At 32.1% G+C, this 72,089-nt stretch overlaps 1 protein-coding gene across 3 annotated transcripts; it reads right to left on the bottom strand.

Moving 5' to 3' along the window:
• Nucleotides 1-7,260: 7,260 nt before the first annotated feature.
• Nucleotides 7,261-59,995, bottom strand: LOC145297754 (von Willebrand factor A domain-containing protein 5A-like). 3 transcript variants are annotated; one of them, XM_080143994.1, is made up of 2 exons: nucleotides 59,896-59,995; nucleotides 7,261-10,952 (listed from the first exon to the last, which is right to left on the bottom strand). In XM_080143994.1, exon 2 carries the CDS (start codon nucleotides 10,923-10,925, stop codon nucleotides 8,613-8,615), a length of 2,313 nt encoding a protein of 770 aa, XP_080000120.1. In that variant the 5' UTR covers nucleotides 10,926-10,952; nucleotides 59,896-59,995; the 3' UTR covers nucleotides 7,261-8,612. The 3 variants fall into 3 exon arrangements, with proteins under 3 accessions (XP_080000120.1, XP_080000118.1, XP_080000119.1); XM_080143992.1 differs by lacking the exon at nucleotides 59,896-59,995 and adding an exon at nucleotides 31,257-31,391; XM_080143993.1 differs by lacking the exon at nucleotides 59,896-59,995 and adding an exon at nucleotides 22,185-22,321.
• Between the last annotated feature and the right edge of the window lie 12,094 nt (nucleotides 59,996-72,089).

Below are 72,089 nucleotides of genomic sequence, written 5' to 3' on the forward strand. Positions count from 1 at the left end.
GAATGGAAATATGTCACAAAGTTTAACAAGGTTTTTTAATATAGATCCACAGAATATTGTGATAAGTGTTTCAGTGTGAACAGGTATCGTATAATAAATGATGGGGTTTATCTATTTTATTTTTACTTTCATCACATTTTGCTTTGGTTTTGATACCCCCCAAATTCGAATCTATCTCTTTACAACCCTTCCTTTTCATAAGCTATCATACTTTCATAAATCAGTCCATTTTCTGTAGGCTGTTTTTGAACCCAGTCAACGACGGGTACTTTTGCTAGTATAATATATAAAATGCTAGCTGTACTCGCCCAGCCGTGCGTTTCTGTGGCTCCATCCGGTTAACGCAAGTATTAGATTGATTTGTTTCACACACACACACACTGTTAATAGTCAGAAATAGACAGTTTAAGGCTTTAAAATCACACAGGAGACTTTGAAGCCTTTAAACTGTCAATTTATTTAGAAAAAAAAAGAATTTTTGGCTTATAAACGTGTGTCGAAGAACATTATTTACAACTTTTATGATTTAATGATTTGGTTTGGTTTGACGGTATACCAACTTTTTTTATTTAATGCAGAGTTTCGTATTTTGTGTGTGTGTGTGTGTGTGTGTGTGTGGATTAGATATTTTAATTTATTCAGTAAGTCAAGTCAGCCTTTTTTGCATCATTAGGTGATGTGCTTTTTTTTGGGTGGGTGAGGGTAAAGTTGGATTGAGTTAAAATTATATTCATTTACTTTTTTCGGAAATTTTGTTGGAATTTATAATTTTTTTAGATAATTGTTTCATATTGTTGACATTGTAATAATTTTGCCGGATATGCACGAAAGAAAGTGTTTTACTGTAAACAACTTCTACGATTTAACAAAAAAAAATTACTTAGCGTACGAAAAAAGAATTTTTAGTCAGTTGTACTGTTAAAAAAAGATTTATTTAGCATAAAAAACAAAAGATTTAGCCTGGTAGCATATATGCGTAAGAACAATTAACATCTACGATATATTCAATTAAAAGATATTTTGGCTTATAACATGTCTTGATGTGTCGCAAAACGTTTTTTACTAATAATTTAAATATTTTTACGTGTGCACATTTGTTCCAGTAATTAAGGGTAACAGTATTTTAAGTGTCTGTGTATGCACTTGATTTTTCTGTTCGCATTAATGTCTCCTGTAGAGAGCGACAGCATTTTGGAGAATTTATGAAGTGTTCGTTTATGTTGGCAATATATCCATTCCGGGATAAAGGAATGTCAGATCTCAACCAATCAGATTAGGCCGAATATGTCTGGGAAGACGTCATTATTTATTAGTTAGAAAAAGGAAAGCTAACGGTATGTCTGTGTTTATGATCAAGTTACAAAGGGTGAAACGTCATATTTGTCAAAAGTGCAGATTTCCTCCCATTGATGACTGGGAGTGGTAGCAGGATTTCATATTTAGAGGGAAAAATAGGAACTACTTCCTCTAAATATGGTTGCGATTGTGATGGTGTTGCTCCTAGGATGAAATGCAGGACTTCCTTATAACGACTAAATGTGTCTAAAATGACGTTCTAAAGTTACATAAGATAGTGGCTAATAGTCTAGACATAATAAATTTGTATGTGGCATCTGTTGTTGCAAACATACGGTACTTTGGTCCAGAGGGGATTTCTGCAATCAAAATATTATATAGGAGATCAACATCTGAACAGTAGTCATCCAAAAAAAGGAGCGAAAATAAAAATAGAAGTAGGCTAAATTATTTTTAGTTTTCATTAAATAAAACGTAGATGTTAATAAAAATGGTGCTTATGCACTTATGTTACCGTGCATTTATATTTTTTTACATTTATATTTTCAAGTTAAATTTTAATTTTACGATATTTTTGTACCAAATTGTTAGATGAAAGTACAAAATAGTTACAAAACTCCCTCTCCTCCCCATGTTAAGAATGGCTTTCTAAATAATAACGTTATTATTTTAGCATGGTAACATAAGAGCATAATTTCCCAAAAAAGTAATTTCTAATATATTCCGGACAAAAAAAAAAAAAAACAGGTTGTGTTATTGTTAATGATATCAATGTAACTGTAAGAGGAAAAACGTAAAACCAATAAAAATTTACACATTTTTTGCTAAAAGATAATCGATAAAAAAACATGTACAATTTAAAAAATGGATACAAAAATAATTACCTTTTGTTAAACAAATAGATTTTTTTAACAAACTACGCAGACAAGAATAAATTGTATTAAATTAATTTTAACGTTCTTTGTTGATAAAAAATAATGTATTAAAACAAAACTGCTAACTAGAAGCTTCCATGCATTTGTTTTGAAAAAAGGCTCTCAAATATATTTGCCCCCACTACAATTAAAACATCAAATCAAAAGTGAATTTTTTTGAGGTTGATGCTGAATTTCCGATTTTAACTTTGCCAAAGTCATTTTCTATTATGTGAAAAATATTGTGAAATCTTAATAAAAATTCTGTGTTTAAAACTTCATATTGCCGAATATTGGAATTTAATATCATTTAAATATTTTTAAAATCAATCAATTTTAGAATTCTTTTCTTTTTTATTTATTTATTTATTTATTTTATTTTTATTTTTTTAATATAATATTAACTTTTGTCCATTTTTTATTTACAACTTCTGGTAAATAAATATTGTAATGGTATATATATATATATATATATATATATATGATGAAAATAATGGAAATAGTATTCCGACAAAATAGAAAAATAAAAAAAGGAACAAACCGTGTTATGTGTTCATCAACGTTTTGTCTTTATTTCGAGACTTCCTCTGAATGAATGAGATTAAGAAACAAAAAACACCAACACAAAATATTTTCAAATATTTTGAACTGGTATATATCTATATATATATATATATATATATATATATATATATATATACACACACACACACACATTCATTATTTAAACACTTTAGCTTTATAAAATGTTGCAATTTTTATGGACCTAAATTTATTTTGTTTAGTTTTTGTAACATGAAATATAGGGAGGCGGGTAGAACACCTAAAAAAATATTTCCTCTCATATATTTAACAAAATCTACTTTTAATATGAATGGTAATGTGAAAATGAATAAGTATCGAAAATTTCATGAAAATCTGACTATTAGTTGATTTTTTGCTGGATCTTTTAAACATAGGTATGTTTACGCTTTCAAAATAATCATTACATATAAACATTGTTTTAAGGTGTTAATAATGTAAACACGATTTTAGTTTTGTATTTTCATTATTTTCGTAAGCTGTAATTTTTTTTTTATTATTATTAGCAGTTCATTTGAAGCTTCTTTAAAATGGTACAAAAGTTAGGATAATATTAAATTAAATTACAGTTTAATCGTGTGACAGAGGGTAAATCTGTGTCTTACGTTGGCGTATAGTTTATAGTATTCAATTATTATTATTAATTCAATAATTATTTAATTATTATGTAAGTAAATTAGTATTCATTTATTATTCAGTTATTTTTGCTATAATTAGTATATTATTATTATTTATATTCGATTATAATCTAAATATTAATTTACTCGTCTGTACATCCAGTGTCACCAAAAACCATCATCATCACAAACGTTAATTAATGAGAAACGAATTACCTCCCTAAGTCGCTCTTTATCAGTTTAAAATCATTAAAACCATTTCCTCTAGAAAAATTTTCAAAAAAATAAAAATAAATAGAAAAATAACATGGCTGTCTATTTACGGTTTCAAATTGGCTATTTTATTTTATAATTAAAAAAATAAAGTCATGTTGAGGGAGACAAAGTTTTTTTTATTGTAGTTTTCTTTTTAATTTAAAAAATGTGCAAGTGAAAAATTATTCAGAAAAAGCAAAACAATGTGTTGTGTGTTGAATTTTCATTAAAAAAAATAAATGTTTTTATTCAGTTCGTTTTAACTTTAAAAGGTTAAAAAAGAATTTGCTAAAAATGGTTTTTAATTTGTTGTTGTTTGTTTTATTTTGTACTCATTTTATTTATAACTAGCAGGACCTTATACCGTCGTTGCTCGGTGGAAGTATGCCCCCTACCCCACCTATAAAAAAAAAATTTTAAGTATGCTTGTTAGTTAGAGCCACTGCCAGCCCAATATAATTGCGGGCACTGGCGCCCATGGCTAAAATGAATGTACCGTAGCGATGTACAGACGCATTTCATATATATTTACATATTGAATTGTATACCGTCCAAATAATGTTGTTTAAAAAAAAACAAAAAACAAAAAAACGGTATTTTATAAAAAGAAATATGTTGGGGAAATGTTTTAAGTATTTTTTTTTTCTTTTTTTAATAATTATAAGAAAACCCAACTAATTGGGAGGCAATCCATTTAATTTAGACACGTGTTAAACTGTAAGATAGTACCTATTAGGTTAGACATATTGAGTTTGAACATGGCGTCTGTTGTTGCAAACCTACGATACTTTGGTCCAGAGGGGAAATTCTGCGGTCATTTTATTATATAGATGTGTTTTAAAATTTTTCAACTACTGGAGAATTTCTATGGATTCTGCTAGTTATGACTACTATAATTATATTCAATAAATATTTTTCATTATACTGCTCAATAATTTTATTTCATTATACTGTTCAATAATTTTATTTCATTATACTGTTCAATAATTTTATTTCATTATACTGTTCAATAATTTTATTTCATTATACTGTTCAATAATTTTATTTCATTATACTGTTCAACAATTTTATTTCATTATACTGTTCAACAATTTTATGTCAATTGTATTTTAACATTTTAATGACACTTTTCTGATGAATGTGATCGAGTATCATTTTTTTTTTACTTATTAATGTATATATTATCTACTATTTAGAATTAACGGTTCTCATATCATATTAACGTACTTGTACAGTTTAATCAAGACATTATAAAATGAAAATATCGAATAAAACTTATATTTTACGTATCTATTTTGAACTGAAGATCTCCGAAAAAAAAAATTCACTTAATTTGATCGAGTAGTTTTTTTACAGCGGAAAAACACGTTTTATGACAGCACGTTGAAGGCAAACATCTTGGATTTAAAAAAAAAAATTTGTTTGAATTTTAGAAACGCCATGGGGAGATAACTCCAGTTAAAGCGTCGACACTCTCTTCCCATCTTTAATACTAGCTTTTCTTCCTAAAAATCGAACCTTTTGCTCGGTATCATTACAAATTGTTTTTTCGCTGTAAAACAAAAACTATTGATGAAATTAAGTGAATTTTTTTTTGGGGGGGGGGAGAACTTCATTTTATAATGGATACATACAATTTAAACTTTTTTCAATATTTTCATTTTTTTTTTATGTCTTGATTAAACTGTACAAGTACCCATATTAAATTCAAATCCAAATAATACGAATAACCAATAGTCATCTAAAAAAAAATCAGAAACGTCATCATTACATTAATAAACCATGTAACTAATAGGGGATAACTTGAATTTAAAATATTAGATCAAGAGGACGCTAGGAAAATGTAGCTCTTATACCTTATCAAAAGGGAAAATATTGAATTTACCGAATGAGTAAATTAATTAAAAAATACCAAACACTAATAATTTTTCGTTGTGATTCAGAATATGTTTTCTTTCTTTCAAAAGAAAAAAAGAAAAAGAAAAGGGGCTTCTACACTATCAGAACGAAATTTCAGAAATTGTAAACCTGAATTTCACATGAAAACAAAGGCATCTACGTATTCCTCGTATTTTAAAGATTATTATATTAAAAATTTACGAAAAATCGATAAGGTAGAAAATTATTTATTAAAGAAAATAGAAAATAGAATTTGAAGAATACGATCATATTCGCTTATGTAAGACACAGGAGAGTTCAAACGGGAGGTAATTTTCAGTTTCAATTTATTTTATAAAAACAATATGGATGCAATTTTTCACCTGCTAACATGATTAAAGTTGTTTTTTTTTCGATAATTCAGTAATATACAGGTAATTTTGACTGCAGAGTTTGGAAGCTAACATTGTAATTTATTAGAATTGACAAAAAATTAGTAGAAACCATTGTTTTTTTTTTTTATCTGAAAACTCCATTCATCGACTACAAGATTTCGTAGTGTAGTGTTGAAGTGCAAAAAAAAAAAACAAAAACAAAAAAAAAAACGTCTGTTCATCTTTATAAATGCAAAAATAAAAATTCTTGAAGTAAAAAATTCTAAGAAAAATCTTTCCAGAAAATAGCTTATCCCTTTTACACAAAGCGCTAGAGAGATAAAAAAAAAAGAAAAGAATTGTGTTTAAAGAGTGTTAGAATCTCTGAGATAGCAGGTGCATCTTTGGCATTCAGTAAGATGCCTGATCCCTATAAAAAAAGAAAAAGAAAATCGAAAAAAAAAAAAGAAAAAAATAAAATAAATGTAAAAACCATTTTTTGTCAAAAACGCCGATTTTAATTTTCCCAAAAAATCTTTTAAATAGAAGCATAATTATATACTTTTAATATTTTTCCATTTTATTTTTCATTAGCAACAGGCACTCATTATGTTTGTCCAATAACAATTATATATATATATATAAGCAAGCAATTGTTCAAGTTCATTGTATATCTTTGTTTTGTTTTTTTACTTCAGGACAGGCACTAATAAGTGTTAAGATATATACCTGAAAAAATAATTTTGTTATATAACCTCAGGAATACATTTATATATATATATATATATATATATATATATATATACACACATATATATATATATATATATATATATATATATATATATATATACACATGAAATACATTTAACCTCAGGAATATATATATGAAATACATTTATAAGGCAAATAACATTGCAATATTATGTAAAATAAGCAAATATTTGTTGCAAATTAATATTTCGGCAATATATGCGACCATCTGTTATATTGTTATATAAATTCGAGAATATATATGGGAGAGAGAGAGGGGGGAGTGAATGCATTTTCCTGTCAAATATTCATTTTGTTTATTTGTTCAGAGTAACCATTTCTGTATAATTCTTGCTATTTGTGTAAATGCAATAGAAATTGTATGCGACTAGAGAAAAAAGTTAGTCTTGCTAAATTGATAATCATGTTTGAAATGTTACTTTTGTAAAACATTTAGCTGATAAGTTTCACTTGAAGAGATATGATTAAATAGATAATTAAAAACTGCTATAAAGGAAAGTTTCAGAATTTAAAATTTTCTTTAAACGGGGTTCAATTTTGTGAAAAACATTTCAGGAAAGTCTCAAGTGATTTTATTTATTATTTTTTTTTTTTTTTTGAGGATGTTTAAGATGTTTTGTTTTTCTGAGCTTGAAATATTTGGATATTTCATTATGGTTGTTTTTTTGTTTTTCATTTTAATTTTTTTTTAATAATAAAAAGGAAAAAAAAAACTTCATTTAATTAGGAATTTAAAATTTTCAGCACTCGTGCATTTATTTGTGTGTAGGTACATTTTTGGTTTTCAATTGCCATATTTGGATAGTGCATAGGAGAAGTTGACAAATACAATTTCAGGACCAAATCGAAAAGATTTTATTTTTCGTAGCAAAATTAGAATTCTGAAATTTTGGAATGTATGTTTTTTTTTTTGTTGAAAAAGGTTTTTTTTATGATAATTAAAATAGTTAAAAAAAAAAAAAAATAGGCATTTTTAAAATTTTTATAAAACACAAAGTTTTTGCAACACATTTTTGGAATTAAAATAAATATAAAATACATATAACAGAAAATGGTTGGTTTTATTTTAATTAATTGGAATGTTTATTGAGATGAGTTTTATTTATTCATTGCGGACTATTATCCTCATCTTTTAGTGTTGTTTCACAACGTTTCGGCCAACTATTCCTCTGGCCATCTGTCAGGTGGTTACCGTGACAGAATAGGAACTTCTAACTGCATTCTCAGCAATTACTGCCATCCATAGTTTTTCGTCTCACCATATTTTTGGCCAACTAAGCCTCTGGCCGGCTTTGGGTAGGATTGAAACCGCTCTCTTTCGACAATGTTCACCTGTAACCTCTGGGGCCCATTGTGCAGTGGATAGAGACGTTGAATCTCTACAATTCCAGGTAAACATTGTCTGAAGATAGCGGTTTCAATCCTACCCAAAGCCGACCAGAAGCTTAGTCGGCTAAAACTTGGCGAGACAATAACAACTATGGAAGATAGTAATTGCTAATAATGCAGTTAGGAGATTCAGAGTTCCTGTCCCATCATGGTAGCCACCTGACGAAGGTCAGAGGAATAGTTGGTCGAAATGTCATGGAACAACAATAAAAGATGAGGATAATACTCATCTCAATAAATAAATGAATAGTTTTTTTTTTTTTAAAAAGACATTTTTTTTTAATATTCAAAAATTTCAGAATTCTGGTTTTATTACAATAAAAATCTTTTCGATTAGTCCTGAAATTGCGTTTGTCTGCTTCTGCTATGAATTCTCCATATGTTCCAACTGAAAACTCAAATAAGTTGTATCTATGCACAAGTGTGCAATCATCAAATTTTCTTTTTAAAATAAGCGGTGGTCAATTTTGCAAAAGTTTTAATGCTTAGCAAGTGCTAGTGATAGTTTTTGGTTTGGGGGATGGGGAGGATGTTCAGACATTTGGTATTAATTTACCGGCGGCTGCACAAATATCATCAACACTCATTTTTCCCAAGGATTGAGATTTTAGCCAACGTAAAGCCTTGTTGACTAACAATTCCCATTCGTTTTTCTGTTGTGAAAACTTTTGCCTCATGAGTGTGATGGCCAATGCTGTTGCCCACGTTTTGTCATCAACAGAAGGTTTTCTCTTTTGAAGTTCCGCAATGGACGAGTGAAAGAATTGCGCAAGGTTTTCATCGAGTTTCCAGCTTCCGTCAAAAGTTTGTAATGAAATTAAAAATGTTAGAGTGTCCTTTGGAACAGATACTAGGCTTTCTACTTCTTGTTCATCACCAGCATCCGAATCAAATGATATAGCATCATCGTTGCCGCTAGAAAATCCGAATAACTGAGGAGGCGCTCCCTTTGAGCTGGCACCAAACATAGGTGGTGCTGCCATGTCAATATCTATTCGTGCCATTGGCATGGAACAAGCAGACATGGCTCTCATTTGTGCAGGAGGCGCACAGGCATAGTTACATTGAATCGGACCACTTAAACACATCATCCTTGCCCTTTGACATTCTACCTCAGGGATATCGGATTCTGCTTGAAAAGCGGTATATTTTGAAGCCAAGTTGGCTGTTGTTGCCAAAGAAATTATTTTCGCCTTCTCCTTGCCTTTCGAGTCATCAAGATCATCTTCCTCCAATTGCTGGATTAGTTTGCGGCTACAAAGGCGATGCACGTACATGTCAGGGATTTCTTCACCCACAAAATCAACTGTAAAATTTTCTTCAAATTTGGAGTCACCAAGTTTTCCGGACAGCATCAGGGTGATGGATTTCAGATCTTTGTCAAGTTTGTCAATAACAAGATAGAGAATGAACCGTTCTTCGGAAAAGATGCTTGGGATGCTTTTTGGAACGGCTGTGAACGAGAATTTGTCAGATGCGTCTTTGGCAACAAGAGACATGTTGTTTGCAACTGGCTGCATCGACAGCTTCAACAGTGACATTACCTTCTTATTTAAATTGTCGTTTTCCATCACAAACACTGCTTTACCATTGCCGGCACGAGCAATACCCTTGACCAATTCTGTAGAAGCCCCAGATCCAATTCCAACAGTAAAAAAACGTGCTTCTTTCGCCTGCGATTTCACAGCAGCAATTACATTCTTTGTATCATAGACCTCACCGTCCGTCATAAGAAATACCTGGCGGAAGTAACCCTTGTATGGTTTTATGGAGGACAAAGAATTCATAGCACGAAGGAGCTCAGTTCCTCCAGAGGCAAACAATTCCTTGTGGAATTTAAGGGCAGCAGCCATCGACTCTTGGCTGTATTGCTGACTGCCATCAGGAAATAGGAACTCGTAGCTATTACTGAAACTGATAACATTGAAGGCACATTCCACGGGTAAACTTTTAAGGAAGAAAAGCAGAGTCTGCTTTGCCGATTCGATCCTTTCACCTTGCATACTGCCGGAACGGTCAACAATAAAAATGTATTCTTGACTGACCTGTTTCTCGTAATCAGGCAGCTGAGGAAAAAAGTTGACCATCATCGTATCTTTTCCAAATACATCTTTGCCATTCTTCTCCGCCTTTTCCATAATCGCATGTGGCTTCCGCACATTCTTGTAGTAAACGTAAAAAAGCATATCTTTTTCAAAATCGAATTTTCCCATCAAACTGATCAATGCCTTTCGTCTGTCATCTTCAAATTCCACCTTGATTTTCTGACTGGCTTCTTCTGCCTTTATGTTTTCGATCCCCACCGGCCAATTAACGACAGCATTAAAGCTGAACTCCTTTGACTTTGGCTCATTCTTGTACACCTCATCCTTTGGCACATTTCCGTAACGCTGATTTAGAACAAATGGAAGATGGAACCTCAACGCTCCGTCAACTTCGCAGGAGAGTTCTGAAAACATTGAGATACGGATGGTCACAGTTTCTTTGGCGGGGATATTACCAAGCCGGTACTCAAAAATGTCACCCGAAGTACTTGTTTCCGACATCAGGATGGCCAGCTTGCCAGCTTCACGTGCCTTTTCATATTCTTTGTGTGCAACTTCTTTATCTTTGCATTTCGCAACCAAGTGTCTATCGCCAATATCTGCCTCAAAACTGTAAACGGCGCTGTCTTCTTCAACAGGAAACACAAAGCGGGCCTCATCAGCTACACTGCTCTGATTTCGATATTGAACTTCAATCTTTACCTGCGCCACAAAGCCGTTTAGGGTTGCCGTGTAAGTGGAGTAAGTTAAGAGAAATTCGGATTTTTCACAGATTATTCCGCAAATAATTTTCTGTTCCATTTTCACGATTTTTGTTGACTTTGAAACCTGAAAAATAAAAAACAAAAGAAAACACAATCAAACACATCAAAATATATATATATATATATAAACAAATACAAATACAAATACAAAACAGGTGCTGTCCAGAATTGCGCATGTCAACAAACTTAGTTCCGGAGGAGATAGAGTTTGAAAATATGGAAACATACAAAAGACTATATGTCTCTTTGTCTATTAGATTATATAAAAGGAACTTTCTGTGTGTAAGTTCGCACTATCAGTGGACTTTTTCTACCAAAATAGGAATTAACAATTTTTTAAAAAAAGTTTATCATATTTCAAACTAATAGGAAATATTGCACAATAAAATTAATTTAAAACAAAATCATTTTTCTTATTTCAAATTATTTAATCAAGTAAAAATGTCATCTTTTTACTTGAGTACTAAATTTAAAAAGTTATTCTAGCAAATTACTTAGCAAGTTAATAAACAAAAATATCGTAAAAACTGAATTCAACTTGAAAATTCTATGCAAAAAATAGCTTTTAAAAGTTTAGTGATCAAATAAAAAAAGGACATTTTTACTTTAATAATTCGATACTTATGCATAATTTGAACCAGACGTAACTCAGAGTTTGATCGGCTTTGCTCGGAACATGATGTCATGCGCTCGGGTTTCATTGTAATGTGACGTAAGACATCGATCAGCCAATCAATGCACCGCGAAGTAGCAGATGAACTTTTCGAAACAAAAAATTGGAAGGAAATAAAAATCATTAAATTCACTTAGCAGCACACACCTGTAACAGCTTTTTTTCTAAAAACTGTGTAAACAAAAAAGGTGAATATCTGCAGTTTGGAAAAATATCTGGTCGCCGGAACAAGCGGTTTCATATTGTCAAGAAAAAAAAAAATTAATTGCTGAAAAAAAAAACAAAAAAAAACAAAAAAAAACACCCCAAAAAACTGCGTTTCCTGTGGCAAAAAGTCATCATCATCGCCAAAAGAAGATCTGAGATGAATGGATGTGGGTGGAGTACGCGAACTCCGACCTCTCCATGTTAAGAACGGCTTTCCGAATAAACACCCCTCCCAACCTCCCATGTTAAGAACGGCTTTCTGAATAGCCACCCCTCTCCATGTTAAGAACGGCTTTCTGAATAGACACCCCTTCCCAACCTCCCTATGTTAACACCATTACTGAAAAAAAACAAAAAACAAACAAACAAAAAAAAAAAACAATGGTAAATTTTTAGTTTACCAACCCCTCGGCATTTACCTTTAATTTGTCGACATAAAATGGTTTTCGGGTACGCTGAGAACGAATATCACATTTATTTTTTGCGTAAACATGCAGTTATCTATATTTGAAGACATTCCGTATCCAATGTAATCTCTATTGTTATTGCTGGCGGCCATCTTGTTTTCCAATAACGAAAAAACGCTAAAAGAAGCTAAATATACCATATGTAAGTGAAATCCCCCCTCCCCACCACCGGCATTGGCGTAAAAAAAGGTTTATTGGAGGGAGAAGGGGCAAATTCCAAGCAATCATGAGCGAAAGGAAAGAACGTAAAGACAAGACCACAAATTAAAAGCAGTATTTAGAGTAATATTTATTAATGTGCTATTAAAAAAATGCTCTGCCGAGGTTGCTCTAGTTCTGTCCAAACTTTATAATAAATGCCTTAATGAATCTTGTTTTCCCGACTGCTGGAAAACCGCCTCTGTGGTACCAGTCTTCAAGAATTCTGGTGAAAGAACTGACCCACCAAATTATCACCCCATTAGCCTCCTCCCGCTTTTCGCCAAAATATTTGAGTTCTTAGTTAATCAAGCCCTAGTCCAGCACCTAACAGCTGCTAAACTCCTGACTGACAAACTATGGATTCAGGCAAGCCCGTTCAACAGCAGATATCTTAACTGTAGTTTCTGAACGTATATACCGTTCATTGGATAAAACAGGGGAGGGTAGAGCGGTGGCCCTCGATATATCTAAGGCTTTTGACAGGGTATGGCACGATGGTCTTCTAAGGAAAATTAGATCATATGGAATCACTGGAAGAATTCATAATGTAATTAAATCCTTCTTAAGTAATAGAAAAATCAAAGTTGTCCTCGACGGTCGTACATCCAAACAATACGACATGAACTGTCATCTAGGCTTCAGCCTCTGTCCCATCGACGAGATGTTGCATCCCTCTGCCTGTTCTACAAATACTTCAATGGTGAATGCTCTGACGAACTGCAAACACTTGTACCTCCCCGACGTAACTACCCCCGACAAACCCGACAAGCTACTAAGTCTCATCCCTTTACAGTAGAGATCCCTAGGTGCAAGAAAGCCTTTTACTCCAATAGTTTCTTCCCCAGAACTGCGGGTCTTTGGAACTCCCTTCCGGGATTCTGCTTTCCCAACTGCAACGATATGCAGAAGTTCAAGTGTAATGTCAACAAACATCTTTCTACTCATCTCCCCTCATAATGACCCCGCTAATTAAGTCCCTGATAGTAGCCCCCTGCTTCAAAGTGGCACTGTGCCTTGTTTGGGGTGAAAATTGAATAAAAAAAAAAATAAATAAAATAAAATAAATTAAAAGGTAAATATTATCTTTCATTAACACAGAACACCGGCCACTAATTTGTTGTTGTTTAGGGATATTCGATGTTGCTGGCCACAAATCTGATAATTAAATCCGTCGCAAATTTACGGTTTGCATGGTATTAACCCCTTTTAATTGATCTATAAAAAAAAAAAAATATAGAAGTTTTGACGAGCGGTTTACAAAAGCATATTCTATGTTTTTCGTTCTTTTTTTGCAGGGAGGGGGATAGTCAATTATAGAACTTGTGTCGTTTAACAGGTGCTTCTGCAGTTTAATTAACCGTTTTTCCATGGAGAGGCGGGGGAGGGCGTGTTATGGCGGCCGCGGGAAAACGGTTAATTAAACTGCAGAAGTTAAACAACACAAGTTCTATAACTGACTACCCCCTCCCCCCAAAAAAAGAACGACAAACATAAAATATGCTTTTGTAAATCGCTCGTGAAAACTTACTGACAGCAATATTTTTATATTTTATGAAAAATATTTCTTGTTATTTAAAATGTCCATCATGCACCCTGTGAAACGTCAAGTGACTACGCGCGTGCGCGCATTTTAGTAAGAAAGTGAAAAAATTAATGCAATTAAGAAAGTGAAAAAAAAGATTGTCCATTTCGATATCGGGAAGTGGAAAAATATCTGGAAGGGTGGGAGTGGGATGGGGGTGGGGGTCATTTCGGCATTGAAGCCGAAAAATGTTTTGGGGGCCATGTTTTGGCATTTTTGGCTCCGTTTGGCTCTTTTTGGCGTTTTTCTTAAATGGGAAACAAGATGGCCGCCAGCAAAAAACAATAGTGATTACGTTGGATACTGAGTGTCTTCAAATATGGACAACTGCATGTTTGCACAAAAAATAAATGCGATATTCGTTCTCAGTGTACCCGAAAACCTTAAAAGTGCACAATTAAGATAAAGATATACACAATTTTGTCCCTGTGCACTACTCTGGATTTGCTGACCATTCAGGTGTCAGTAACAGTAGTAGCAGCTCTTGTTCTATCTGTAACATAACATTGACATCCCTCTCTGAGGGGTCGGTAAACAAACAAACAAAAAAAACAATTTATTATTCTTTTTCTTCTAGAAAAAAAAAAAGGTTTTACACAAAAACTTAAAAAAACAAAAAACATATAAAAACCTTTGCTTATCTGTTTTGTTTTGAATTTTTTTGTTGGACAAAAACAAACAAAAAACAACAAATTACAGTACAAAAACTTAGATCGACGTACACGAGTGCTACCCCACTAACGAAATACGCATTGGCTCTGATGTTGAACGTTGTTCGATTGAGGGCGACATCATTATTTTTACAAGGAAAGAATTCTTTTTTTTTTTGTTTTTTTTATTTGGATGGATATTTTTTTTTTTTTTTGTCGGAGTTTATGTAATTATTAACAGGAAAATTGGTGAAAGTCAAAATGGAATCCGCGCTATTTTTAAATATCGTTTTCAAGTTTCATTAAAGTTTCAAGTTTAATTAAAGTTGTTACATGAAAAATGCTTGTCCCCTTTTTCATGTAAGTAAAAATAAAGAGAATTAGTAAATGAAAATAAAATTAGAGAAAGCGGGAATCGAACTCTGGAGATAAGTTTTAAAGAACAATAGGTTTTAAATGGAATGTCCAGTAAATTGTTGATTCTGATAAAATCAATAATAAATATAATTTTGGCTGGAAGCTATTCACTGTAGAAAGAATGTTGGATAATAGAAAATGGGTTAAATGAGTTAGATATGTAGGTTGAATTCCTTTGTGAGAACAACAAAGGAAAATGGGAAATCAGAAATCACGTTGGCCGGACACGCATAGATTTCTCAATATAGGAAGTGAGAGTTAGTTAGTTAGGGGAGAAGTCAGAAGGGAGGCAGAGAGTCAGAGAGTCAGACGAGAGTCTGACCAGTTTGAATCTTGGCCCGTCTGGAAGCGAGAGGATTTTAAACAGAAAAAGAAAATGTAAGAAGAAACTTTGAATTCCTGGATGCAAGCCATTAACCGGTCAAGTGGAAGAATAAATGCTCATCATGTTTTTATAACTGCCGTCTCCTGTGTCCATCATTGCATGAACATATGTAATAGAAAGACCACTAGATAATCACACACACAACGACATTAACTCTGGTAAGATAATCAAACACTCAATCCTTTATAAATAGACACGTTTTAATATATCATCTCCATTCCAATTTCAACCAATATACAACAAACGCTCAGTTATGATACAACAACGTAACAAAGTTTTATGATACCTGCGTTATTATTTATTTTTTTTGGGGGGGGGGGCCGGATTTAACAAAATGAAAGCAAAACAAAAAAATTTGGTGCTTATGCACTTATGTTACCGTTGTTTTTTTTTAATGGTTTAAGTGCCTCCCCCAATGTTTGAAGAGTTTCTATTGTTTTTTTTTTAAATGAAAATTGGTAAAAGTAAAAATTAGCACTTGTGGCGATGACCAAAAATAAACAAAAAGCCTTAGCGTGTACGTACGTCTCATGGAATGTCGTAGATCGAAACAGTGAAATGTTATTTAGTGCTAGTGCAATTATTGATCCGCGCTATTTTTAAATAATACTTTCAAGTTTAATTAAAGTTTTACGATACCTGTTCTTATTAAATTGTTAGGTGAAAGTACCCGAGCAATTTTTAAATAGTATTTTCAAATTCAAAGTTTTATGATACCTGGTTTTAATAAATTGTGAGGTGAAAGTAAAGAATAGGTACACTACACAACACCCTCCCGTCCCCATGTTAAGAAGGGCTTTCTAAATAATGTCGTTATTTCAGCACGGCTCAAAAAGTGCATACCTTTTATTTTCTTGAACAAAATAAAAACTACTCGACGAGAACACTACTGTTTTTTTTTTCAAAAATAAAAAATAAAAATTGTTCAAAACATGTATTTTTTCCAAAGCTTATTCAGTTTTTTTTTGATCACCATATTTTTCATGAACATGCTCTAAAAATGTTTCAGAATTATCGGCGAAGCTCGGCGATTAATGTCGTGTCCGAGCAACGCCGATCGGATGTCGAGTTACGTCTAGCTCAAATTATGCACGAGTACCAATAATCCGAAAAAAAAAAAAAAAATCTTTTTTTTTTTTTTTTTATTTAATTATTTTTACTGTGCAATAATTTATATCAGTTGATGACTAAATTGTAAAAACTATTTTTTTTTTGCATAGAATTTTCAAGTTGAATTCAATTTTTGCGATATTTTTGTTTAATAAATTGTTAGGTAAATTTGCTAGAATATCTTTTTTGATTTAGTAATAAAGTAACAAATTGGAATTTTTTACTTGATTAAATAATTAGAAATAAGAAAATATAATTTTTGTTTTAATTTAATTATTTTTATTGTGCAATAATTTATATTGGTTTGAAATGGGTTAAACATTAAAATAAAAAAAGAAAAAAGTCCACGGATATCGGCCCGCTGCTATGAATTCGGAATAGGGGAATGTGAGCATAAAAAAGCATAAGTAGTACAGGGAGACATCTCCTACAGGAGGACCCACGCACCCCCCTTGTCCCCCGCTCACAGCAGACAATCAGATTTAACTAGGGAACATTGGTTTTCCTTCTTTTGTTTTTTGTTTTTTTGTTTTACACGGTGGTCACCACTTATCAAGGCCCGGAAGCCACTCAGGGATAAGGGTTATTGCAAGTACAGTACTTTTCCTTCCTTGTTTATTTACACCGGAAAGGAAACAGATACCAAATGCCCACACATAGGACCGTGGGAAGTGGCCTCTGGTGGCCAAATTAAAAAATAATTTTTAGCACACCAGTTTCAAAAACTCTGTTGACACTTCATTGAAGACATGGTGAAAGATATGCTCTTCCACAAACTTTTGTAGAGTGAAACAATAAAATTGTCGCCCTAGAAAAGACAACATGATTCCATTTCCGTTTGATGAAAACCGGTTTTCTTTTTTGTTGCAGCTACTAGTTGGCCAGTTGCGTACAAATATTAAGAGCAATAGGACGCTTCTATCACATCTGAAAGGGACACAATGTTCAATAAGCAAGATCGGAGATGCACAGCTGTACAACTCATGCCCTCTACCGATCTAAGTTATGACAACAGGACCATTGCCAGCACCCTCGAAATGCATCGCTGGATTGCTGCAAGTAACAGGGACATGCCCAGGGTTATGAAAAGTTTCCAGCCATGTTTATAGTCTTTAGTGTGTTCTCTAAGTGAGGGCCACATCATGCCACCTCACATCTTTGAAGTCGGCTTGAAAGTCAACACCAAAGTGTACCGGGATGTGCTGAAGAGTGTGGTGATACCCTGGTGCAATAAGGTGGCTGCAAGCAGACACTGGATGTGGCAGCAGGAATCTGCGCCAGCCTACCAGTCCAAAAAGACCTAGACTTGGCTTCAGAAGGAGTGCTACGAATTTGTACCCTTCTCTCACTGACCCCCCCCTCTTCTCCCCTGATCTGAACTTACTGGACTACATTGTTTGGTCATACGTCAAGAACATTACCAACATGACCTCCCACAAGACCAAAGCCAGCCTGATTGTCGCCATCTGTCAAGTATTTGCTGAGCTCCCGCCAGCGCTTGTGGAAAAGACATGCTGCCAGTTCTGGACCTGTATTGAGGTGGTGATTGAGGCTGAAGGCAGCTACATTGAATAGGTGTCAACTCAACTAAATAATCAAGTTACCTTAATTAACTTTTTCCACCCAGTAATGCTGAAAACGGACAAAATTTTAAGGAAAACCCTCAAAGGCAGAAACTAATCCAGACGAGCTACACATGCTAACCAGCCGCATAAAAACTACAACAGACATAAAACAAAAAGATAAAGAAACAACATAAAACTAAGGAAACTGAAAACTACAAAATTGTAAGTTAACTATCCCCCCCACACACACACTCCTAAATGTAGTGCCAGCATCAACTAGGACTACACCAAATAGTCAAAGAGGATGGAAAGACCAAGAAGAAAAATCACTTATTAGGCTTCCACTGGATGAGTGCAAAGAGAATTAGTATTTTTTCTTTTTTTTTTTTTTACATGGAGGTCACCACTTATCAAGGCCCGAAAGCCACTCAGGGATAAGGGTTATTGCATGTATAGTAATCAATGAGATAGTATTGTAGTAATCATTAGTGTTGAGGTTTTCATAGAGTGTCTTACTTAAGGGGGCGGTTTGTCAGGAGTTTGTTTATGTTGGACTTGAAGACGTCCAAGTTGTAGTCAGGTGGGAAACAGGCAAGTGGCAGAGAGTTCCATTGGCGTGCAGTTCTAAGAAAGAAGCTTTGCTCATGGAATCTACATTTGGATTTAGGCACAGATAAAGAGTGGGGAAAATTTTTGACAGTAGTTTCAGCCAGACGGGTGTTTCTCGTGAAAGATTGGCGAGGGGGGACGAGGGATTGGAGCTCAGACGAGCACCTGCCATGGAAATAGCGATAAAACAAAGACAGGCTCGATTGCACCCAAATCCAATGGAGACCAATGGTCATTGCAAGCGAGAAGTCTGTGGCAAGTGGTTATTGAAAGAGGTGAAGAGGACTAGAATCTGGAAAGACTTATCCCTCAGACTCCAGGGAACACCACTGGTTGTTTTCAGTAATTAATCTGTGTGATAACTTCTAATAATAATCTAATTTATAAAGTTCACTGTGTGCGTATGTGTGTCTGTCTATCCGTCTGTCTCCATGTTTTTAAAAGTGCATCTCCTGTGAGACGCAAGGTCGCAGAGCAATGCAAGGCAGGTCAAATGATTGCATTTTTCTTGTAGACCATTCTTTTATGGGTTTTTAGCTGGTAAAAATAGCTGCTAAGGTGTCAAAATTGAAAAAAAAAAAGAACTTAAACTTGGTAGGCGTAAATTGAGTAAAACTGTTATTTGTGCGCATGCACGAATATATATTTATACGTCAAAGTTGATTCATTTTTAACTAGTTCTTATCCAGGTGATGATAGCTTAAACAATAACATCTAAGGTTAGATGTTTTGGTTTCAATTCTAGCTAATGGTACTAATTATTATGACATCCGGTCTTCTTGCTTGGATAAGTTCATCTGTTTGTATGTCCATGTCCCATAGGATTTTCTGATTCTCGTTTTTTAGTATTGTTGCCGGCTTATGCTTATACCATTTGTCTGTGCATTCAAGATGCAGTTATTTGCATAATTCCTAGTGTACTGCCCTCCTCACTTGGTCGTGCCTGTTCTTGTATTCCTTTTGGGCCAGTTTGCTGCATTCACTTACTATATATGGTTTATCGTTTTGTCTCTTTATCCACAGAGTCTGCATTTGCTGTTTCCTTGTGTTTTGAGGATCTTTGCTTTGGTGTGGTTGGTTCTTATCGAGTTATCTTGTGCTGTAGTTATTAGAGATTCATTTTCTCGGTTGACATGTCCTTTTCACATCCATGTCCAGGTGTTTTCATTATTCTCATCTTTTGTCATTCTTATGAATCTTCAGTGTAGTTGTTTTTCTTCCCATTTTACTTTTCTCGTTTTATACTTTGTCTCGGTCCTGGATATGACCTTAAACTATATCCGATGGTGAGGGCCCCAGCTTGCAGGCCTTAGGGAGTGTGGAGCCACCCTTTAATTGCTATTGCTCCCAGGTCCACTCTGACCCAGAGTGGTAGTATCTGTTAGGGTCCCAACTATGGGTTAAATAGAATACGACTTAAAAAACAAATATACTATATTAAAAAATCGTTCTTCAAAATTCGGCATTAAATAACCTGAAAAGGGTTGATATGCCGTAAAAGAAAACAACCAAACCAAACTTATCCTTTGTCTCCGTTTTCTGTTTTGTTTATTTTTTCAATGTCTCTCGCTGCCATAATTACTCTTTCAGTGTTTTGCATTATGTATTTTTCTAGTTCTTTTTTTGTGTCCTTCACACAGTCTTCTATACAAACCAGTCCTTTTCTGTCATCGTTCCTTTTCATGTAGAGTTGGTCAACATCATCCTTTGAGTGTAGTGCATTGTGCATGGTCATGAGTTTCCTGGTCTCTCTTTAACACGGTAAGTTTGGGAAAAGGTGCTATAAATATAAAACTAGACAAAATACTGTTAGAAACTCGCTTAATATATATTACCGTGACATAGGTTGACATATATTCGGTGGTTTTTTTAATAGTATCTTGTCTAGTTTATTATTTGTAACACCTTTTCCCGAACTTACCATGTTAAAGAGAGAGTTGGGCGCCATTTTGAATTTTCCAATACATCGGTAAACAATGCATGTTTTTCGAGCTGAATAAACATGTTACATTGAATAAAAACACGAAAAATATATCCAGTTTGGTAGAAAAGTAACTTATCTTGCTTTTGATAACATTTATTTGTTATATATTTGTTTTTTGACAACTTTTTTCGAATCTATGTGTACAGTAATACAAACCCCGAAACATTTTTAAAAGTAAATAAACATATTTTTTACAGAAAAGTGTTATTCTTACAAACTTCTTATAATAATAAAATACTAATACAAAATGTTTTAATAAACAATCAAATCGTTGTCCTTAATTGTCAAAAGCGAAGATTTTAATTTATTTTATGTTGTGTGCGCTTTAAGCATCGATGTAGCAGTTAACAAACTATTTACTGTAAGCAGATCAATGCCCTGTGCCAAAGTGATTCGGCCGCACTAACCAATCGGTTGGCAGGGCGCATTGATTTGAGCTGTCCCCTTAAGAACTATTTTCAGCCCTTTGGGATCTCAGCTGCAATCGTCAGAAGGACGTCAGCAGGCAACCTATACAGACTTCTCTCACTCACTCCTCCCACTGCTACTTGTTGACGACTGCAGTCTGATGGCAGACGACACTTTAAAACAGGCATTTATACTTTCTTTCTTTCTCTCCAGTCTGGAATACAATCTCGCCTTTTCTAAATAAACCCTTTGTTGTTGTTTTGTTAAAAAATATCGTTTGGCCTTGTGTTTATTTAAGCAATTATTCTCCTATAAAATGGTGACCCCGACGTGATCCGAACACGTAGCCTTCTGATCTGGAGTCAGATTGTTTATAGTGTGCAAAGCTCAACCGGAAGAAAGTGGTTTAAACCGGAAGTCACCTTTTTCATGCATGCTTATTTTTCTGGGTTCTTTGAAACCTAACTGATCCAAATATTGCATGTATTGTTTTCAATAGTTTATGTTTATCTCTTTTCTTTCACAGACGAAACGAACCGCACATTGTCACTTGTATTGCAATTGTCGTCGTAATCGAAAAGAAGCTGATTTGTCTATTTTGTTGTAGCAACAAATTCCTGTTCGTTGTTGTCCATACGCAAAGTTGTAAAATAACAAAATCGTATTTCCCAAGACATTTCATTTTTGTATTACTTCTCGTTTTCTAGACGGTGATAGATGATTTGGCGTCCCTGACAAAAAATTTTCCATCAGATATTATGTATTATAATATATAATATTATTTTATTCATTTTTTCATTATGAACGTTTCATATGAAAATAATTGGAACAATGTGAACAATTCTTATTTTTATATAATAAATGTGTAATTATTTATTTATTGTAATTATTAACTTTTTTTTTTATGTGAAACGTTTTTAACAGTAAATAAACATTTTTTACAGAAAAGTATCATTCTTATGCCAAACTTCTTATAATAATAAAAAATACTAATACCAAAAATACTACTAATAATTCGTCTACGAATATGATAAATACCTTCAGCCAAAATATCTGTTGGGAGATGTTTTGTCGGGGATGCCAACTCAGCTATCACGGTCTAGAAAACGGGGAAGTAACACAATATTAAAATGTTTCGAGATATATCCCTATCCCGCCAATAAAAATATATATAGCTAATAAAAATATTGTAGGGAAATTTGGGTAAGAAGCAGCGGTGTGAGTAGACACCGGGTGAGTTGTTCCCCTTGGGAAGAAAAGGGACAGAGACGTTTTTGGCCTAAAAGGAAAATGTAAGGCTTTACCGGGACGTGAACTTTTTCCCAACTACGATACAAGACACCGTCACCCACTTCTGAGTGAGTATCTGGATTTTTAATGTCGTATGACTTTTCATTGGTTGTCAGCGAGCAAATAAAATGTGTATATATGTACTAGTGAATTATTTGAGTTTATTAAGCATTCATGTCTATAAATCTTTCTGGTTTCGTTAATTCGACTGACCATGAATTACCTAACGTTAACAACATTTGTGACTCCGGCTCGCAATTTAGAACAGTAACAGTAATTTGCATATTTTTAATTATATAGGGAAAACATGTAAATTTAAAATTTATCCATTCCCTTAAAAATATTCCGAATTCTGCAAAGTAATTAGAACTAATAGTAAAATAAAGAAGAAACAAGTAAATTTATAAAAAAATAAAAAATAATATATTTCCGTAGATATAAATTGATAAAAATAAATAAAAAATAATATATTTCCGTGGATATGAATTAACAAAAATAAATAAAAAAATATATTTCCGTAGATATAAATTGATAAAAATAAATAAAAAATAATATTTCCGTAGATATAAATTAAAAAAATTAAATAAAAAAATATATTTCCATAGATTTAAATTCATAAAAATAAAAAATATATTTCCGTAGATAAAAATTAACAAAAATAAATAAAAAAAATATTTCCGTAGATATAAATTAATAAAAAAAAATATATATATTTCCGTAGATATAGATTAATAAAAATAAAAAAATATATTTCCGTAGATAAAAATTAACAAAAATAAATAAAAAAATATATTCCCATAGATATAAATTAATAAAAATAAAAAAATATATTTCTGTAGATATAAATTAATAAAAATAAATAAAAAATAATATATTTCCGTAGATAAAAATTAACAAAAAAAAATAAAAAAAATATATTTCCATAGATATAAATTAATAAAAATAAAAAAATATATTTCTGTAGATATAAATTAATAAAAATAAATAAAAAATAATATATTTCCGTAGATAAAAATTAACAAAAATAAATAAAAAAATATATTTCCGTAGATATAAATTGATAAAAATAAACAATATATTTCCGTAGATATAAATTAATAAAAATAAATAAAAAATAATATATTTCCGTATATAAAAATTAACAAAAATAAATAAAAAAATATATTTCCGTAGATATAAATTAATAAAAATAAAAAAATATATTTCCGTAGATATAAATTAATAAAAATAAAAAAAATATATTTCCGTAGATATGAATTAATAAAAAAATATATTTCCGTAAATATAAATTAATAAAAATAAATAAAAAATAATAATATATTTCCGTATATAAAAATTAATAAAAACTAATAAAAAAATATATTTCCGTATATATAAATTAATAAAAATAAAAAAATATATTTCCGTAGATATAAATTAATAAAAATAAAAAAAAATATATTTCCGTATATATAAATTAATAAAAATAAAAAAAATATATTTCCGTAGATATAAATTAATAAAAATACAAAAATATATTTCCGTAGATATAAATTAATAAAAATAAAAAAAATATATTTCCGTAGATATAAATTAATAAAAATAAAAAAATATATTTCCGTAGATAAAAATTAATAAAAATAAAAAAATATATTTCCGTAGATATAAATTAATAAAAATAAAAAAATATATTTCCGTAGATATAAATTAATAAAAATAAAAAAATATATTTCCGTAGATATAAATTAATAAAAATAAAAAAATATATTTCCGTAGATATAAATTAATAAAAATAAAAAAATATATTTCCGTAGATATAAATTAATAAAAATAAAAAAATATATTTCCGTAGATAAAAATTAATAAAAATAAATAAATATATTTCCGTAGATATAAATTAATAAAAATAAAAAAAATATATTTCCGTAGATATAAATTAATAAAAATAAAAAAATATATTTCCGTAGATATAAATTAATAAAAATAAAAAAATATATTTCCGTAGATATAAATTAATAAAAATAAAAAAATATATTTCCGTAGATAAAAATTAATAAAAATAAAAAAAATATATTTCCGTATATATAAATTAATAAAAATAAAAAAATATATTTCCGTATATATAAATTAATAAAAATAAAAAAAATATATTTCCGTAGATATAAATTAATAAAAATAAAAAAATATATTTCCGTAGATATAAATTAATAAAAATAAAAAAATATATTTCCGTAGATAAAAATTAATAAAAATAAAAAAAATATATTTCCGTAGATATAAATTAATAAAAATAAAACAATATATTTCCGTAGATAAAAATTAATAAAAATAAAAAAATATATTTCCGTAGATATAAATTAATAAAAATAAAAAAAATATATTTCCGTAGATATAAATTAATAAAAATAAAAAAATATATTTCCGTAGATATAAATTAATAAAAATAAAAAAAATATATTTCCGTAGATATAAATTAATAAAAATAAAAAAAATATATTTCCGTAGATATAAATTAATAAAAATAAAAAAATATATTTCCGTAGATATAAATTAATAAAAATAAAAAAAATATATTTCCGTAGATATAAATTAATAAAAATAAAAAAAAGCTGATGTTAGAGCGTGAGTGAAAATCTGTGTGGAGTGTCAAAAATCCAAGGTCGGTCGTCATACTCAAACTCCCCCAGGTACATTTCCGGTTCCAGTTGAGAGATTCAAGCACATACACATTGACATCACTGGACCATTTCCTACATGTGAAGGTCAGTGCTGTCTGCTGAAATGTATCGACAGATTTTTACGATGGTTTCAAGCTCTACCTATGCCAGACAAAAGGAAAATGTAAGGGTTTACCGGGGTGTGAACTTTTTCCTCACTACGATACAAGACACCGTCACTCACTTCTGCGTGAGTATCTGGATTTGTAATGTCGTATATGTACTAGTGAATTATTTGAGTTTATTAAGCATTCGTGTCTGTAAATCTTTCTGGTTTCGGTAATTTGACTGACCATGAATTACCTAACATTAACAACAATATATATAGCCAATAAAAAAATTATCCGATAACACCCTTCGCTTAAATAAAGTATTTTAGAATTTTGCAGGAGTTTCTCTGGTACCACAGAATTAAAAAAATTATTTCGGCAATATTATATACAGTAATTATTTTTTGGCGTGGCAGCAGGCCAACATGCCAAAAAGTATGCCATGCGCTTAATTTCATTCCATCATAAAAACAACTTTCTATAGAAAAAAAAACTTATTTTTACATTTTTATCTAGTGAATAAACATAAAATTATATATGAAAAAGCATGTTTATTATTTTTTAAATCCAACATTTTTTTTTTGATGTTTTTGATTGTGAAACAAAACTAAGTTTTTTGATAAATCTCTGTTTGGCATACCACCGAATTATTTTTTCTAAAGAATAAAATTAAACAAAGTTTATTTTTACAAGAATGTTTATACATTTATCTAGCGATTAAACATAAAAATATATATGTAAAAAAAAAAAAAAAATGTTTATTATTTAAAAAAAAAAATCAAAATTATAAAACGGGGATGAAGTTGGCTTTTTTTCTTAAACGCTTGATTGTTTAAAAATAATAAACGTGTGTTTTCATATATATTTTTATATTTAATCGCTTGATAAATGTATAAAGATTTTAAAAATAAATTTTGTTCATTTATATTCTTTAGAAAAAATAATTCAGCGGTATGCTAGGTATATCAGAAGCTGCTATTAAAAATGCATGATAAGAACTTGAATAATTCAACTTACTATCTTTCGAAGCTTATAACTATTTGAAAAATGTAATTCAAACCCTAATTTTTTTTCAATTAAAGAAGCAAAAGCGAAATTTAAAAAAAAAAAACAGGTTTAATAGCAAATTATGCAATATTTGCTTTTTTAAATCGGTTTTCTTACTTCGATTATAAAAAATATATATAAATTCCAAAAATCACTTACCTATAAAAAATACTATTCAATGTTCATTGTAAAGAATTTATCCATATTTATACTTATATTCCATATCCTTTTTAAATAAAATACTTTTTTAAACAAGGATTCCAAAAAAAAATAAATAAAAAAACGTGAACTCAGATGTTTTTCACTGTTCAAATAAAGGGAGACAAATGTCTGATTTTCTTTGAGTTTATCTTCTGGTGGCTTTGAAGCGCCACAATTAATGTCTCTTTCTATTGCGTGCTGTAAACCAAAATTAGTATTTTGGGGCCTCCTTGGGTGAAAAATGAACACATTCACTTATCAGTTTGTGCCGTTAAAAAAAAAACCCCACTCTACCGATTTTTTTTTATTCTCTTAATGAAATACATGAGTTTTTGATTAATATATTTTATTTCTTCTTTATCGAGTGAATTTTTTTAAATATCTAAAAAAAGAAAACATTGAATGAAATAGAAAAAATTGTCGTCAGCATCCGATATTTACTTGACAATCTAAGCATAACATGAGTTTTCACTTAAAAAAAAATCAACATGGTTTAAAAAAAAAAAAAAAAAAGGTTTTACACTTTGGACTTTACAGGTAAATTCCCAAAAAACACTTCTTTTTTTGTTTTAAAAAAGAATATTTTATTTATTGATCTTTTATCTTCAATTTGTGATATATAAAACTTTGGTGAATAAATTAATGATTTAAATTTTAATAGACATTTCAAAATGGCGGGTGTCAATTAAAAAAAATCGTTTGTCTAAAATATTACATTCGGTTTATTGGAAAGAGCATAAAATTTCACATTGACACCGAAAATATCGTAAAAATTGAATCAATAGAAAAATTTGAATAGATTTTTTAAATTTAAAAAATTTGACTCGTAAAATTCAATTGATTTCATACATAAAAAAATGGCTGCATGAATGTGCGCCGGCACTTTGTAAACACTGTTTAAAAAAAAAAAAACAATAATAATATTTCTATTATTTTTTAAACAACTTTAATAGTTTATTTTGGAAGTATAATCCATAAAGAAAATAAACAACACACTTTAAAAAGAGAAATTACGAGTTTTTTTTATATTTTATTCGCAGTTTTGTGTTAGGGGTGTCAAAAATTCCTCCAAAATTCTGATACACCTAGTGGTAGGCCAAACAGAGATTTATCAAAAAAGTTAGTTTTGTTTTACAATCAGAAACATCGACTTCAGGTCCGTTGTTGGATTTAAAAAATAATAAACATGCTTTTTCATATATAATTTTATGTTTATTCACTAGATAAAAATGTAAAAATAAGTTTAATGAAATTTTCCGCACTGGCATACTTTTTGGCATCCTCACGTGCAAAAAAAAAAAAAAAAAAAAAAAAAAAAAGAATTACCCTAATTTATATGATATCCACATTTTAAAATATAATTTATTAAAATTTGTTTTTTCTTCCAAAAATATTTTAAGAATACAACACAATAATAAAAAAAAAAAACATTGTATTCACAATGTTTTTTTTTGTTTTTTTTCTTTAGTGCGTTTCACTAAACTGTTACTAGGCGGCGTTTCTCTCCATTCGCCTTGTTGGTGCGTCTACAGAATAGGGACGAGATTTTGTAATCAATAAATGGAGTTTTCAGGTAAAAAACTGATATTTCAACTGATTTTTTTTGTCAGTTTTAACAAGTCACAATGGCAGCTTCCAAATTATGCAGTTGAAATTACCTGAATATTACTGAATTATTAAACAAAACAACTTTAATCGTATTAGCAGGTGAAAATTGCCGCCATCTTGTTTAAATCGAAACGGAAAATTACTTCCCTTTTGAACTCTTCCCGTGTCTTACGATCATTTTCATTAAATTCTATTTTTTATTTTCTTTAATAAATAATTTTATACCTCATCGATTTTCGCAATATTTGGATATAATCATCTTAAAAATACGAGGAATACGTTGATACCATTGTTTTCATGTGAAATTCAGTATTACGATTTCCGAAATTTCGTCCCAATAGTGTAGAAGCGTCAAATAGTTTATTAATTTAAAAATTGAAACTACTATATTGTTGACCCTTCAATAGGTGACCCCCCCACTTCCCAAATTAAAACTATATTTTGTTAGATTGACAATTTTAATTTAATTCAAAAAATGTTTTTGAAAAAAAAAATTCTAATTTTACTTTAATTCAAAAAAATGTTTCATTTAAATTGTTAAATTGTTTGAAAAAAAAAAATTCTAATTTTACTTTAATTCAAAAAATGTTTCGTGGGTGGAGGAACTCCAATGTTGCTTTAATTTAAAACTTGTGGGTTTGTATTACTGTACACAGATTCGAAAAAGTTGTCAAAAAACAACAAAAAAAAACAACAAACAAATATATGTTATCAAAGGAAAGATAAGTTACTTTTCTACCTCACTGGATAATTTTTTAGTGTTTTTATTTAATGTAACATGTTTATTCGGCTCAAAAAACATACAGTGTTTGCCGATGTATTATATATATTGAGCAAGTTTCTAACAATATTTTTGTTAGTTTTTTAGTTTTAACTCGTTTTCCCAAACTTACCGTGTTTACCAGAGAGTGCCCCACCATTTGCAATTTTCAAATACATCGGAAAACATTGTATGTTTTTCGAGCTGATAAACATGTTACATTAAATAAAAACACTAAAAAAATTATTCTGTTAGGTAGAAAAGTAACTAATCTTGCCTTCGATAACATTTATTTGTTGTATATTTGTTTTTTGACAACTTTTTTGGATCTATGTGTACAGTAATACAAACCCAAGCTTGTTTTATTAAAATTATATTTTCTTACGCAGTCTTTTTAAAAATGTTTTTACAATTACATATTGATACATTTTTATACAATAAATTTTTGGTTTACAAATAATTTTATATTTGGAAAAAAAAAAATATCTTGTTTGTTATTTATTTGCCGTGTCATTTAACCAAAAAGAAATTGGATTTATCGTCCTCTAAAAATGGCGCCGTCCGTATAATGAAGAAGTGCCGAAATCAATATTTAATCAAATATATTTTTAGAATACTAGTTTTCAATTATAACGTTGTACTAAATTGAACACGAAGTTTGTGACTATGATAAAAAAAAATGGCAACTCTCTCTGATGTCACAGTGGTGTGGTTGGAGTTAGAACGAAGGGGTTAAAAAAAAAAAAAGGAAGATTTCTTTACTCCCCCTCTTCCCTCCTCCCACTCTCATCTATGTATGTATGTATCTATTCATCGTGATCACAAAGTTCGTGTTCAATTTAGTACAACGTTATAATTGGAAACTGAACCCCTACGTGAAAAGTTATGAAATTTTTTTTTTTTTTTTTGATTTGAAGCTTAAGTCTGTAATCGATGATATTAATAGGAAAACAGTAAAAAAAAAAAAAAAAAAAAAAAAAAAAATGAAAATTGTGGAATTTACATGGGGGGCACTCTCGACAACGTCCGCCTTTTATTAATTATGTTATGCAAAATTTAATCAAGTACCACTTATTTTTGTAAAAATATGCGCAAAAAATAAAATCGTATACAAAGGTTTCCCATATTCTTTTATGCCAATTTGTTCGTTTGTTTTACAATAAAAACGGAAGTTCGGTTACCGAGCCGGACTATTATTTGTCCCACTCGAGGTTTTCACCCGACACTGGTACGGCCGGATCTAGAATCACCCATTATTCCGTTATGCCGACTTTTCTGTATTTTCTTTACTTTTGATTGCCGCTACAAGTGCTTAACTGAATAAGCACTCAACGTTTGGTCCTTATTTTTCTCTCTTTTTTAAATGAATTTGTTATTCTAATGCTTTTTGAAGTTCTTATTCATTATCGATAGTCTGTTCGACAAATCTTATTGGCTTGCCATGTGCGTGACGTCATTTTCAGTGAACAGGCCTGCTTCACAGAGGGCATACTTAAACTCCCGCAATATTTATTCGGCCACACCTACTAATCAAATAAAAAGATCGAACTATATTTTCTGACGAGAAAATAAAGAATTCTGCTGCTTGTCCAGAACTGATCTTATATTAATAAACAAGAATTAAAAAAAAAAATCTGTATGATGTATATCCGTGACAGAAAGAAATTATCATATTCTAAAAATCACGTAAATTGAGTTTTAGGTGCTTACTGATCCGCGCTATTTTTTAAATCGTATTTCCAAGTTTAATTACAGTTTTATGATATGTTACTTTTATTCAATTGTAAGGTTAAAGTACAGAATAGGTACAAAACACCCTCCCCTCTCATGTTAAGAATGGCTTTTTTTAAATAATAACGTTATTATTTCAGCACGGATCAATAAGTGCATGAATACCGAGTTTTATTTTTATAAATAAAATAATTTTAAGTGATTAATGAGAATTCGTAAGCATTACAATAAAAATCTCTCAGGTTTCAATTATGTTGAGTTATCTCCCTTGTTTTTTTAGACTGTTTTCAATATGGCGTCGGGGGACAGTTGCCCCTCGGTTACCTATAAAATTTGATTTTCTTATTTAAAATAAAAGTACTAAATCAATTCACGTGAATTTTGGAGTAGGATATTTTCTTTCCATCATGGGTGCGTACACCATACAAATGTTTATTATCATATATATATTTTTTATTTTATTATAAGGGGGAATTCTGCACAACTAACATACTTATTTTTCCTTTTTTTTTTTTTCTCGCGAGAAGACAACGAAATAAATAAAACAAAATGCAAAAGTTTTTTTACTTGCTCCCAATACGAAGTAACTCTTTATTGACAATTTAATAAACAAAAGATACCGTAAAAAAACTTCTAAAAACGAAGAAGGAACCGGAAGTGAAGTGGAAACAGTTATTGTAAAGATTATATACATAATGTAAAAGAAAAAGAACATTGATCGACGTACCTTATTTAAAAAATTTTTTTTTAGTTAACAGGAAGGTGGGATGTCGTCCAAACAACGAGTGAATAATTCGATAAAATGACAACAAATCAGACGAGGCAAAGTTTTTATACCGCAGTGGAGGTCACATGATCTCACCACGTGACAAAACCGGTTTTCTTTATCTTCTAAAACGTTTTTTCTACGTTTTATTTTAAGTGTTTTGGAATAAGTACTACGTAACATTCAAGTTAAGAAACCCACAGAAATCAGTGAACGTATACGGTGGATTATTTTACCCTCTCACTCTCACAGCTTACAAAATCAGACCAATTTTAAATTGACAAGACATTTTTGGAGCTAACCGCTTCAATATAATCATAACAGTACGATAGATATTGTATAATAGTGTTAGTCATTGGCTCTACCTAGTGCCTCTCCTTCACAACACATATGTTACACCCCTAATAGAATAGTTATTACACTTCGATCCTAACCTTTTCGCAATCTATCTATCTATCTATCTATCTATCTATCTATCTATAAAAGTGAACATGTGTGTGTGTGTGTGTGTGTGTGTGTGTGTGCGTGCGTGTGTACATTTCCCTACGCAATAACTGTCAATTTAAAGTTTACAGACTCGAAATTTGATATACAGGGTATTGAGATTTGGGAAAATCTTTGTAATCCGTTTTCGGCCAGAAATTTGTCTGTTAAGGGGTCAAAGTTCAACGATTTGACCTTTGAGAACTCTACCAAATTCCTCCGTCAATTTTGGGTCTAAACACTTGAAATTTTGGATATAGGTTCCTTGACATGGATCTAACTTAATAACTTAAGTTGAGCCCAAAACAATAAATGTTAAGGGGTCATAATAGGGGTCAAAGTTAAAAAAAAAATTGACCTCAGAGGTCTCTACCAAATTACTCAGACAATTTCTGGTCTAAATATTTGAAATTTTACATAAAGAGTATTAAGAGATAGGGCAAGCTTTTTCATAGGTTTGGATCGAAAATTTTTAGTTACCAATATATAATTGTATTTATGTATCTATGTTTGCATGTCTGCCTAAAATTTTCGACAGAGGCGACGGATTTTTACAAGATCAGTATCATTTTGAAGTTCAACCTTTCAGACGACAAATATCGAAATATTGGATAAAAACATTAATATTTTCACCTTCAACTGGGCACTTTTCTACGGGGGGGGGTCGCTTTTTTCGCCGATATTTACGAAAATCATCCTCTCCTTTCGATTGTCTAGCTTTAATTTAAACCTACATCACTTCCGGTTTGGTGGTAGTCGTAACAGCAAAGACGTCAGGGTTTTTTCCCATTCTTTTCCTCCTTTGCGGTATGGGTTCGAGCCTGCCTTCCTACTACCACTTTTTTTTTTTTTTTTTTTAGCTCTACAGACACCTTCAAACACCCGGGCAACGCCGGGCTGAAATGCTAGTATATCTATAAAAGTGAACGCGCACGCGCGTGTGTGTGCATTTCCCTACGCAATAACTTTGCCAATTTTAAGTCTACCGAGTCGAAATTTGATATACAGGGTACTGAGATTTGGGAAAATCTTTGTAATCCATTTCGGCCAGAGATTTGACTGTTAAGGGGTCCAAGTTCAACGATTTGACCTTTGAGAACTCTACCAAACTCCTCCGCTAATTTTTGGTCTAAACACTTGAACTTTTAGATATAGGTTCCTTGGACATGGATCTAACTTAATAACTTGAGTTGAGCCCAAAACAATAAATGTTAAGGGGTCATAATAGGGGTCAAAGTTAAAAAAATTTGACCTCTGCGGTCTCTACCAAATTACTCAGACAATTTCTGGTCTAAACATTTGAAATTTTACATAAAGGTTATTAAGAGATAGGGCAAGCTTTTTAATCGGTTTTGGTCGAAAATTTTTAGCTACCAATATATAAATGTATGTATGTTTGCATGTCTGCCTAAAACTTTTTACAGAGGCGACGGATTTTTACAAGATCAGTATCGTTTTGAAGTTCGACCTTTCAGACGACAAATATCGAAACATTGGCTAAAAACATTAATATCTTCACCTTCAACTAGGCACTTTTCTACGGGGGTGTTGCTTTTTTTCACCGATATTTTCGAAAGTCATCCTCTCCTTTCGATTATCTAGCCTTAATTTAAACCTACATCACTTCCGTTTTGGTGGTGGTCGTAACAGCAAAGACGTCAGTTTTTTTTTTCTCGTTCTTTTTATCCTTTGATGGACGGGTTCGAACCTGCCTTCCTACTACCACTTTTTTTTTTTTTGCTCAACATACACCTCCAAACACCCTGGCAACGCTGACTGAAATATCTACAAAAGTGAAAATGTCTGTGTGTGTCTGTGTACATTTTTCTACCAAACTACTCTGCCAATTTTCGATCTACAAACTCGAGATTTGACATAAAGGGTATTGAGATTTGGGAAAATCTTTTTAATCGGTTTTCGACAGAAACTTGGCTGTCAAAGGGTCAAAGTTCAACGATTTGACCTTTGAAAACTTTACTAAACTCCTCCGGCAATTTTGGGTCTAAACACTTGAAATTTTACATGTAGGTTACTTGGACGTGGATCAAACATTTTAATTGAATTTGAGTTCCAAACAATGAATTTTAAGTGGTCAAAATTAGGGTCAAAGTTTAAAAAATGTAATATCTTCGGTCTCTACCAACTTTTCTCTATGGTAGTTAAGGAGTCCATTATACAGAAGGACATTAAGTACATATTCACGCGTTTTAATATATACATATGCACATAAAATTATGAACATTACATTGGGCCTTAGCAAAGCCGGACTGAAATGCTAGTCACAAATAAAATAAAGAGTTAGTTTCCCAGCGAAAATTTATTTTCTTGAATAGAAAAAAACCTACTCGACAAGAACAGGACTGTTTTGGGTCGCATTTAAACCATAAAAAAAAATCACGGTATCATAAGTGCATAAGCACCATTTTGTTTTTGTTTTAATTGTGTTTGTTAAATCCGGCAAAAATAAAAACAACAAAAATATAACAAAATAATCCGAAAATCGCAAAGTTCAAGCCAGATCGAAATTTTTAGTTTTGAATAAAAAATAATTATTAAAACAAAAACAGTTATGTTCTCGTCGAGTATTTTTTTTTTTTAATTCAAGAAAATAAAATTTCATTGTTTTTTGATATGAGAAAAACCGACGACAATGTAAGTAAAATGGGACCGTGCACACACGCATTTTTTTGGTTTAAGAAACGCCCTCTGCAACGCGCTGCGTAAAACATTGTAGTCAGTGCGTATTTCGTAAAGGTGGGGTGGGGTTCACTTGTATACGTCCGCCGAAACATGCTTTAAGTCGTGGCTTTAGTGGTACGCCACGGCTTCTATTTACGTAGGCCATGCTCGAATAAGTTAATATACGTGATTGCCTGTTTTAAGGAAAAATAAGTTGGTTGGGAGCAGCAAAACGCATTTCAACCAACTACCATACATTACGTGTTGGAATTAGAATCAGAAAATTCCAACGATTACTTACTAACACAGGGAGTGGCCGAGGCCGAGGTGTACTTTTCCTGTGTGCCTACGTGTGTGTGTGTGTGTGTGTGTGTGTGTGTGCGCACTCGCTTGCGCGTGTGTATAAGTGTCTATCGCCTACACGTACCTTCGCGCTTATGATAACAGATACGATTATCTAAGGGAGATAATTATCATCGACTAAACAAAAAAATAGCACATTTGTTTTACAAGAAAATAACCCGAAAACATTGCATTTCAAGTGAAACCAATAACTCGAAAATATTGCATTTCAAATAAAACCAATGGTGTCTACTGAATTGTCATGTCATAGTAATGAACATATCCAAAAAATTACGAAAAACAATGTGATATAAAATTAATTATTAATAAAAAATACTTGAAGGTAATTAGTGAAAATTGAGTCTTATAAGAAAAAACGGTACTCATTGGGCATTGAGTTCCATGGCGAACAGCAGAAAAAAAACAAACGTCACTCCCTTCCTGACGCGTGCGCACGTAACGATTATTTGTCACATTATTTATTTATTTATTTTGAAAAAAAGTTTTACTCTTTATGAATATTAAAAGAAAAAAGTTACTAAACATTTATTAATAATGTCTCACTTTTACAGACAATTGTTTTTAAATTTCTTTTTAAATGACGACTTTTTATCAACTTTTTTTGAAATAGCATTTGCGGATGGGTAAAAAACGAACCCCCCCCCCAAAACTAAACCATTTACTGATAATTTCTCACTTAAAAAAGTCGTCATTTAAAAAGAAATTAAAAACAAATGTCAGCATACCCATCCGCAAATGCTATTAAAAAAAAAGTCGATAAAAGTTGTAATTTAAAAAATTTTTTTAAAACAAATGTCTGTAAAAGTGAGACATTATTAATAATAATCGTTTAGTTACTACGGAAACGTCAGTAAATGAAAATTGTTACGTGCGCATGCGTCAGGAAGGGAGCGACGCTTGTTTTTTTCCTGCTGGTCGCCATAGAACTCAACGCCCAAGGAGTACCGAAAAAACAAACACACAAACAAACAAAACAAAAAAGGAGGGTTCTAAAAGGGAGGTAAATATTTTCTGAAAAACTCAAAATCTTAGGCCAATTTAGCAAAACTCAATTTTCGTTAATTATCCTTGAAAACTGTTTTCATTAATAATTAATTTTAATTACTTTATCGTTGTTCGTTTTATTTTTTTGATATGTCCATTACTGCGGCACGACAATTAACCAGATACACTTGAAATTCAATATTCCATTTTTTCGAATTTCGCCTACAAAAACAGAGAAGAACCCCCAAAAGACCTCGTCTTACCAAGAGCCTTGTCCCAGAAATTGCCCAGGCAGTTTACGAAGAGGAAACAAGTTAAAAGATACACGAAAATAATAAACTGAAAAAATAAATTGCTGAAACTGTTTACGAAAAGGAAAATAATAACAAAAATGAATGCACGAATACTGTACCTAAAAAGTTGTTAGTCCCGGAAATTGCCGAAACAGTTTAGGAAAAGGAAACAAAAAATGAATAATAATGATACACGAATACTTATATTTGAACAATACTATATCTCAACAATTATAATCAGATAATCAATCGAAAAAAAAAATGGCGCTCTTTATTAAAGAGTGAAATTCGAAAATCGAAATATTGATTTCTAAGTAAAACCAATTGTCATGTCGCTTTGTAAAACCAATTGTCATGTCGTTTGTTTTACTGTACACACAGATTCGAAAAAGTTGTAAAAAAAAAATACAACAAATGAATGTTATCAAAGGCAAGATAAGTTACTTTTCTAACTAACTCGATAATTTTTTAGTGTTTTTATTTAATGTAACATGTTTATTCAGCTCGAAAAACATACATTACCGATGTATTGGAAAATTTTAAATGGCGCCTGACTCTTTCTTGAACACGGTAAGTTTGGGAAAATGAGTTAAAAATAAAAACATATACAAAATACTGTTAGAAACTCGCTCAATATATGTTACCGTGACATAGACTAACATATATTCGGTGAGTTTTTAACAGTATTTTGTATAGTTTTTTATTTTTAACTCATTTTCCCAAACTTACCGTGTTCAACAGAGAGCAGCCCCGCGCCATTTTAAATTTTCCAATACATCGGTAAACACTGTATGTTTTTCGAGCCGAATAAACATGTTACGTTAAATAAAAACACCAAAAAATTATCCAGGTAGAAAAGTAACTTATCTTGCCTTTGAAACAGTCATTTGTTATATATTTGTTTTTTTTTTGGGTTTTTTTTTTAACAACTTTTTCGAATCTTATGTGTATAGTAAAACAAGCCCAGAAACATACCCAAAAATTACGAAAAAATGATAAAGTAGAAGATTAATTATTAATGAAAACATTTTTCAAAGACTATTAGCGAAAGTTGAGTTTTGCTAAAAATAGGTACTTGTACAGTTTAATCAAGGCATTAAAAAAATGAAAATATTGAAAAAACGTTATATTATACGTACCCGTTATGGAATTCAGTTCTCATTAAAAATTTAATCAAGTAGGTTTTTTTTTTTTTTTTTTTTTTTTTTTTTTTACAGCGGAAAACAATTTGTTATGGCACCGAGCAAAAGGTAGCCATGTTTCGATTTATAGACCACGAGGAAGGAAGAGAAGCTATTATTTAACATGGGGAGGAAGTGTCGGCGATTTATATTGAGTTATCTCCCCGTGGCGTCCCCTCCCTTCCTCGGTGTCTAAAAATTCAAACATGGCTACCTTCAGTTCGCTGTCATCAAAATTGTTATTTTCGCTGTAAAAAAAATAAAAAACAAAACAAAACAACAAAAAAAACTACTTCATCAAATTTTTTTCGGAGAACTTCATTCCATAACTTTTTTATTTATTTTTTTTGGGGGGGGGGAGGTTACTAAATAGGCATGACCAAATTATTCTCGATCGTTGTACGATTGACAGCTCCTGCTGTTTGTCATATAGAATTAACGGTGTACCGAATTAACGTGTAAAGTTGCTTGAATCAGCAACTGGCGAACCGGATATTTAGTCGTGTCGGGTTTTGATCGTTCCTATTTACAATGCCTCCCTAAAGGACAGAGTTAGACACCAGGGTCGTTTTTTAACGTGGAGAAAAGGTACAAAAATAAAAATTGTCGCAGTCGTGAAGGATTTCTCCTCCACTGACAGAGAACAAGAAATTGAAGTGCAGCATCTGAAGAACAGATACTACACTTTGAGGTATTTATTTGCTCCCCCACTGAGTAAATTAGGCACAAGGCCGATTTTTAAAGTGAGGAGAGAAGGGGAAATGGGGACCAACTCCCCGGGAAGTAGGGGAGCTGGATAGTGGCAATTGGTATAAAGGGTTTCCCCTACATTGACTAAGGTCTTATATATGGGGTTGCCCCCATATATGGTCTCTGCTTGCAGTATCTGCCGGAACAGATACTACACTTTGAGGTATTTATTTGCTCCCCCACTGAGCAAATTAGGCACAAGGCCGATTTTTAAAGTGAGGAGTGAAGGGGAAATGGGGACCAACTCCCCGGGAAGTAGGGGAGCTGGATAGTGGCAATTGGTATAAAGGGTTTCCCCTACATTGAACAAGGTCTTATATGTGGGGTTGCCCCCACATATGGTCTCTGCTTGCAGTATCTGCCGGAACAGACACTACACTTTGAGGTATTTATTTGCTCCCCCACTGAGCAAATTAGGCACAAGGCCGATTTTTAAAGTGAGGAGTGAAGGGGAAATGGGGACGAACTCCCCAGGGAGTAGTAGAGCTGGACAGTGACAATTGGTATGAAGGGTTTCCCCTACATTGACCAAGGTCTTATATGTGGGGTCGCCCCCACATATGGTCTTTGCTTGCAGTATCTGCCGGAACGGATTGTATTTATTTGCTCCCCCACTGAGCAAATTAGGCACAAGGCCGTTTTTTAATGTGGAGAGAGAGGGAGGGGGGAGGGAAAAGGGGACCAGCTCCCGAGAGGTGGGAAATGGGAGCTGGATAGTAACTGTTGGTATGAAGGGTTGCCCCCACATTGACCAAGGTCTGATATGTGGGGTTATCCCCACATATGGTCCCTGCTTGCAGTATCTGCCGGAACAGATGGTATTTATTTGCTCCCCCACCGAGCAAATTAGGCACAAGGCCGATTTTTAATGTGAGGAATGAAGGGGAAATGGGGACCAACTCCCCGGGGAGTAGGGGAGCTGGATAGTGACAATTGGTATGAAGGGACCCTTCATTGAAGGGTTGCACCTACATTGACCAAGGTCTTATATGTGGGGTTGCCCCCACATATGGTCTTTGCTTGCAGTATCTGCCGGAACAGATACTACACTGTGATGGTATTTATTTGCTCCCCCACTGAGCAAATTAGGCACAAGGCCGTTTTTAATGTGAGGTAAAAACCAGCTCCCCTAAAAGGGGTCACTCTGGTTACCAAAAATAATAATTGTCCCAGTATAGAGGGTTTCCCCTACATTGACTGGTACAAATTATCTTAAGTGCAGTATCTGCCGGAACAGATACTACACTGTGATCCTGGCCCGAAGGCCAATTACGTTTTTTGATCGTACTGTAGGGTGTTTACTAAAATTGCACGATTAATTATGTGCGAGTATTTGCTCCTGCTGCTGTTTTGCTTTAAAGCAACTTTTACGCGAACTTGCTACTGGTGTTGTCAGCACAAATTATCGTAAAAGTCTGTTGTATTAATAAAATAAACAATAAAATGAATTTACTCACAAATTTCAATCGAGAGGTTATTTTTTGGCAAATATATTTTTAGATTCATATAAAAAGTATTTCCAAAAAAAATATTTTTTTTTACAATTCTTTGCACTACTTTTATTCCGGTGTGTTTTTTTTTTGTTTGTTTGTTTTATTTATTTTTTATTTTTACAAAGATTTTTAACAAATCTTTGTAAAAATAAAAAAATAAATAAACAAGTTTATTTTAGATTAATCGTGCCTTGGTTTTACTAATTATGCACACCTAAAATAAAACACGATTTTATGAACGTCGAATTAAATCGTTAAAACTTGAGACAATTATTTGGCACACTGTATTAGAAAATTGTTTCAGTCGTTAAGGGTTAAATTAGTCAAAGCAACTTCGATACGGTTGATTTATTCAGTTTGTTAGTGCAAAAAAAAAAATCTTGTATTAAAATAAGCAATAAAAACGAATTTATTCAAGTTTTGGTCGAGGTTATTTTGGCAAATATCTTTTTAGTTTCTCACCTTAAGATATTTGTAAAAAAATAAACTATTTAAAAAAATATTTTCTCTTAAATCAGAAAATAAACAAAATAGAACCCCAACTATTAGGTTGGTGCAAAAATATTCTTTTTTTGACGTTCAACTTCAAGTCAAAAAACGCACCAATGTGTTGCGAGATATTTCAAATTTTGTTCTAAATTTTAATTTCAAAGTTTTAGAATATAGTTTGTGTTAAAAAAATCAAAGTCAAAGAAAGAAGTCACTTGCGTTTATTTAAGATTTAGTTTGAACGTTTTTACTCCTGTTTTATTTTTTAAAAATTAGCAGTAGTCGATGATAGATTTTAAAAAATGTTTGAAAAAAAAAAATGATTTCCTTTGCTTTTTTTGAGGGGGGAGGCCATTGAGTTTTTTTTTTTTTTTTGAAAAATGAATCAGAGTCGCGTTATCATAAAACGGAACTCTATTCAATATTATTCAAAGAAAAAGAAAAAAAAGCTTAAAATATTTTTTTTTTAAATAATAGTTATTTACTTGCCTCTCCACGAGAGCAGTTATGAAGTATATCAACATTAACAATGCATAATGAATGAAAATGCACAAGACAAAATAACATTATAGATAGATCGGCAGACGGTACGTCTCGTAGGGAAAGATCGTCTCCCGGTCCTTTTATTTACTAAAGAAAAAAGATTTCAAGACTGTCGCGCCCTCTAGTGGTAGTTCATTGAAGTGCAAGGGAGATAATCCGTAGTTCATTGAAATGCAAGGGAGATAATCCTGTCCAATATTTTACATCCCTTCAATCTTACTCTGGATCACGAACATAGTCTTCAAATTTTTTTGGTGGTCTCCGAATACGCCCTGACTTGCGAGAGGGTGGTGATGCCGATTTTTCTACCACTGCTGGAGTCTCTGCAACCTCTTCCATATGCCTGCTCTCTGGTATTAAACTTTCCTCCGGACTGTCGGGTGTGCTGGAAACTTCAGGTGTGCCGAAACTCTCAAGATTCTTTGCAGCATTATCTGCTTGTATCTCAGGCGTAAGTTCCACTGCTACTGGTGATGAGAGTTTCACAAGCTGGTCCACATGCCTCCTTACTAGCCCTCTACTGGTTTCCACTTCAAAATTCACTGCTCCCACCTGTCTGGTAATGGTACCTTCAATCCATCGCTGAGTAGATCCATAGTTACGCACAAGCACAGGATCGGCTACTTTAAATTCACGGAGCGGCACCATTACCTTGCTCCCCCTTTCCATTTTATTTTTTACATCCATAGCCTTGTACGTGTCTGGCTTTGCCAAATGAAACGCTGTTCGTAACTGCCGTTTGAACATCAGCTCGGCAGGAGAAACCCCAGTTGATGAGTTTGGAGTTATCCTATAAGTGAATAAAAATCGGTTCACCTTGGTTTCAAGTGTTGCCTTGCCGTCTGTATTCATCCTTTTAAGCGCTTCCTTGAAGGTGCGTACACTGCGTTCTGCTAGTCCATTCGAGGAAGGATGGTAAGGAGCTGTGAAAATGTGCCGAATTCCATTAGCATTCATGAATGCTTTGAATTCTTCACTTGTAAAACAGGGACCGTTGTCACTCACAATTAATACCGGTAGTCCATGAGTTGCGAAGATCCCTCTCAATTTTTCAACTGTGGTCATAGCAGAAGATGATTTTGTAATGCAAACTTCAGTCCACTTTGAATGAGCATCCACTACTATCAAAAACATGTGCCCCAAAAATAGACCCGCATAATCTAAGTGGACTCTCTCCCATGGTGAACTTGGATATTCCCAGCAATGAATGGGAGCCTTGCTGGGATTGCTTTGATAATGTATGCAGGTTCCACAAGCTTTACCGGCTCTCTCAATATCTGCATCAAGATTTGGCCACCACACATAGCTGCGAGCAAGGGCCTTCATTCGCACGATCCCTATGTGTGTCTGATGTAATTGCTGCAACACTTTTGTTCTGAGTATAGCCGGAATTACTACTCTACTCCCCCATAATACGGTACCATCTTCACATGTCAACTCTGTCCGTTTGTTGAAGTAGGGCTTCATTGCCGTGTCTGGAATACACCTACTCCAGCCATTCAGGATGTATTCGTACACCCGACTCAAAGTAGGGTCTCTTCTTGTCTCCAATCTTACTGCCGCCACAGTCACTGGAGCATCAACCAAGTTCATCATGTGTATCCTGTTAGAATTAAGTGTGACATCTTGCTCCTGCACACTGATTGGAAGACGACTGAGGCAATCTGCATTTCCATTAAGGGACCCGGCACGATACTCCAACCTGTAATTATAGGCAGCCAGAAATATGGCCCAGCGTTGAACTCTGGCAGGAGCAAGAGAAGGGATCGGCTTGTTTTCAGCAAACAACCCCAATAACGGTTTGTGGTCAGTGAACAACGTTAAAATTATTCCCATACAGATATTGGTGCAACTTTTTTACTGCAAAGACTAGGGCCAGCCCCTCCTTCTCAATGTGCACATAATTCCGTTCTGCCTCAGACAGCATTCGTGATACGTAGCATACTGGTTTCTCCCTTCCATCTTCCATTTTGTGAGCCATTACAGCTCCCAGTCCATAGGGAGAAGCATCTACTTGCACCAGAATCGGTCTAGATGGATCAAAATGAGTTAAAAGAGGTGCAGAACACAGCATTTTCTTTGTTTCTTCAAAAGCCCTGGTTTGTTCAGCACCCCATACCCAGGGAGCACCCTTCCTCATTAAGTTGTGAAGCGGTTCAAGTATAGTTGATAAGTTTGGCAAATGACTATGATAATAGTTAAGTGCCCCTAGGTAGGCTCTTAATTCTGTGATGTTTTGCGGTCGAGGTGCCTCTGTCATGGCGGCTACTTTGTCTGGAAGAGGCGCTATGCCTTCCTTACTAATTCTGAAACCCAGATATGTCACTTCAGGAAGGAGAAACTTGCACTTACTTCTCTTTAATTTTAATCCGGCCTTATCTAGAGCAGCAAATACACTGTATAAATTCTTCAGATGACTACTGTCATCACTACCTGAAACCAGGATTTCATCCACACGCACCTTGCAAAAAGGAATGTTCTTCAATCTTTTGTCCATCTCCCTTTGAAAAATCCCTGTAGCACTGTGTACCCCAAATTGTAGTCTGGTGGGCTGGTATAATCCTTGGTGAGTGTTTACTGTTAGCAGTTCCTGGGTTTCTGCATCCAATTCCAGCTGCTGATAGGCATGGCTCAAGTCGAGCTTGCTAAATTTTTGACCCCCTTTCAAAGTAGCAAATATATCTTCTGTCCGAGGAAGAGGGTAATAGTCACATGGTGATGCCCGGTTTACTGTTTGTTTGTAATCTCCACAGATCCGGATGCCTTCATTATTATTTTTGGCAACCGGTACAATGGGGGCAGCTCACCTAGAGTATTCCACTCTTTTGTAAATTCCCTGGTTTTCCAGGCGATCTAGCTCCTTTTCCACATCTGCTTTTATAGCATAAGGTACTGGTCTTGCCCGACAAAATTTTGGACTCACCGTTTTATCAATGGGTATTTTGACCTTAAAATCCTTTAAACACCCCATTTCTTCACTGAACAGCGAATCAAATTCTTTTAAAAGCCTTTCCAACCTCGAAGGGGAATCTTCCTGGTATAAAGGAAACATGCTTCTCCAATCCAGCTTTACCTTATTCAACCAGTTGCGGCCAAGAAGTGTCGGTACATTACCTTTCACCACCAGCAAAGGTAGTCGATGCTTTAACCCTTCCTGGATTACTTCCACGTCTGTGGTCCCATGTGGTTTCACTAATTCACCAGTGTACGTTCTCAACTTGACATGGCTTTCCTTTAGATCACGAACTTGGCCAATTTTATTGAATTTTTCTAGGCTCATTACTGTGCATGCAGCTCCAGTGTCCACTTCCATGACCACTTTCTTTTGATTAATTAGCAGTTCCACTAATACTGGTGGTGTCCGCAGGTTAGCAACTGTGTGCAAGTCTAGCCTTTCCATATTTATTTCCATTTCTTCACAACAATTTTCCTCCACATTGTTCACCATCCTGCTTTCCTTACCTCGTTTTTCGGAGTTAGGAGGCCTGCTCTCTTCTTGCCTACACTTCCGACGAGTATGCCCTATTCGCCTGCATTTAAAACATTCCTTGTTTTTAAACTGGCACTTGTCCGCTTGGTGGCCAGTGCTTCCACAACGATAACACTCTCGTTTTAATGGTAACCTGTGTACGGACGTTTCACTTCCATTCGTCTGTGCTCCCAACATCAACTTGGAATATTTCCTTGCCGATTCCATAGACACTGCTATTTCAATGGCCTTGTGCAAAGTTAGCATTCTTTCGCCCAGCAAGCGCTCCTGTATCTTCTCATCTTTCACTCCCACAACCAAACGATCACGTATGTGTTCATTTACTTTTTCTTCAAAGTTGCAATGTTCCGACATTTTTCTCAGTGTGGCCACATATTCACTAATGGACTCACCTTCTTGTTTGTCTCTCGTGTTGAATAAGAAACGTTCATGTATCTCGTTGGGGGCCGGCCTGATGTGCCTCTCCATCAGAATACATAGTTCTTCAAATGTTTTCTGCTCTGGGCTGTTTTCGGCTAAACCCCTGAGAATAGCATAATTTTTTGCCTCAATAACCGACAAAAATATAGCACGTTTCTTACCTTCATTCAACACATCATTGGCAGTAAGAAAAAACTTTACTCTCTCAATATAGTGCGACCATTCTTCTTCCGCACTATTCCATTCTCCAATGGTGCCTAATAAAGCCATTTTTATCCGCTACTCGGCAACTTTTCCTCATTCGATTTGTTGTGGGTGTTCGCTTTTAATTTTAAATTGTCTTGTTACTCCTCTGCATTATTCGTTCTTCGTCGCCAATTGAAGTATATTAACATTAACAATGCATAATGAATGAAAATGCACAAGACAAAATAACATTATAGATAGATCGGCAGACGGTACGTCTCGTAGGGAAAGATCGTCTCCCGGTCCTTTTATTTACTAAAGAAAAAAGATTTCAAGACTGTCGCGCCCTCTAGTGGTAGTTCATTGAAGTGCAAGGGAGATAATCTTGTCCAATATTTTACAAGTTAGACACTTAGGTTTTAAATGTGGGGAAAACTAGTTCCCCCACAAAAAGGCACACTGGATTGGCAACATTGTTCAGTTTCAGGGATTTATTCTACTTTTTAAAAGATTTTTTTAGTGTTACATTGCTAATGTGTTACAAAATTTAAAAAAAAAGGTCTTGTAAAATTTTATTTATAAAAAATAATAATAAAAAACAAAACAAACAAAAACAAAAACTCTCGGCTGAAAGTTGTGACTGACTAAATTAGTTTTGTTTTTATTTCAATAATAAAAAAATAAACTTATTTATTTATTCATTAATACTTTTTTTACAAAGATTACATTTTTTCCAAAAAGTGGCACAATGGGTTGAAAAAAAAGAATTTGCCAAAAATAATCCTGACTGTGACTAAAGTGTTATGTTTATTTGATAACATTTTTTTTTGCACTGACTAGGTGTGTCAGAAACTTTGTGAAAAATATTGAATAATTCGACACCTTGTCTTTCCAAGCTTATAACTACTCGAAAAATGTAATTCAAACCCTAATTTTTTTTTCAATTAAAGGAGCAAGAACCAAGGTTTCATTTAACAAAAAAAAAACAAAAAAACAAAGAAACAAAATCAACGTGATTTAAAAAAAAAAAGGTTTTAAACTTCGGACTTTACATGTAAATTTCTAAAAAAAAAACACTACTTTTTTTTTGTTTTAAATTTGAATATATTATTTATTGATCTTTTATCTTCAATTTGTGATATATAAAACTTTGGTGAGTAAATTAATTATTTACTTTTTAATAGACAGTTCAAAATGGGGGGGGGGCGAATTAATTCGACCCCCTGTCTTTCCAAGCTTATAACTACTCGAAAAATGTAATTCAAACCCTAATTTTTTTTTCAATTAAAGGAGCAAGGACCAAGGTTTCATTTAACAAAACAAAAACCAAAAAAAAAAAACAAACAACGTGTTTTTTTTAAAAAAGTTTTTATACTTTGGACTTTACAGGTAAATTTCTAAAAAACACTACTTTTTTGTTTTAAATTTGAATATATTATTTATTGATCTTTTATCTTCAATTTGTGATATATAAAACTTTGGCGAGTAAATTAATTATTTACTTTTTAATAGACATTTCAAAATGGGGGGGGGGAGGCGTGAATTAAAAAAAAAACGTTTGTCTAAAATATCATATTCGGTTTATTGGAAAGAGCATAAAATTTCACATTGACCCTGAAAATATCGTAAAAATAGAATCAAAAGAAAAATTTTGATAGATTTTTAAAGTTTAAAAATTGAAAAATACTGAACTCGTAAAATTCAATTAATTTCATTACTATTTTTTAAAAAATAACAAAATATTTCTATTACTTTTTATACAACTTTAATAGTTTATTTTGGAAGTATAATCCATAAAGAAAATAAACAACCCACTTTTAAAAGAGAAATTAACGAGTCTTTTTTATATTTTATTCGCAGTTATGTGTTAGGAGTGTACGAGCCCTTCTAGTCTCGCACAAAAACATGCGTTCACATCTCAAGCCATTTTTCTTGTCATATACATACGCGCACAGAAGCATACGCGTGCACGTACACACATGTAGATATATTCACGTTCATGTACATAAACTCACATTCACATGCATACACACACACGCTAATGTAAACACATGTACGCACACATACGCGCACACGTACGCACACATGGGCAACGTCACTTCCCCTTTGAAGGAAATCCACACATGCACAAAAGACCACTGGAAACAACTATAAAAGCAAGAGACATAAGCTGTTTCCACCTTTTCAATTCGGTTTCCGCCCTGAGAGGTCGACAGACTAACCAGTCCCTTTTGGGGCGCATACGCCCGCGCGACTACGTCACCTGCTACTGTATGTGGGGTAAGAGACAACAGACAGTACGTACACCTTACACACTTTCTATCTCCATGGCCTGGATTGACTTTCTCTCTTTCTCTCTCTCTCTCTCTCTCTCTCTCTCTCTCTCTCTGTCTCTCTCTCTCTCTACAACAATAGACTTTCCCTCTCACCAGCTAACAGTGAGAGACACACGCTAAACTGGATTGATTTTCTCACTCTCTCTCTCTACAACAATAGACTTTCTTTCTCACCAGTTAAAAGCGAGAGACGCGCCAAACTGGATTGATTTTCTCACTCTCTCTCTCTACAACAATAGACTTTCTTTCTCACCAGTTAACAGCGAGAGACGCACGCCAAACTAAACACGTGCTGTACCCTTTTCTTTCATTTGTTTCTTCATGAAATAAATTTTAGTTTGTTTAATTCAATAAACGCGTTGTTTGTTTGTTTCTCAATTTATTTTTCTTATTTTGTACGACTGGGGGATATGTATAACATATCCACAAGTCCTCCACAGGGGTGTCAAAAATTCCTACAAGTGTAAGAAGGAATATTTAATAAAAATCGGGAGTTTTCTTTAGTAGTGTAAGCCATTATGAGTTTTCTTTAGAAGTGTAAGCCATTTTGAGTTTCAGATGGTTCGCTGTTACACACAAGTCCGGGGAGGTGACTTGTTTGTAGTAGACAGTTCCACAGAACAAAATATTCTTACCGTGTCGAAACCCAGGAAAAGAACATGTGAAATTGCTCCAGAAAAGGTTTAATATTTATGAAGCAATTCTGGTTTCTGATTGATTGGTAGCAGAACGTGAATTTATTTGATTCGTCAGTTCTTAGCAACATCTTTTATAAATAGAATCGTCCGACTGTGTGGGATCATACCCCATTATCATTCCAAAATATTGCAACAAATATCTTTTTAGGTATGGACTTAAAAAGATATTTGCCAAAAATAACCTCTTGACGCTTCTGAGTAAATAAGTTTTATTGTTTGCTAGCCAGGGTACCCGGCATTGCCCGGGTGTTTAGACTGGTAGACACGAAGGTGGAACAGAAAGGGGAAAAAAACCCTGACATCTTATCGCTCAGCCACAACGGGGCAACAAGTGAAAAGTGTTCTAAATTAATGATTAAAAAGTTGACATGGAGAAAGTGAAAGTGAATGAGTTCACACAGGAGAAATGAAATCACACACTTAAGTTTTGCTGGAAGCCAGTTTTTTCAGCCTTCATGGGGGGAAATCAGCTCCCCCAAAAGGGAGGAGCTCTGGCAGTAACAATTGTCTGATATAAAGTGGTATTCCCCATTCCTGATAACCTTCAACATCTGTTGACCACTAAGGTCAGCGACTCGATTTTTTTTCAAATCAGTTTCACTTTTATACGAAAAAGCCAAAGAAACATGCGGAGAGGAAGAAACAGTGCGAAAATAGCGTGTAAAAGTCGCTCAAATAAAAGATAGGTGCAACCTCCTGTCGTAAATCGGAGATATTATAATCTAGGGAGTATATAAAAAATTGGTAGAATTAGTGACCCCTCGAGCCCCCCCCCTCGAAAAAAAGTATTTGCCGGACACACACACACACACGCACAACACACACACACACACACATACATTTTCGCTTTTATATTATAGACTAGCAAGAGTTCTCGGCATTGCCTAGGTTTTTGAAGGTGTGTGTTAAGCAAAAGAAAATTTTTTTTTAAATAAGTGGTAGTAGGCAGGCATGCTTGAACTAGTTCCGCAAAGGAGGAAAAAAACGTGAAAAAAAGTGACGTCTTTGCCGTTGCGTCCATCGCCAAAACAAAAGTGGTGGAAGTTTTAAATTAAGGCTAGTCAATCGAAAAGATGGGATCACTTTCGAAAATAGCGTCGAGAAAAGTGACCTCTCCTTGCAGTAAACTGCCCAGTTGAGAGTAAAGGAATGAATGTTTTTGGCTAATTTTTCGATATTTGTCGTCCAAAGGGTTGAGCTTCAAAATGAAACTGATCTCTTGAATATCTGTGTCCTCTATCGAAAGTTTTAGGCAGACATACATACATACATACATACATACATGCATACATACATACATTTAAACAGACAGGTGAGATTTATATTATAGATTATTATTACAAGATTTTTTTACGATATTTTACGCTGACAAACTCAGTTGCTCAGACTATAATAAAGGTTTTTGGTCAAGATCAGACTATAAAAAAATGCTAAATTTTTCAGAGAAAAGGCCAAATTGAAACCTGAAGCCACGCTTTTAGAAACAAAAAGCCAAAAAAGACCAAATGGAAAATGTTCTGCATTAATGCTATACTAGCATAAGCTGTGGAAATTCCACAGGGGACTCATTAATATGTAATATATTGATGTTGGCATTCTGTAGATGGTCAGTATAAATGGAGACACTCTGTTATATTATTGTACCTATTTACTATGCCTCCCCACGGGACAGAGTTAGACACCAGGGTCGTTTTTTAACGTGGAGAAAAGGTACAAAAATAAAAATTGTCTCAGTCGTGAAGGATTTCTCCTCCACTGAAAGAGAACAAGAAATAGAAGTGCAGCATCTGAAGAACAGATACTACACTTTGATCTTGTCCCGAAGGCCAAGTAAAACTACAAAAGTATTTATCTAAGCTAGCAGGGACGCCCGGTGTAGCTCGGTCGTAAAGTAAGCTTAAATATGATATTTTAATTCTTGCAGATTGCTTATATCTTATTATAGAGTTAATGTTTTATCGATTTTTATATGTTATAAAGTTGTGATTTAAAAAAAAATAAATAAATAAATAATATATCCATACGGTTTGGGTGAATCAGCTTGAATTGAAACCGAAACCAAAACTTATGAAATATTCTTGATAAAATTATTTATAAAAAAAAATAGATTACTCGAGTGCCATCAAGTATAATCGAAACCGAAACCAAAACTTATGAAGAATTCTTGGTAAAATTATTATTAAAAGAAATGGATGTCCATAACAATTAAATGACAGTCACTCGGATGTAAGCGTGACACACAAAATAAATAACACACACGCTTTCTTATTAATAGATAGATAAAGAAAAAAATACTTATATTGAAGATGTTAACTGGGCTATATTGAAGATGTTAGCTTCCAAATATTTGTGATTTTTAATTCATTTTCTATTGTTTCTCGTAAATTTAAGATGCTCTCTATGAAATTGAAATCATGAGCTTTTTATATATGCTTTTAGGGAAATTAATTTTTTTTTTTTTAGCTAAATCATTTGTACTAAGGAACATTAATAATACATTCTATAGTTTGCATATTATTTTTTAAAGCGTACTGAAGAACTTTATAGAATATTTTAAAGTGTTATATTTAAAGAATTATTGATAAATTTGTAGATGAGTACCCTAATCTAAATCCTACTCCTTAAAAATTAGATTCTTCTTTTTTAGGCAATTACATATTGGAAAACAAAAACAGCATTATTTCAGAATTTAGAGTTGGAAATTGGATTTGCATGTAAAGCTATTGTCCATTTATAACCCAATTCCAACCAATCGTTTATCCAAAGAACATTTTAAGAATATATAACTCGATTTCTTTTAGGTAAGTGAGATAAATTGTGTGTGTTTTTTGGGGAAAGGGATTGAAAAAACTTCATTAACTCTACCACAAACCCTAAGTCCATGTGATAACAGTTCCCTCAAATCCTTTTCTTAATTTCATCATTAATCTTAAGTTCAGGTGCCCTCCGCAAAAAAAAAAAGAAAAAAAAAGAAGAATTTCCGTCTAAGAACTAAAATGATAAGATGCCATTATAACGCAATCTGGCCAAAAAGTGAGAGATCATGTTATGTCAAAATTGTATACAAAACTGATCCCTTAATCTAAATTCTAAAATAACTGCTGTTTTTATTTTTTTTACTCAAATTTTTCAGCGTGTTCATACTAGTGTTGGGATGATTAATCAGAATTGGGCATCAGAAAAATCGGAACTTTTTGGAGTATCAGAACTGGAAAAATTATAGCCTTATTTCCGATTCTAAAAACGATTCTTTAAATTTCTTTTCTTGACAATGAAATAAAATGAAACAAACATGATGTATTTATTTATTTGAAGTTCATTTATTTATAACATAAAACCAAGGGCCACAAGATTACAGATTAGGAATCCCAATCCCAAATTTACCATTAAACTCTCAAAGTTTAATGCAATGTTTTTTTAATAATAAATTATGGTAAACAAAGTAAATATTCTAGAGTTCACTTCCTACTCCCTTATCTAATATTTTAAAATGTTCAAACTTCTTTTTGTATCACTTTGCTAAACTTCTACATAAACCTCTCAGAGAGATCATTGTTAATACCATGAGATGTATAATGCTAGAACAAGTTTTGATGTTTATTTTGCTGGCATCCCTCTCACTTTTCTCGTTGTCTGATCTCTGAAATGTTTCATTGCATTTTTTCAGTTTTGGCACAAGTTAAAAACATGGATGAAAATTTCATTATAATTTTATCAAATTGTTGGATACAATGCATAAAAGAAAACAATTTAGAACTTTGTACAAATTAAAAAAAGCAATTTACATTTGCAAGTACTGGACCCCCCCCCAGTGAGATACTACATTTTTAGGAGATTATGCATGAACACATTGAAAAAAACAAACAATTATTTTAGAATTTAGTGGTGGGGTTGATTAGTTGCATATATTAATTGAATGTAAAATGATCTCTATTAAAAAACACACGAAAAAAGTGGAATAGTAACTTATTTTGCCTTTGATAACATTTATTTGTTATATATTTGTTTATTTATTTGTAAATGATTTGTTTATTTATTTGTTATTTGTTTGCTATTAATTTGCTTATTTATATGTTATTTATTTGTATACTTATATGTTTATTTATTTGTTATATAGTTGTTTATTTATTTGTTATATAGTTGTTTATTTATTTCTTATTTATTTGTTTATTTATTTGTTATATATTTATATATTTGTTATATATTAGTTTATTCGTTAATTATTTGTTTATTTATTTGTTATTTATTTGTTAATTATTTGTTTATTTATTTGTTATGTATTTGTTTATTTATTTGTTATTTATTTGTTTATTTATTTGTTATTCATTTGTTTATTTATTTGTTATTTATTTGTTTATTTATTTGTTATATATTTATTTATTTGTTATGTATATATTTATTTATTTGTTATGTATTTGTTTATTTATTTGTTATTTATTTGTTTATTTATTTGCTATATATTTATTTATTTGTTATTTATTTGCTTATTTATTTGTTATTTATTTGCTATTTATTTGTTTTTTATTTGTTATTTATTTGTTTTTTATTTGTTTATTTATTTGGTTATTTTTTGTTTATTTATTTGTTTCTTTATTTGTTATGTATTTGTTTATTTATTTGTTATTATTTGTTTATTTTTTTGTTATATATTTGTTTATTAATTTGTTATTTATTTGTTATGTATTTGTTTATTTTTTGTTATATATTTGTTTATTTATTTGTTATTTGTTTATTCATTTGTCATTCATTTGTTATTTACTTGTAATATATTTGTCTATTTATTTGTTATTTATTTTTATTTATTTGTTATTTACTTGTTATATGTTTATTTATTTATTTGTTATTTAATTGTTATTTATTTGCTATTTATTTGCTTATTAATTTGTTATTTATTTGCTATTTATTTATTTTTTTGTTATTTATTTGTTTAATTATTTGTTTATTCATTTGTTTATTTGCTATATATTTATTTATTTGTATATATATTTGTTTATTTATTTATTTTTTATTGTTTTAATTTATTTGTTATGTATTTGTTTATTTATTTTTTATGTATTTGTTTATTTGTTATGTATTTGTTTATTTGTTATGTATTTTTTATTTATTTGTTATTTATTTTTTTATTTATTTGTAATTTATTTGTTTAATTATTTGTTTATTTATTTGTTTATTTATTCGTTATGCATTTGTTTATTTATTTCTTATATATTTATTTATTTGTTACATATTTGTTTATCTATTTGTTTTTTTTATTTGTTTATTTATTTGTCATGTATTTGTTTATTTATTTCTTATATATTTATTTATTTGTTATGTATTTGTTTATTTATTTGTTATATATTTGTTTATTAATTTGTTATTTATTTGTTTATTAATTTGTTATTTATTTGTTATGTATTTGTTTATTTATTTGTTATATGTTTGTTTATGAATTTGTTATATATTTGTTTATTAATTTGTTATTAATTTGTTATGTATTTGTTTATTTTTTGTTATATATTTGTTTATTTATTTGTTATTTGTTTATTCATTTGTCATTCATTTGTTATTTATTTGTTATATATTTGTTTATTTATTTGTTATTTATTTTTATTTATTTGTTATTTACTTGTTATATGTTTATTTATTTATTTGTTATTTAATTGTTATTTATTTGCTATTTATTTGTTTATTTATTTGTTATTTATTTGCTATTTATTTGTTTATTTATTTGTTATTTATTTGCTATTTATTTTTTTTGTTACTTGTTTATTTAATTATTTGTTTATTCATTTGTTTATTTGCTATATATTTATTTATTTGTATATATATTTGTTTATTTATTTTTTATTTTTTTATTTATTTGTTATGTATTTGTTTATTTATTTTTTATGTATTTGTTTATTTGTTTATTTTTTTATTTATTTGTTATTTATTTGTTTATTGTTTTGCAATTTATTTTTTTAATTATTTGTTTATTTATTTGTTTATTTATTTGTTATGCATTTGTTTATTTATTTCTTATATATTTATTTATTTGTTACATATTTGTTTATCTATTTGTTTTTTTTATTTGTTTATTTATTTGTCATGTATTTGTTTATTTATTTCTTATATATTTATTTATTTGTTATGTATTTGTTTATTTATTTGTTATATATTTGTTTATTAATTTATTATTTATTTGTTTATTAATTTGTTATTTATTTGTTATGTATTTGTTTATTTATTTGTTATATGTTTGTTTATTAATTTGTTATATATTTGTTTATTAATTTGTTATTTATTTGTTATGTATTTGTTTATTTTTTGTTATATATTTGTTTATTTATTTGTTATTTGTTTATTCATTTGTCATTCATTTGTTATTTATTTGTTATATATTTGTTTATTTATTTGTTATTTATTTTTATTTATTTGTTATTTACTTGTTATATGTTTATTTATTTATTTGTTATTAAATTGTTATTTATTTGCTATTTATTTGTTTATTTATTTGTTATTTATTTGCTATTTATTTGTTTATTTATTTGTTATTTATTTGCTATTTATTTTTTTTGTTATTTGTTTATTTAATTATTTGTTTATTCATTTGTTTATTTGCTATATATTTATTGATTTGTATATATATTTGTTTATTTATTTTTTATTTTTTTATTTATTTGTTATGTATTTGTTTATTTATTTTTTATGTATTTGTTTATTTGTTTATTTTTTGATTTATTTGTTATTTATTTGTTTATTTATTTGCAATTTATTTGTTTAATTATTTGTTTATTTATTTGTTTATTTATTTGTTATGCATTTGTTTATTTATTTCTTATATATTTATTTATTTGTTACATATTTGTTTATTTATTAGTTTTTTTATTTGTTTATTTATTTGTCATGTATTTGTTTATTTATTTCTTATATATTTATTTATTTGTTATGTATTTGTTTATTTATTTGTTATATATTTGTTTATTAATTTGTTATTTATTTGTTTATATTTTTGTTATATATTTGTTTCTTTATTTGTTATTTGTTTATTCATTTGTCATTTATTTGTTATTTATTTGTTATATATTTGTTTAGTTATTTGTTATTTATTTTTATATATTTGTTATTTACTTATTATATGTTTATTTATTTATTTGTTATTTAATTGTTATTTATTTGCTATTTATTTGTTTATTTATTTGTTATTTAATTGTTATTTATTTGCTATTTATTTGTTTATTTATTTGTTATTTATTTGCTATTTATTTGTTTATTTATTTGTTATTTATTTGCTATTTATTTATTTTTTGTTATTTATTTGTTTAATTATTTGTTTATTCATTTGTTTATTTGCTATATATTTATTTATTTGTATATATATTTGTTTATTTATTTATTTTTTATTTTTTTATTTATGTGTTATGTATTTGTTTATTTATTTTTTATGTATTTGTTTATTTGTTATGTATTTGTTTATTTGTTATGTATTTGTTCATTTGTTATGTATTTTTTATTTATTTTTTATTTATTTGTTTATTTCTTTGTAATTTATTTGTTATTTATTTGTTTATTTATTTGTTATGGATTTGTTTATTTATTTGTTATTCATTTGTAATATATTTGTGTATTTATTTTTTATTTATTTGTTTATTTAATTAGTAATTAATTTGCTTATTTTCTTGTTATGTATTTGTTTACTTATTTGTTATTTATTTGTTTATTTATTTGTCATATATTTGTTTATTTATTTGCTATATATTTATTTACCACTTTTTTTGTTGTATATCCTGCAAAATTCTCATATATTTTTTCTTTCCGCAAATATCTGTAAAGTGTTTGCATATAATCACTTATAAATCAGAATCTATTTTTTCTTCTTTATTTGCAGGGAGATGTGTTAAGGGTTTAATCTACACATTTGCCATTATTATTATTATTGGCTCACATGGAGCTTTCACACAACTCAACAAACGATCTGATTGGAAATCTGTGGTGTTTTCTGGAGACTGAGTGACAACAAGTCTCCCCAGACGTCCAGTTCTCTCCACCTCCTTCGATAGCATTTGCATCATCGCAACAGCCGCTTACCATTGATTTCTCGCTGGCAGTGGCCATTGGTTTATACTGAAATTTGAGTGGCACTAAGCCTCCCCAAAGTCCCTCTTCTCTTTGTGCTTGTCCAACCGAGGTCTGGCTGGCGCTCTCTCCTCGGTCTTTCAGTCCTTATTGATCCTTCTCAGCTCTTTGGTGTCACCTTTTTATTGAGAAAGGCGGTATTGAAACAATGGAAGGATGCATGATGGGGGTGTAGAACTTGTAGATATGCAGCTTCGGTGTTCTTCATTCCCTGTAACGCTTATTCGTTATATTGTCTTCTTGTATTATTCTCCGCATTCAAGGGTTTTCCTTAATATTTCAGTCGTTTTCATTATCATTAGTCGTTGTACTTTTGCAGTTATTCCTCTGATTCCAATTTCTGACATTCTTTTTTCAAAGTTTTTCAGAATTGTTCCTAGTGATCCTACTATTATCGGTACTATTTTGATTTTCTTCATCATCCAAAACCTTTTTAACTCTCTGGCTAGCTCTGTATTATTATTATTATTATTATTATTATTATTATTATTATTATTATTGTTGTTATTTTTTCCAAATCAACCTCAAACAAATTAATCAACCAAACCTTTATAATTATAATAAAAATATGAACATTCTTTGATAAAGGGGAAGCACAGAATAGTTTTAAAAAAGCCTCCCTTCCCATGTTAAGAATGGTTTTCTGAATAGTACTATTATTTAGAAACTCATTGTTAACATGGGATAGGGTGATGTGTTCTCACATCATTTTTGTATTTTGCAAATCAGTCGTCGACTATTTTCAATGGCGCATGAAAACAATTCAAATAGCATTTTGTACACTTAACAAAAAAATTAATACAAATCAACTTTGTTTTAAAAGGAAAATAAAACCTTTACCTGTTTCACGACTTTCAATAAATTTTGGAAAATATATATGGATTTATTTAGGGATTTATTTAACAACTTACAGATTAAATCGTAATGTAGGAACCGCTGGATGCATTATGATTAAAGTCAGATGTAAGAAACTTGTTTACTTCCCAAACTGTCATGACTGATTTTTTCCTCCTTCAAAAGTCAGTATTTTTATTTTAGGCTTTGCCTCACACAACTACACACAAGTCTAGATGAGTAATGAGTTCAGAACATTTACAGCACTTAAGTATCCAAACTGGATAATATATAGGTATGTAGTACTTTATTAAAACAAAACAACTTTATTTTGGAGATCACAATCGTTTCTCATTATCTATCTCTATTTTTCTTATATCACCACTAGTTTCCACTCCCACTTTGAGATTTATTTGCTTTGTTTTAGGTTTTACAATCCTGAAAACAGTGAGCAGGTTACATTTAAAATGTGTTTAGAGAGCTTTACTAACCTATTCCTTAGCTCATTTTATTTGTTTCTTTTTTTGTTGTTGTTGTTTGTAATTTGTCTCACTCTAGCTTATATGATGTAATGTTTTTGTTTTTTAAATATAAAATTAATGTTCAAACAACATATTTGACGTAGGATTAAGCGCATAAAGTGGATGTGGTATTCAGGTGATTAATTAGTGTAGAGCAAGCGTTAAAACATTGTAAGACAAAATGGGATATGATTATTGACCCCCCCCCCCCACAGTCTCAATCCGCCAAACAACCTTGGCCTTGTTGTTATTTTCAATTTATTGTCAATTTTGTTTGCAAATCAAATAAACCGACATTTTAGGTACACACCATTTGAATTAAAGTATGAGAACATTTAAGATATTCGGAAATTGAAAACAAAATAAGAATGTCTTTGGAAAATTCAAGAACAAATATTTAATTATTATTTACTTTGAAATAATTAGTCTTTATAGGAAATTTATAGTTAATGCCCGATTATTTGTTACTTTGAAGCAAAAAATATTCAATCACCTTCGACAGTGTCTTTTACGTCATATCTGTGCAAGTTGATAACATAATTTGAACTCCCACATTTAATAAGATGGTCGTTCAAATTGGTCAATTAATACTTGACTGTCAATGAATAAAAGTGAAAATCGATGTTTAGCTTTTGATACTAATTACTGGCTTTCTCTGACTTAGTTGAAAGAAACTTGTAAATGGAGAATTTGTTTTCAATAACGGGTTGTATCAAATATACTCAACAGCTTAAAAATATTTAATTACAACGTTTTCTTTAATAGTTATTACACAATATATATTTATATGTAAAATCATTGGGAAAAATATCTAAAAATAAAAAAAGAATAAAAGCAATAAAACGTTTGCAGTCCAAACTGCTGCAAGAAGATGTAGGACTGACCTGAATCACCCCTAAAAGCCAAGAAGTAGGATGGAAATAATACCATTCCCCAAGAAATAATAGTTTCTTAGCCCCTCTCTTTCTCTTTTTTATATACCGGACACAAACCAGGAACTGCTATCCAGAGTCCCTCATCATCTCTCCCCCTCTGTCTGTCTGTCTGTCTGTCTGTCTGTCTGTCTCTCTCTCTCTCTCTCTCCTTAACCAATCCCTAGCCAATATGACACAAACCAGGAACTGCTATCCAGAGTCCCTCATCATCTCCCCCCCCCTGTCTGTCTGTCTGTCTGTCTGTCTGTCTCTCTCTCTCTCTCCTTAACCAATCCCTAGCAAGCATGACAGGCGAATAGGCAGTACACTCTTAGCCCCGAAACCAACGAGATGTATGTTGCTGTTGAACATTATTAACAAGAGGTGTACTCTCTCCAAAATGTAAAAAGGCAAATAAAGTTCTTTTCTTTTAAAGGTTAACATTGATATTGTTTTTATTATTTCAACAACAACTAATGAGGATGGAATACTTTTGCCATATCTGGGCAGGAGTTGCTAAAAACAGCCTATCCTGCCTTGACAGAGTACAAAATAGACTTCATGGCTTAGTGGGGGATGCCCTTTTCTCTACCCTGCAACCTCTCTCGCACAGAAGAGACGTTGCGAGCCTATCCTTGTTTTATCGTTATTTCCATGGCAGGTGCTCGTTTGAACTCCAATCTCTGGTCCCCCCTTGCCAATCTTTCACGAAAAACACCCGTCTAGCTGAATCCATTGTGAAAAATTTCTCCCACTCTTTATCTGTGCCTAAATCAAAATGTGGATTCCATGAACAAAGCTTCTTTCTTAGAACTGCACGCCTGTGGAACTCTGTTCCGTCTGCCTGCTTCCCCACCGGACTACAACTTGGATGTCTTCAAGTCCAACGTTAACAAATTCCTAATGAACCGCCCCCTTAAGTAAACACTTCATCAAATCTCCACACTAACGTAATGTACTTGCAATAACCCTTATCCCTGAGTGGCTTCCGGGTCTTGATAAGTGGTGATCACTGTGTAAAAAAAAAAGAAAAAAAGACAAGTGCCAGCCAGTGTTACAAATACTTAGGTGTGACATTTTCAATAATAATATAGAATTATTTCATAAAATAGGGAAGAAAAAGCCAAAATTTAAAAAGTCCTACATAAAATTGAAAACCAAACTTAACAAATTAATTATAACATATTTTTTTTAATAATTTCTATCGTACACCATTTTTAGTCAAACATATTTAGTAAAACCCCATATTTTCATTTTTTTAATGTCTTGATTTTTTTTTTTCAATATTTTCGTTTTTTCAATATTTTCGTTTTTTAATGTCTTGATTTTATTTATTTATTTATTTATTTTCAATATTTTCATTTTTTTCAATATTTTCGTTTTTTAATGTCTTGATTTTATTTACTTATTTATTTTTCAATATTTTCATTTTTTTCAATATTTTCGTTTTTTAATGTCTTGATTTTATTTATTTATTTTTTTCTTCAATATTTTCATTTTTTCAATATTTTCGTTTTTTAATGTCTTGATTTTATTTATTTATTTATCTTTTTTTTACAATATTTTCATTTTTTGAATATTTTCGTTTTTTAATGTCTTGATTAAACTGTACAAGTATCGAAAAAAAAAAAATAAATGAACAGATTTCGAATTATAATCATTTTCTGAAAAGTGAAAATCTTGGGTTAATTTGGCACAACTCAATTTTCGCTAATTATCTTCAAAAACTGTTTCCATTAATTTTCTAATTAAAGGATTTCCATAATTTTTGGATATGTTCATTAATTGATAAATATTTATATTAGAAAAGCAAACAAACAAAAAAACAAACAAACAAACTACGTACTTGATAAATTTACGTGATTTTTGGAATGTGACACCTTTGTTCCCTGACGAGTGTGTACATCACCAAGATTATTGTATATTTTTGTTTTTAACTAAGTGTAATTCTAAATAAACACTAATAAATATTATCAAACGCAATAAACACTTCTTTTCTAGTGACCCGGATATGTTTATTTATTTATTTATTTATTTATTTATTTTGTGTGTGTATATATGTGTTTTAAAGCGCTTTTAGTTACATTTTTATCTGAAATTGGGGTTGTGTGGATGTCAAAATAAAATGTCCAGATTTTACAGAAAAATCCGCTAGATCAAAATTTTACTTGTTAAATTCTAAACGAAATCTCCAGATCTAGCGGGAAAACCGCTAAATTAGCAACATTGCAAGGGAGCGGCAAAGAAGGTGTGGTTGTCTGCTGTCTACGTGTATGTTGGCATGTGTATCGCCTACACGTTTCATCATTTTTATTTTTAAACGTGAGACTTTTATTATAGATTAACAACCTCAGCTAAATCTCCCTCACCATCATTTTAAGAAAAAAAAAAAAAAAAAGAAATTTTACTTTTTAGGCGATTACGTGGTTTTGAAAAGCTTGGAGGGAACAAAATATTTTTTTCAAATTTTGAATGGAGGAATAAACCATTTCACATATAAATTTAACATAAAATACTCCCTAGTTTCTGAGTCATTCTATCATTTTAGGGCAGTTAACCAAATTCATTCAGTTAAAATGCATAGAATATGTCTCCCATATTAGTATGGGAGACATATTCTATGAGTTTTTTGGAGGGGAGGGAGGAGTCTGCATTTACGTGTAGTTTTAATTCTTGGTCAGTCGGACTTAGGGCTAAGGGTAAGGTTTTGGGTTAGTACATCTGCTACTAGTCTCTCACTCTCAGACAGGGTTCAAAAGAGAGTTGCCAACCTAATAGGTCCCACTCTGTCAGGTTGGCTTCAACCCCTGTCCCATTAATGAAATGTTGGATCCCTCTGCCTGTTTTGGAGAATTAACGTTCTTAATGTTGGCATTAACTTTTCGTAATGACAAAAGGTAGCCGTTATTCCAAATATTCAAGAATTTTTCAATGTAATCATCTCTCATTTGAAGTGAACTTATTAGACTAGTTCTATGAGGCGGATCAGAACCCAGTTCCTCCGATCCATAGTTGTTAATAAACAAGCAGGGGTGATAACACGTTTGCAAAAAAATTGGTTGGGGGTCCGAATATCAAGACCCCCATATGAGGAAGGCATATAAGTGAGAGGCCTATCATTTATGGCCTTCTCCACATCAGAAAGGGTGTTTAGGAACACGAAATTGTCGAATTTCTTCTTGTCCATTAACTTCCTTAAACACTGTTTTCTGATAAGTCTCTCCCAAGCACCCCTCCCCCCGCCAAGTAGAATAAAGGGGAATAAGTCAAGTGTTTGATAGAGGTAGACTTAAAATGTTGCTTAAAATCGTTCGAGATGAAAATATCAGATAATAGGATGCCAGACGTTAAAAATGACTTTGCGTCATCCGAATAAACGTGAGTGGGAATGCCGAATGAATTGGTGAACCTAACAAAAATCAGCAAGAACGAACGTGTGCTCATGTCTGGCAACAATTCCATATGTATGGCACACAAAGCTCATGCAAGTAAAAAACAGGATGTACATCTTAACATTTTCGTTATTACTTTTTACAGAAAAATGTCCAGTGAAATCTACTCCTACTTGCTTGAATGGATGGACAAAGTTTACTCAATGAGAGGGTAAATGAGATCTCGAGGGGGCCTAGCAGGGCAACACATTAATTTTCCTGCATGTAACACAACTGCATAAAACTTTTTTAACCGCTTGTCTACCCTAAGGGATCCAAAATCCTGTCAACCTCAATTAGCTTAAGGTCAAACTAATCCCCATATGACAGCAAGCCAGGTGAGTTTCATTGATGACCAACTTGGTAAAATAATGTTTTTTTTTTCCAATAGGACAGAGAATTTAACCTCAAAAGGGGAAATGTCAGGCTGATGGATTCTCCCACTAGTGCGAAATATACTGTCCTAATCCAAAGCAACCCCAAGACAGACACCCTCAGGAGTACTTCTTTATTCGAAGGTTGTCTCAAATAACTCAATTCAATAGGGGGGAGTGACTTCGGATTGCATTTTTTTTTTGAGCAATAAATGAAAATTTAAGAAATGTATCGGATTTATGGTGGCGTAATATATCACCAAATTTTATGACTTTCTCCAAGACGTTAATAGCCTTGGAAAGGGTAGAAAATCTTATTATATTTAAAGGAAAGGAGTTCTCTTCTGAATTAACTTCGTTAGAGAACATACAGGATACAGATTTCCTGCTAGTATTATTGAGACAAGGTAACGGTGATGCTGGCCATATTATTTCTTCCTTATTTAACCAGTCAGGTCCATGTATCCAGAAGTGAAATAATTGACGGAACTTAGAGGCAGTAATTCCTCTAGTCAATAGGTCCGCTGGATTCTCCGGAGAAAGCACATACTTGAACTTCGGAGACGTACCATATTTAAGTTTTATCTCCCTTTTAAACTTGAGAATATCGGATATTCTGTTTTCTGCAAATATGTTTTTCTTTGATCCCTTGCCATTCGAAACCCATGAAAGTGCCACTTTTGAATCCGACACAAGATAGACAGCAAAGACATTAATAGGACTCAAGGCTTCCAAAATTTGAGGAACAACGTTAAGGGCCAATATATGGTCATAAGTTCCAGAGTTATTTCCCCTTAGTTGGAGTCACTTTGACCTTAGCAAATAATAAGAAGCATAGGGTTCCCTGCTTCGCATACAAAGTAAACCCATACACCTGTTTCGAGGCATCACGGAAGCAAATGTACTTTATAGACGAGTTCTCTGATGATACCAGGGAACTCCAAACTAAACTGAAAACTTTATCTTTTAGATGAATTAAAAATCATTAAAAACTACGTAAGACAAAAAAAAAAAATGTACCACCTTTTTTTTTTTTTGAAAACTTTCTTATTTCAAATAGCTACTTAAAGATTCCTTCGTGATGTGATAAGACACTTCACTACGCCCGTTCACACACGAACGTAGCATGTAAGAAAAACACTACCGAAGGTGGTGAAACGGTGCAAAATAGTCCCAAGGTCCAGGAGTTCATACCATGCAATTAAATTTGCGACGGGTTTATGATCAGATTCATTGTCAGCGACCCCGAATACCCCTAAAAAAAAAAAAAATTAGAGTGGACAAAGTTCTGCTGTAACGTAAGGTAACATTTACCTTTTTTTCTTTTTTCCCGTTAATCTCAGCGATTACAAACTTAACTTTCAGATTTACAGTCAGGGATCAATTTTCAATTGTAACATTCTACTAAATTGAACACGTATTTGTGACCATCACAGATAAAAAATATTGTGAAACCCTACACTGATGATTTCCAAAACACTAGTGTCTGTAGGTATTAAAAAAAAAAATTAGTAATTATATGTAAATGTATTTTTAATTTTTTTATTCCATTTTCACCCCGAACAAGGCACAGTTCCACTTTGATGAAGGGGGCTACTATCGGAGCCATAAATTGCAGGATTGCTATGTAGGGAGTTGAGCAGTAAGATGTTTTTTCACATTACACTTGAACTTCTGCATGTCAGTCCAGTTGGGAAAGCAAGAATCCGGAAGGCCTTTCCAAAGTCTAGCAGTTCTGAGGAAGAAACTATTAGTTCTTTTTACATCTACGGATCTCTACTGTGTAGGGGTGGGATTTTGCTGATTGTCAGATAAATATGCATACAAACATATAAATTTAATGATATTTTTGTCAATAATAAGACTTCAAAATAGACTTTGTAGTTTGGGCGGGACCCTTTTCTCTATCCTGCAACCTCTTTCTCACAGAAGAGACGTTGCGAGCCTGTCTCTGCTTTATCGTCATTTTCATGGTAAGTGCTCGTCTGAGCTTCAATCTATTCCCCTCCCTCACCAAACTTTCACGAAAAACATTCGTCTAGCCCATACCGCTATTAATAATTTCCCCCACTCTTCTTTCTTAGAACTGCACACCTGTGGAACTGTCTTCCGTTTGCCTGCTTTCCTATCTAAAAAAAAGACTTACTTGAAAATTCAAACTTCTACGCAGTGATGTGCTGTGTGTGACAGTGTTTCATAATATATTTCAAGAAAAATCCTTTATCTTAAATGGTTTCAAATCTTTAGATCGCAAGTATGGACAGGGGCACATAAAATATCTCAGCAGCAAATGGAATGAATTTATTTATATATTCAAAATTGATAGTGAATTACTATTATCTCCTGTGTGAGTCAATTCTCTCCTGGAATATAACCTTAGAAACTCTCAGTGAACGCCTCTACATTTCTTTCTGCATGAAAAGACATTTTTTCTAGTACCAGTGATGTTAGAACAGACCAGAACAGACGAGAAAACTGAAGTAACCACTAGACAAAATGATGTCAAAGAGAAACAAGGATAGTCCCAAAAGTAAACTTTTTCTTTTAACTCAAAAAGTTGAAGAGTTATGTAGATGAAAGTAGTACCATGAAAAGGATCGACCTTATGTGTACCAAAATTTATTTTTCTACATAGTTATCACCATTCTCAATGCAGTTTTGCCAAGAATTTAATTATACATCTCTGCTTCTGACGCACATCTAGAACAGGAATTGTTTTCTTAGAGTTTCACACAATCAATATCTGCAACAGTGAGATGAAACTTTCAGGTCATTAATGCATGAGTTCACTCATCATCAAAATGCAATTTACTTTTGATCCATAAAAGATCATTGGCAAGAAACCTAATACACACACACACACACACACACACATATATATATATATATATATATTATACAAAAGTGAGAATGTATATAATTGAGAAATATTTATATTAGAAAAGCAAACAAACAAAAAAACAAACAAACAAACAAACTACGTACTTGATAAATTTATGTGATTTTTGGAATGTGACACCTTTGTTCCCTGACGAGTGTGTACATCACCAAGATTATTGTATATTTTTGTTTTTAACTAAGTGTAATTCTAAATAAACACTAATAAATATTATCAAATGCAATAAAAACTTCTTTTCTAGTGACCCGGATATGTTTATTTATTTATTTATTTATTTTGTGTGTGTATATATGTGTTTTAAAGCGCTTTTAGTTACATTTTCATCTGAAATTGGGGTTGTGTGGATGTCAAAATAAAATCTCCAGATTTTACAGAAAAATCCGCTAGATTAAAATTTTACTCGTTAAATTTTAAACGAAATCTCCAGATCTAGCGGGAAAACCGCTAAATTAGCAACATTGCAAGGGAGCGGCAAAAAAGATGTGGTTGTTGTCTGCTGTCTACGTGTATGTTGGCATGTGTATCGCCTACACGTTTCATCATTTTTATTTTTAAACGTCAGACTTTTATTATAGATTAACAATCTCAGCTAAATCTCCCTCACCATCATTTTAAGAAAAAAAAAAAAAAAAAGAAGAAATTCTACTTTTTAGGCGATTACGTGGTTTTGAAAAGCTTGGAGGGAACAAAATATTTTTTTCAAATTTTGAATGGAGGAATAAACCATTTCACATATAAATTTAACATAAAATACTCCCTAGTTTCTGAGTCATTCTATCATTTTAGGGCAGTTAACCAAATTCATTCAGTTAAAATGCATAGAATATGTCTCCCATATTAGTATGGGAGACATATTCTATGAGTTTTTTGGAGGGAAGGGAGGAGTCTGCATTTACGTGTAGTTTTAATTCTTGTTCAGTCGGACTTAGGGCTAAGGATAAGGTTTTGGGTTAGTAAATCTGCTACTAGTCACTCACTCTCAGACAGGGTTCAAAAGAGAGTTGCCAACCTAATAGGTCCCACACTGTCAGGTTGGCTTCAACCTCTGTCCCATTAATGAAATGTTGGATCCCTCTGCCTGTTTTGGAGAATTAACGTTCTTAATGTTGGCATTAACTTTTCATAACGACAAAAGGTAGCCGTTATTCCAAATATTCAAGAATTTTTCAATGTAATCATTCCTCATTTGAAGTGAACGTATTAGACTAGTTCTATGAGGCGGATCAGAGCACAGTTCCTCCGATCCATAGTTGTTAATAAACAAGCAGGGGTGATAACTCGTTTGCAAAAAATTGGTTGGGGGTCAGAATATCAAGACCCCCATCTGAGGAAGGCATATAAGTGAGAGGCCTATTATTTATGGCCTTGTCCACATCAGAAAGGGTGTTTAGGAACACAAAATTGTCGAATTTCTTCTTGTCCATTAACTTCCTTAAACACTGTTTTCTGATAAGTCTCTCCCAAGCACCCCTCCCCCCGCCAAGTAGAATAAAGGGGAATAAGTCAAGTGTTTGATAGAGGTAGACTTAAAATGTTACTTAAAATCGTTCGAGATGAAAATATCAGATAATAGGATGCCAGACGTTAAAAATGACTTAGCATTGTCCGAATAAACGTGAGTGGGAATGCCGAATGAATTGGTGAACCTAACAAAAATCAGCAAGAATGAACGTGTGCTCATGTCTGGCAATAATTCCATATGCACGGCACGCAAAGCTCATGCAAGTAAAAAACAGGATGTACATCTTAACATTTTCGTTATTACTTTTTACAGAAAAATGTCCAGTGAAATCTACTCCTACTTGCTTGAATGGATGGACAAAGTTTACTCAATGAGAGGGTAAATGAGATCTCGAGGGGGCCGAGCAGGGTAACACATTAATTTTCCTGCATGTAACACAACTGCGTAAAACTTTTTTAACCGCTTGTCTACCCTAAGGGATCCAAAATCCTGTCAACTCAATTTGCTTAAGGTCAAACTAATCCCCATATGACAGCAAGCCAGGTGAGTTTCATTGATGACCAACTTGGTAAAATAATGTTTTTTTTTCCAATAGGACAGAGAATTTAACCTCAAAAGGAGAAGTGTCAGGCTGATAGATTCTCCCACTAGTCCGAAATATACTGTCCTTATCCAAAAACAACCCTAAAACAGACACCCTCAGGAGTACTTCTTTATTCGAAAGTTGTCTCAAATAACTCAATTCAATGGGGGGGGGGGAGTGACTTCGGATTGCATTTTTTTTTTTTATGAGCAATAAATGAAAATTTAAGAAATGTATCGGATTTATGGTGGCGTAACATATCACCAAATGTTATGACTTTCTCCAAGACGTTAATAGCCTTGGAAAGGGTAGAAAATCTTATTATATTTAAAGGAAAGGAGTTCTCTTCTGAATTAACTTCGTTAGAGAACATACAGGATACAGATTTCCTGCTAGTATTATTGAGACAAGGTAACAGTGATGCTGGCCATATTATTTCTTCCTTATTTAACCAGTCAGGTCCATGTATCCAGAAGTGAAATAATTGACGGAACTTAGAGGCAGTAATTCCTCTAGTCAATAGGTCCGCTGGATTCTCCGGAGAAAGCACGTACTTGAACTTCGGAGACGTACCATATTTAAGTTTTATCTCCCTTTTAAACTTGAGAATATCGGATATTCTGTTTTCTGCAAATATGTTTTTCTTTGATCCCTTGCCATTCGAAATCCATGAAAGTGCCACTTTTGAATCCGACACAAGATAGACAGCAAAGACATTAATGGGACTCAAGGCTTCCAAAATTTGAGGAACAACGTTAAGGGCCAATATATGGTCATAAGTTCCAGAGTAGGAAGTTATTTCCCCTTAGTTGGAGTCACTTTGACCTTAGCAAATAATAAGAAGCATAGGGTTCCCTGCTTCGCATACAAAGTAAACCCATACACCTGTTTCGAGGCATCACGGAAGCAAATGTACTTTATAGACGAGTTCTCTGATGATACCAGGGAACTCCAAACTAAACTGAAAACTTTATCTTTTAGATGAATTAAAAATCATTAAAAACTACGTCAGAAAAAAAAAAAAATGTACCACCTTTTTTTTTTTTTGAAAACTTTCTTATTTCAAATAGCTACTTAAAGATTCCTTCGCGATGTGATAAGACACTTCACTACGCCCGTTCACACACGAACGTAGCATGTAAGAAAAACACTACCGAAGGTGGTGAAACGGTGCAAAATAGTCCCAAGGTCCAGGAGTTCATACCATGCAATTAAATTTGCGACGGGTTTATGATCAGATTCATTGTCAGCGACCCCGAATACCCCTAAAAAAAAAAAAAATTAGAGTGGACAAAGTTCTGCTGTAACGTAAGGTAACATTTACCTTTTTTTCTTTTTTCCCGTTAATCTCAGCGATTACAAACTTAACTTTCAGATTTACTGTCAGGGATCAATTTTCAATTGTAACATTCTACTAAATTGAACACGTATTTGTGACCATCACAGATAAAAAATATTGTGAAACCCTACACTGATGATTTCCAAAACACTAGTGTCTGTAGGTATTAAAAAAAAAAATTAGTAATTATATGTAAATATATTTTTCATTTTTTTAATTCCATTTTCACTCCAAACAAGGCACAGTTCCACTTTGATGAAGGGGGCTACTATCGGAGCCATAAATTGCAGGATTGCTATGTAGGGAGTTGAGCAGTAAGATGTTTGTTCACATTACACTTGAACTTCTGCATGTCAGTACAGTTGGGAAAGCAAGAATCTGGAAGGCCTTTCCAAAGTCTTGCAGTTCTGAGGAAGAAACTATTAGTCCTTTTTACATCTACGGATCTCTACTGTGTAGGGGTGGGATTTTGCTGATTGTCAGATAAATATGCATACACACATATATATTTAATGATATTTTTGTCAATAATAAGACTTCAAAATAGACTTTGTAGTTTGGGCGGGACCCTTTTCTCTATCCTGCAACCTCTTTCTCACAGAAGAGACGTTGCGAGCCTGTCTCTGCTTTATCGTCATTTTCATGGTAAGTGCTCGTCTGAGCTTCAATCTATTCCCCCCCCCCCTCGCCAAACTTTCACGAAAAACACTCGTCTAGCCCAAACCGCTATTAATAATTTCCCCCACTCTTTCTCTGTGCCTAAACCTAAACGTAAATTCCATGAACAAAGCTTCTTTCTTAGAACTGCACACCTGTGGAACTGTCTTCCGTTTGCCTGCTTTCCTATCTAAAAAAAAAAGACTTACTTGAAAATTCAAATTTCTACCCAGTGATGTGCCGTGTGTGACAGTGTTTCATAATATATTTCAAGGAAAATCCTTTATCTTAAATGGTTTCAAATCTTTAGATCGCAAGTATGAACAGGGGCACATAAAATATCTCAGCAGCAAATGGAATGAATTTATTTATATATTCAAAATTGATAGTGAATTACTATTATCTCCTGTGTGAGTCAATTCTCTCCTGGAATAAAACCTTAGAAACTCTCAGTGAACGCCTCTACATTTCTTTCTGCATGAAAAGACATTTTTTCTAGTACCAGTGATGTTAGAACAGACCAGAACAGACGAGAAAACTGAAGTAACCACTAGACAAAATGATGTCGAAGAGAAACAAGGATAGTCCCAAAAGTAAAACTTTTTCTTTTAACTCAAAAAGTTGAAGAGTTATGTAGATGAAAGTAGTACCATTAAAAGGATCGACCTTATGTGTACCAAAATTTATTTTTCTACATAGTTATCACCATTCTCAATGCAGTTTTGCCAAGAATTCAATTATACATCTCTGCTTCTGATGCACATCTAGAACAGGAATTGTTTTCTTAGAGTTTCACACAATCAATATCTGCAACAGTGAGATGAAACTTTCAGGTCATTAATGCATGAGTTCACTCATCATCAAAATGCAATTTACTTTTGATCCATAAATGATCATTGGCAAGAAACCTAATACACACACACACACACACACACACATATATATATATATATATATATTATACAAAAGTGAGAATGTATGTGAGGTACTTTTCGACTTATATACTCCATGAGTTTTTTATCTACAAACTGGAATTTGGTATATAGGATATTCAGACATGTGGGAAACGTTTTAATCTGTTTTTATCCGGAAAAACGACTGCTAGGTGTTAAAATTGAAAAATTGGTATTCGGAGAGGGTCATCGGATTTTTATCTCTCTATCGACTGGTTCATGACTGCACATGCGCAGTCGTGTAACATGACAGTCTCCTTATGTTATGAATAATTACATTTGAAAATACTTTGTAAAGATTGTGTCAAGCCAGGTTAATGGTTATCGTACTTGACTCCCTGTCTTTAGGTTTTGGTTTCAATTCCAACTCGAGTATTTTTTATTTTTACTTACAAGAAGTGAACTATTTAGAAAAAAGCATAATACTCGTATGCACATGTCTCAATTTCTGTATGAATTAAAATATAATATTTATGCTTATTTTACGACCACATAGTAGCAAGTGGTGTGAGGCACATGGTCGGTCTGTAGACCGACCAGCTCGAAAGCTGGGCCTAAAAAGCAGGTGCCGCTTGTTGCTCTTTGTTTTATAGGTGTTTCCGCTGGTCTTTTGCGCATGTGTGGATTTCCTTTGAAAGGGGAAGTGACGTCGTCCTTGTGTGTATACGTGTGCGCGTGTGTGATTACATGTGTGTACATTAGCGTGTGTGTGTATATACACGTGAATGTGAGTGTATGTATGCGAACGTGAATATATGTACGTGTGTGGACGTGGGCGCGTATGTTTGTATGCGCGTATGTATATGAAAAATAATATAGCTTAAAATGTGAACGTGTCTTTTTGTGTGAGACTTGAAAAGGCTCGCGGACTTGATTTTTTTTTTTTCTTCAATATTTTCGTTTTTTTATGTCTTGATTAAACTGTACAAGTACCAAAAAATAAAAAATAATAAAAATAAACAGGATATTTCGAAATGTAATAAGGGAGATAATCATTTTCTGAAAAGTGAAAATCTTGAGTTGATTTGGCACAACTCAATTTTCGCTAATTATCTTCGAAAACTGTTTTCATTAATTAATAATTTTCTAACTAAAGGTTTTCCATAATTTTTGGATATGTTCATTAATTGAGAAATATTTATATTAGAAAACCAAACAAACAAAAAAACAAACAAACAAACTATGTACTTGATAAATTTATGTGATTTTTGGAATGTGACACCTTTGTTCCCTGACGAGTGTGTACATCACCAAGATTATTGTATATTTTTGTTTTTAACTAAGTGTAATTCTAAATAAACACTAATAAATATTATCAAACGCAATAAAAACTTCTTTTCTCGTGATCCGGATATGTTTATTTATTTATTTATTTATTTTGTGTGTGTATATATGTGTTTTAAAGCGCTTTTAGTTACATTTTCATCTGAAATTGGGGTTGTGTGGATGTCAAAATAAAATCTCCAGATTTTACAGAAAAATCCGCTAGATTAAAATTTTACTCGTTAAATTTTAAACGAAATCTCCAGATCTAGCGGGAAAACCGCTAAATTAGCAACATTGCAAGGGAGCGGCAAAAAAGATGTGGTTGTTGTCTGCTGTCTACGTGTATGTTGGCATGTGTATCGCCTACACGTTTCATCATTTTTATTTTTAAACGTGAGACTTTTATTATAGATTAACAACCTCAGCTAAATCTCCCTCACCATCATTTTAAGAAAAAAAAAAAAAAAAAGAAGAAATTCTACTTTTTAGGCGATTACGTGGTTTTGAAAAGCTTGGAGGGAACAAAATATTTTTTTCAAATTTTGAATGGAGGAATAAACCATTTCACATATAAATTTAACATAAAATACTCCCTAGTTTCTGAGTCATTCTATCATTTTAGGGCAGTTAACCAAATTCATTCAGTTAAAATGCATAGAATATGTCTCCCATATTAGTATGGGAGACATATTCTATGAGTTTTTTGGAGGGAAGGGAGGAGTCTGCATTTACGTGTAGTTTTAATTCTTGGTCAGTCGGACTTAGGGCTAAGGATAAGGTTTTGGGTTAGTAAATCTGCTACTAGTCACTCACTCTCAGACAGGGTTCAAAAGAGAGTTGCCAACCTAATAGGTCCCACACTGTCAGGTTGGCTTCAACCTCTGTCCCATTAATGAAATGTTGGATCCCTCTGCCTGTTTTGGAGAATTAACGTTCTTAATGTTGGCATTAACTTTTCATAACGACAAAAGGTAGCCGTTATTCCAAATATTCAAGAATTTTTCAATGTAATCATTCCTCATTTGAAGTGAACGTATTAGACTAGTTCTATGAGGCGGATCAGAGCACAGTTCCTC

The sequence above is a fragment of the Euprymna scolopes genome, chromosome 18 (genome assembly GCF_053919585.1).
Source record: "Euprymna scolopes isolate OS-2025 chromosome 18, ASM5391958v1, whole genome shotgun sequence".
NCBI classification, from domain to species: domain Eukaryota; kingdom Metazoa; phylum Mollusca; class Cephalopoda; order Sepiida; family Sepiolidae; genus Euprymna; species Euprymna scolopes.

Bases quoted from the DNA above. Each gene is read 5' to 3' on its own strand.
- LOC145297754 (XM_080143994.1), bottom strand. From the start codon at position 10,925: ATGGAACAGAAAATTATTTGCGGAATAATCTGTGAAAAATCCGAATTT.